Source organism: Saccopteryx bilineata, chromosome 5 (genome assembly GCF_036850765.1).
Source record: "Saccopteryx bilineata isolate mSacBil1 chromosome 5, mSacBil1_pri_phased_curated, whole genome shotgun sequence".
In the NCBI taxonomy this organism is placed as follows: Eukaryota; Metazoa; Chordata; class Mammalia; order Chiroptera; family Emballonuridae; genus Saccopteryx; species Saccopteryx bilineata.
The window spans coordinates 117,845,064-117,917,152 of record NC_089494.1 but is presented as its reverse complement, the minus strand read 5'-3'; the positions used below and the strand labels follow the sequence as shown (position 1 = coordinate 117,917,152).

The window sequence follows — 72,089 nt, the reverse complement described above, 5'->3', positions numbered from 1 at the left end:
CACTTGGAGACCTCAATACACCGCTGATGGCTCTAGATTGTTCATCCAAACAGAAAATCAATAAAGATATATTGGCCTTAAACAAAACACTAGAGCACCTGGATATGATAGACATCTACAGGACATTTCATCCCAAAGTGACAGAGTATACATTTTTCTCTAGTGTACATGGAATATACTCAAGAATTGACCACATGTTGGGCCACAAAAATAACATCAGCAAATTCAGAAAAATCAAAATTGTACGAAGCATATTCTCTGATCATAAAGCCTTGAAACTAGAATTCAACTGCAAAAAAGTGGGGGAAAAAACACAAAAATGTGGAACTAACAACATACTTTTAAAAAATGAATGGGTCAAAAAAGAAATAAGCACAGAGATCAAAAGATATATACAGACAAATGAAAATGACAAAACGACATAGCAGAATCTCTGGGATGCAGCAAAAGCAGTAATAAGAGGAAAGTTCATATCAATTCAGGCCTATATGAACAAACAAGAGAGAGCCCAAGTGAACCACTTAACTTCACACCTTAAGGAACTAGAAAAAGAAGAAAAAAGACAACCCCAAACCAGCCGAAGAAAGGAGATAATAAAAATCAGAGCAGAAATAAATGAAATAGAGAACAGAAAAACTGTAGAAAAATTAATAAAACAATGAGCTGGTTCTTTGAGAAGATCAACAAAATTGACAAACCCTTGGCAAGGAAAACCCACCAAGGAAAAAAGAGAAAGGACTCATATAAACAAAATCCAAAATGAAAGACTAGAAATCACCACAGATATCATACATATAGAAAAAATTATTGTAGAATACTACGAAAAACTATATGCCACTAAATTCAACAATCTGGAACAAATGGATAAATTTCTAGAACAATACAACCTTTTTAGACTGAGTCAAGAAGAAGCAGAAAGCCTAAACAGACCAATTAGCAGGAAAAAATAGACAAAACTATTAAAAACCTCCCCAAAAATAAAAGTCCAGGCGCATACAGTTATACTAGTGAATTTTATCAAACATTCAAAGAAGACTTGGTTCCTATTCTACTCAAAGTCTTCCAAAAAAATTGAAGAAGAAGCAATACTTCCAAACACATTTTATGAGGCCAACATAACCCTCATATCAAAACCTGGCAAGGACTGCACAAAAAAAAACTACAAACCAATATTTCTAATGAATATAGATGCTAAAATACTAAACAAAATACTAGCAATTCGAATACAACATATTAAAAAAATAATACATTATGATACAGAATCTCAAGGGTGGTTCAACATACGTAAAATAGTTAACGTAATACACCATATCTACAAAACAAAGAACAAAAACCACATGATCTTGTCAATAGATGCAGAAAAGGCATTCGATAAAATATTATATATACAATACAACTTTATGTTTAAGACACTCAACAAAATGGGTATAGAAGAAAAATATCTCAACATGATAATGGCCATATATGATAAACCATCAGTTAACATCATATTAAATGGCATAAAACTAAAGGCTTTCCTCCTTAAATCAGGAACAAGACAGGGTTGTCCACTCGTATTTATCATGGTTCTAGAGGTTCTAGTCAGAGCAATCTAGTCAGAGCAAAGAAGAAATAAAGGTATCACTTTTTGCAGATGATATGATCCTATACATTGAAAACCCAAAAGAATCCACAAAATGATTACTAGAAACAATAAGCCCATACAATAAGGTCACAGGATACAAAATTAATATACAAAAATTCATTGCCTTTCTATATGCCAACAAGGAAACATTAAAAAACAAACTCAAAAAAATAATCCCCTTCACGATTGCAACAAAAAAAATAAAATACTTAGGAATAAACATAACAAAGAATGTAAAGGACTTATATAACAAAAACGACAAAGCATTGTTAAGGGAAATCGAAAAAGATACAATAAGATGGAAAAATATTCCTTGTTCTTGGATAGGAAGAATAAATATAATCAAAATGGCCATATTACCCAAAGCAATATACAAATTTAATGCAATTCCCATCTAAATTCCAATGACATTTTTTAAAGAAATGGAACAAAAAATCATCAGATTTATATGTAACTATAAAAAACCCCAAATAGCCAAGGCAATCCTAAAGAAAAAGAATGAAGCTAGGGGCATTACAATACTTAACTTTAAACTATATTATAGAGCCACAACAATCAAAACAGCATGGTATTGGCAGAAAAATAGACACTCAGACCAAAGGAACAGAATAGAAAGTCCAGAAATAAAACCACATATATATAGTCAAATAATTTTTGATAAAGGGGCCAACAACACACAATGGAGAAAAGAAAGCCTCTTCAATAAATGGTGCTGGGAAAACTGGAAAGCCACATGCAAAAGAATGAAACTCGACTATAGTTTGTCCCCTTGTACTAAAATTAATTCAAAATGGATCAAAGACCTAAATATGAGACCTGAAACAATAAAGTACATAGAAGAAGACATAGCTGCTAAATTCATGGACCTTGGTTTTAATGAGCATTTTATGAATTTGACTCCAAAGGCAAGGGAAGTGAAGGCAAAAATAAATGAATGGGACTACATCAAACTAAGAAGTTTTTGCTCAGCAAGAGAAACTGACAACAAAATAAACAGACAGCCAACTAAACGGGAAATGACATTTTCAAGCAACAGCTCAGATAAGGGCCTAATATCCAAAATATACAAAGAACTCATAAAACTCAACAACAAACAAACAATCCAATAAAAAATGGGAAGAGGACACGAACAGACACTTCTCACAGGAAGAAATACAAATGGTCAACAGATATATGAAAAGATGCTTATCTTCATTAGTTATTAGAGAAATGCAAATCAAAACTGCAATGAGATACCACCTCACACCTGTTAGATTAGCTATTATCAACAAGATAGGTAATAGCAAATGTTGGAGAGGCTGTGGAGAAAAAGGAACTCTCATACACTGTTGGTGGGAATGTAAAGTAGTACAACCATTATGGAAGAAAGTATGGTGGTTCCTCAAAAAACTGAAAATAGAACTACCTTATGACCCAGCAATTCCTCTACTGGGTATATACCCCAAAAACTCAGAAACATTGGTACGTAAAGACACATGCAGCCCCATGTTCATTGCAACATTGTTCACAGTGGCCAAGACATGGAAACAACCAAAAAGCCCGTCAATAGATGACTGGATAAAGAAGATGTGGTACATATATACTATGGAATACTACTCAGCCATAAGAAATGATGACATCGAATCATTTACAACAAAATGGTTGGATCTTGATAACATTATAAGGAGTGAAATAAGTAAATCAGAAAAAACTAAGAACTGCATGATTCCATACACAGGTGGGACATAAAATGAGACTAAGAAACGTGGACAAGAGTGGTTATGGGGGTAGGAGGAGGGAGGAAGAGGTGAAGGGGCACAAAGAAAACTAGATAGAAGGTGACGGAGGACAATCTGACTTTGGGTGATGGGTATGCAACATAACTGAATGACAAGATAACCTGGACATGTTTTCTTTGAAAATATGTACCCTGATTTATTGATGTCACACCATTAAAATTAATAAAAATTTATATAAAAAAAAAAGAATACAGAATTGTGGAATTTATTTCCACCCTTCAAGCTGCACCAATGCAGAGAAAACTACAACTAAATTGGTACTGCTTTCAGTAGCTGCTTTTGTCCTTTCAAGGCAAAAAAGATCTTTTCTTTGTATTGTTTCATGTTTCTGAGAAAGCAAACAATAATGTAGTGAGGGTTGAATTGTTCACCATCATACTAAGTTTTATTTGAAAACAAAATCCATTTCAGGTTTGTTATTTTTTATCGTTGCTGGAATCAATGAAATCGCGATGTGTTTCAGACTGTCTTTGCCAGGAGCTCTCAATGCTGAATCAATGCTTCAAGATGGAGCAGAGAGTCTGGCGAGGCCCTCAGCAGTGTGACTTGGCAGAAGAAGCAGTGGCTCCAGGGTCTTGCCCTTCCCAGAGTGGAGGGCTGGGAGCCAAGGGCCAACCCAGACCACGCAAGCACATTCCGAGCCTCTGTTGAGATGAGGCGGAGGTCATGACCACTCACATTCCACTGTGAAAAAAGAGAAAGAAAAAAAAAAAACCATGATCAAGTCCAGCGACAGAGCTGAGGCCTGCACTGATCTCCTGCTGGCGAAGAGACAAAACAAATAAGCATTTACTGGATGATAATACAAGTTCATCCTCAGAAGTTAACCCCTCATGGGTAAAGATAATAAGAAAATGAGTCACCAGTTACTGAGGACCACCTATGTCCTAGAATCTTTATATATATACTTTTTAATCTTCACCACAAATCTGTAAGGTGAGAGTTGTTATGCCCACAATACATATGAGCAAGCAACAGATCAAAGAGTGAAAATATCACCAATGTCACCAAGTCCAAATCAAAGGTAGATGTCAAGCCAGTTCTTGCAACCCATTTAATTGCCCACAAGCACTTTTTAGTTTCTTAGGCTGCTCCACTTAGCTGGTGATCTTATTTATGATTTATGGTTTATTTATTTGTGCCCATTAAGAGCACAATAAAATACTCCTCACAACAAACATTAAGTGAACTTAAAAATACTTGAAAATACCAAGCGTTTGTAAGGTGTAGACTGAGTATCAAGAAGGTGGCAGTGGAAATCAGCACTTTGGAAAACAATTTGACATCAGTGCATGCTCTGTTATAACCAAGCCAGTCCATTCTTCCTGAGTGGGGTGTGTGATATACGAAGATGTTGATGTCGATGTAAACAGAGACATGCAAACAAGCAGAACTCTTCACTCAAGAGTCACAAAAAGTTACAGATTACAGAGAAGTCTGCTGGTAGGACTGTGAGTTCTGGAGCAGGAGCATCTATGGGAGGATTAGGAAAGTCAAGAGGAATGCACTCCCAATTAGGACTGAAGAGCTGGATGGGATGAAGACACTGAGAAGCTTGAACTCCGGGGTGGCAGGTGCAGATAACGTAATACACTACAGTATCATGCTGGACCGTACACTGAGTGGCTGCAGGGCGTCTTTTCTGCCATGAGCCTCAGCTGCCTGGAGGGGGCGCTCAAGGTCAGTCCTGAAGGCAGATGACGGACACTGAGACACCTCCCTTAAAACAAACCCCTTGGGCAGCGCTGAGGCTGGGAGGCCCAGCTCAGCTATGTCTCCCTGGTACTGTCCATGGGCATGTTTGGAACAGTCAGGGACTTAAATGAATTGCTGCTAAATTCCAATCTTCCTAAGTCAAGCCCATTTTCTCAAACAGCCGAGGTCTTCTTGATGTGTTAGTTTGTTTGACTTGCTAACGGGGTGTCCTGACGTCCCCTGCCAGTCACATTAACTTCATCTGATAAAGGCCTTGTCAGCAAAGCATCCAGTTAGCTCAGGCCAAAGAAGGCCCCAACACAAGACAGGCAGAGAAAGAAGTGGGTTAAGTGCTCCACAGCCCAAGCATCCTGCTGCCACCCTTCCTCTGGGTTCTACGGGTCACCTTCCTCCAAAGCAACAACTGTCAGGAGGCCCCAGCACTGGGGCCTGCCCAAGACCAGCCCTTGTAATGTGTTCCTCCCCTGCCCTTTGAAACCTGAGCTTGGTGCTCACCCCAGGGTGCCAGCCTGGCCCCTCAAACTCAATGTATGTCCATCGCTTTAGACTGTGTCATCATGGTCACTCAGAGTCCGGGCTAATTCACTTTCACAAGAAATGATAGAACATCAGCGTTTGGCACCCTCCACACCTCCTTCCCCCTCTTTCTACAAATGTCGGAGGGCTGCATATTACAGTTGGGTCTCTCTCAGTTGATTGTCTTTGCAATTCTTAGCAAGACATACAAGGCAGACAGCTTTGGTGCCTCTATCTCAGTGCCCTCTGTGTGCAGTAAGAATATCCTCCTTCTTCCCCTACCCTCCTCACTTCCCCTTCTCCCCTGCCCCCTCTGTCAGCCACGGACCTGGACTTGTAAAATGTCAATATCATCAACATCTACATCTGCTCAGTAATCCCAACTCTCATATGCTTGTTTTCTATAGGCTTATTCTGGTCCATGAATACCAGTTAGCTGTGGTTGTGTGTGGCTGCTACGGAACTATTGTCACTGCAAGCCCAGTGGTATGGGAGGTTTGTGTCTCCTGTTTTGGGGGTCTCAGTTTCCTAAAGGAAAATGCCCCCCCATTTGTAGTGAAATGGTCTTTTCTCATACTTCAGCAGCAGCCCAAACTCATGCTGTACCTGAGTTAGCTTCATATTCTGACGATGACTTACTGTGTAGTTTTTAGTTTGCTGTTCTGGGTCTTTAGTCAAGATTTCTTTTCCCTTGTGAGGTAACAGTGCATTCATTCTCACTACATTATCAGAGGTATGGAGTTGCTCGATTGTCTTGTCCTCTGCAGTGTATTATCCCTTCTGAAGTTCACCATCCACTAGAACTAATGGAAAGCCCAGCCCTTCGGGCACACCCACTGTCCCTGGATCCTGGGCTTCTCCTTTGTTCTGACAGATTGTATTCTCCAACAGTGTTCTTCTGCATAAGAAGTAAATATTTTGAGTCTTTACTTATCCAAAGACACCTTATGTTTTTTCACAGACAATTGATCTTTTAGCCAAGTGTAAGATTTAGGTCTTAAACTCATTTCTACTCCCTGGATTTAGAAAGCATCCCTGTTGTCTCAACATTCAACTAATAGAAGGCACCTCCCTACCCTCCCCCACCCATCAGGCTCTGACAGCTTTCTCAAATCTTCACTTCATCACTGCTGTACAGGAATTACATAATATATAAACATATTTTTAAAATCAGTCCTGAGTGACATCATAGAAATGGCACCGTGAGGACACAGACTGAAAAATCTCCCCAAAATTTCAACAAGTTCAACAACCAGAGACAGAAAAACCTATTCTTGGAGCATCCGAGAGTTTCACACCCTGAAGGCAAAGTGCTATCAACAAGACCACACTCAGATGCCATTAAGAAAAAGGAAATCAAATATCATGGATACAAAAGAAAGAGAAGTAACACAGATAGATGTGGAAAAATCTATGGAGAAAAAATTTAATATATTGGAAACCTTGGAGCTAAATGACAGAGTATTTAAAATAGAAATCCTAAAAATACTCAGAGATATACAAGAAAACACAGAAAGGCAATGTAGGGAGCTCAGAAAACAACCCAACAAACACAAAGAATATATTAGCAAGGAAATTGAAACTATAAAAACAAATCAAACAGAAATAAAAAACTCAATTCATGAACTGAAAAACGAGGTAACAAGCTTAGCTAATAGAACAGGCCAGATAGAAGATAGGATTAGTGACATAGAAGACAAGCAACTTGAGGCACAACAGAAGAAATAAAAGGCATCCATATCGGAAAAGAAGAAGTAAAGGTATCACTTTTTGCAGATGATATGATCCTATACATCGAAAACCCCAAAGAATCCACAAAAAGACTACTAGAAACAATACAGCCAATACAGTAAGGTCGCAGGATACAAAATTAACATACAGAAGTCAATAGCCTTTCTATATGCCAACAATGAAACAACTGAGAACGAACTCAAAAGAATAATCCCCTTCACAATTGCAACAAAAAAATTAAAATACTTAGGAATAAACATAACAAAGAATGTAAAGGACTTATATAATGAAAACTATAAACCATTGTTAAGAGAAATCAAAAAAGATATAATGAGATGGAAGAATATTCCTTGTTCTTGGATAGGAAGAATAAATATAATCAAGATGGCTATATTACCCAAAGCAATATACAAATTTAATGCAATTCCTATCTAAATTCCAATGACATTTTTTAAAGAAATAGAGCAAAAAATCATCAGATTTATATGGAACTATAAAAAACCCCGAATAGCCAAAGCAATCCTAAAGAAAAAGTATGAAGCTGGGGGCATAACAATACCTGACTTCAAACTATATTATAGGGTCACGACAATCAAAACAGCATGGTATTGCAGAAAGTAGACACTCAGACCAATGGAACAGAATAGAAAGTCCAGAAATAAAACCACATATATATAGTCAAATAATTTTTGATAAAGGGGCCAAGAAAACACAATGGAGAAAAGAAAGCCTCTTCAACAAATGGTGCTGGAAAAACTGGAAAGCCACATGCAAAAGAATGAAACTCGACTACAGTTTGTCCCCTTGTATGAAAATTAATTCAAAATGGATCAAAGACCTAAATATTGTATAAGACCTGAGACAATAAAGTACATAGAAGAAGACATAGGTACTATACTCTTGGACCTGGGTTTTAAAGAGCATTTTATGAATTTGACTCCAAAGGCAAGAGAAGTGAAGGCAAAGATAAATGAATGGGACTACCTCAGACTAAAGAGTTTTTGCTCAGCAAGAGAAACAGACAACAAAATAAACAGACAGCCAACTAAATGGGAAATGATATTTTCAAGCAACAGCTCAGATAAGGGCCTAATATCCAAAATTTACAAAGAACTTATAAAACTCAACAACAAACAAACAAACAATCCAATAAAAAATGGGAAGAGGACATGAACAGATACTTCTCCCAGGAGGAAATACAGATGGCCAACAGATATATGAAGAGATGCTCATCTTCATTAGTTATTAGAGAAATGCAAATCAAAACTACAATGCGATACCTCCTCACACCTGTTAGATTAGCTATTATCAACAAGACAGGTAATAGCAAATACTGGAGAGGCTGTGGAGAAAAAGGAACCCTCATTCACTGTTGGTGGGAATGTAAAGTAGTGCAACCATTACGGAATAAACTATGGTGGTTCCTCAAAAAACTGAAGGTAGAACTACCTTATGACCCAGCAATCCCTCTACTGGGTATATACCCCAAAAACTCAGAAACATTGATATGTAAAGACACATGTAGCCCCATGTTCATTGCAACATTGTTCACAGTGGCCAAGACATGGAAACAACCAAAAAGCCCTTCAATAGAAGACTGGATAAAGAAGATGTGGCACATATACACTATGGAATACTACTCAGCCATAAGAAATGATGACATCGGATCATTTACAGCAAAATGGTGGGATCTTGATAACATTATACAGAGTGAAATTAGTAAATCAGAAAAAAAGAAGAACTACATGATTCCATACATTGGTGGGACATAAAAACGAGACTAGGAGACATGGACAAGAGTGTGGTGGTTACGGGGGGAGGGAAGGAGGAGAGGGGGAGGGGGAGGGGCACAAAGAAAACTAGATAGAGGGTGACAGAGGACAATCTGACTTTGGGTGATGGGTATGCAACATAAGTGAATGACAAGATAATCTGGACATGTTTTCTTTGAATATATGTACCCTGATTTATTGATGTCACCCCATTAACATTAATAAAAATTTATAAAAATAAATAAATAAATAAATAAATAAAGTCCTTTTAGTCTGAAGATCTGAGTTCTTCTTTAGCTCTGAACTATTTCCTTCTTCTCATGGTTCTTTTTCTTCTTCATAAAATTTATTTCATTTTTCTCCCTTCCCTTTTCTTTTGTTCACTCTTTGAGAATTCATATGCGTTGGACCTCCTATATCATCCTCCATATTTTTCCTCCATTTGCCCTTGTTTTGCTCTCAGTCTAGGAGAATTTTTTTAGCTTTAACATTCAACTCTATAATTGAATTTTTATTTTAGTTGCTACTTGGCTTCAAAAATTCTTTATTATAAGTATTTGCTTTTGCTTTTTCATAGCACACTACTCTTATTTTATTATTTTAATATTTTCTCAAGTCTCTGAGCCTATTCAAGTTCTGCCTTTTTCCTTTGTTTTTGTTTTTTGTTTCTTTTTTTAAGTTCTCTTCTTAATTAGTTCTGTTCCTTCTACTGAGGTTAGTTTGTCCTTTTGTTCAACTTGACTCTTTGCTTCTGTTTTTCTGGTTCTTACATGTGACTTGGTTGTCATATAAATGTCTATCAACATTTGTTGAAAGGATTGTAGGGGGTTTTCTGTTGTGTTGTATGAATCCATTTGCTTTCTGATCAGCCTTTCACCGGAGGTGAGGGGGTGAACTCTGGCTGAGAGCCCTATTTTCTGCATGACATGGTCAGTGGTTTAGGGGGAGTGCAAAGGAAGCTTCCTGAGAGTGAAATCCTAGAAAGAGCAGGGCTTTCCTGACAGAGGCTTCTTCCAGCCCTAGTAGCCTTGTTTCTCTTACACAGTTTCTTAATTATCTTAGAGACATACACACATTCTTGTCCCTGGGAGAAACTTTTATGGCCAGCTGAAATTTTGTACCAAAAGAGATTTTTCCCCAAAATGGATCTTCAGCCAATCTCCTTATTTCCATCCCCACTTCCAACTGCCACCCTCCTACCTGCCATTTCTGAGCCCAGAACCCTGTGGGCTTAGCCTCTCTACCCTCCCTCCCTCCTCCACACCCACCTGCAGCCTCCCCTGGGCTTCCTCTAAGCTGAAGCCTCCATCTGCCTATTTCTTCCCTCACCATGCTCCGCACCCCATCCAGCTTCCAGAATTCTTGAAATATCACAATGTACTGAGCTTATTTCTTTTATTATCAACCCCTTTAATATAGTTGGAATGGGCTATCAAATGGCAAAAAGCACAAAATGCACTGTCTTCTGTCTTGCACCATGCATTTGAAGAAACTTACACATGAGAAAACTGAATAAACCACCCATACCTCTGCGGCCTTGGCAAGGCCGTTCCCATCTATAGGTGGACGTAGTTATATCTAGTTGTCATCATGGCGCATGCTGCCTGTGTATGTGTGTTTGTGTGTCTCTTTTTCTACAGAGCTATGAAGCTTTGTCTTTGTCACCTTAATAAACAAGTGAGTCCCCAATGGGAACCTGCACCAAGCCCTCTAGATCCATCCAATGTATATATCATTAACCCCATCTTGCACAGGCAAGCATTTGAAGGCAAAGTCACTCAGCACAGTGGCAAGGGGTGAGCAGGGAATGAGAAGTCACAGATGCCACATTCCAACTCCTGCTCTTTCCTTGCCTAGGACATTGTTCTGGGAACTAAATGACATAAACTGTGTGCAGCTCATAGCAAAAGTCTAGCAAATGTAATCACCATTCCAGTCTCCCCTTCTTGGTCACAGAGCTCCACACCCCAATTTCCTCCTCCTCTTGAAAAAAGGATAAAAGCCACAACAAAAATTCTAAGAAGGAAGCCGTCTTCCTCTCTTAAAAGTCTCAGTGCTGGGTTGGTAGCAGCTGGAAATGCACATTTAAGATCCATTTCAAACACACAACAGTATATCCAAAAGGAAAGGGTTGTGATCCAAACAAGGCTGGCTGGAAGTTAGTAATTCACTCTCTAACTAATGCAAGATTTCCATTTTTATATGTTCTCACAGGAACACTGGAACTCATTCAGCAACTCCCTGCCTCCTGTCCCTGAGACTCAGGCCCTCCAGCGTGAATGTCCTCATCAGGCTGAGCAATAACACCTGGGACTCAGAAGTCCACTGGAGCCACCAGGACGCACAGCAGGGATGCCAAGGGAGGGAACCTGTAGCACTTCCCCAGGCAGAGCTTTAGGCTTACACAAACCTGGTTCAGATTCTAGCTGTCAATGAGTAGCTGTGTTAGCGTGAACAGTTACTGTACTTTATCTCTCCAGTCCTCAGTTTTCTATTTTATAAAATGAAGAAGAGGGAAAAGGAAAAACCAACAAACAAAACAGAGCACCACCAACCTGTGATACAGTGCTGTGACATCAGCACTAACCGCACATGGGAGGGCCTAGCATAGCGCAGGCCTGGCGTAGTCTAGGTGCTCAGAACATTGTCACTCTACATAATCCAACACTCGCTGGGATGTTAGGAAGATTACACATTGCCTATGGTTTCAGAACCACTCAGGCTGACCAGTAGGTTGGGTCCTGTTCCCTTGTTGAAGCCTCTTTTCTGCCTGAGATTCAAGGCAGCCCTGACCCCGACATTTCTCTTTTCTTTCTTTCTTTCCTTCCTTTCTTTTTCTTTCTTTCTTTCTCTTTGTTTATTTTTTCTTTATCTTTCTTCCTTTTCTTTCTTCCTTTCCTCCTTTCCTTTCTTTTCTTTCTTTTCTTTTTTCTTCTTCCTTTTCTTCCAGTCAGAAACTTCCTCACTTTTTTTGTTTAGTCGAGTGGTTCTCAACCTTACTAATGCCGTGACCCCGCAATACAGTTCCTCATGTTGCGGTGACCCCAAACCAAAAAATAATTTTGGTAGCTACTTCATTGCTGTAGTTTTGCTACAGTTATGATTCGGAATGTAAATACCTGATATGCATTATGTATTTTCCGATGGCTTTAGGCGACCCCGCTGGGGTCACGACCCACAGGTTGAGAACCGCTAGTTTAGTCCATAACAAGTGGGCTTTTCGAGCTGGCAACGTGTGAAATTTTGCATGTGATCACTTCCTGCTCTCCCAGCCTCCTCCTTGGTGCTGCTTCTGGGTTTCCGTGCTGTTCTTCTTTCCTTAAGGATGCAGTGGTCAGTTAGGAAGCTTCCAGAGGTAGGTCATTCTAGGTGCTTTCAGATTTACCCTTGGATGAAGTGCCACTATAATTTAGGGGCCCCCTGCAGCTCTGGATCTCACAGCCTCATCCAGTTCAGGCCCTTCTCTGTGCTCTGCATGCTGAGGCCAGCCTTAGTGAGGTCTGGAGGGAAGAGGGTCTAGCAGTTTTGTCCTAGTGAGCAACATTAGGCCTGCTGCCTCTCAGCCTTGAACCCTCAATTACAGCTTCTCCTCAGAAAGGTCTGTGTGTTGCTGGGAAGGGCAGAGGCTCCTAGCCAAGGCTTTCCCTGCACTGCTCTGGACCCCACCCTCCTCACTCCCACCTCGCCCTCCTCACAGCCTGTGACAGCCTGTTGCTTCTCTCCACTTCTCTTAAATATGTATGGCCACAATTAGATTTTCTTAAAAGCTTCCAACTTGCCAATAAATTAGTCAAGCTCTGTTTCTGTACTAATGCACAAGAACAAGAAAAAGGACCCAAAGAGAATATGTTTGTAATGCAGATAAAAACATGGTGTTGTCTTTTGTGTATAAAGAGTTCAAAGACATCAATAAGAATAGTTTAACTAATCCTCTGAATGGGTAAACAACATGAACAAAATATTTGCCTAAAAGAACATGCAATTTATAAATAAGCATGTAACAGTATATTCAACTTACTAGTAATCAAGAACAAGCAAACTCAAATAATTTCAAATATTTGTCATCTAAATAATTATTATTGATTTAAAATCTAATGCTTAATTCTGGCAAAAGGCTCTGAGGTGAGCACTGGTCCATCTCGTCATTGATTACTGAGAATGTAAATCGCTGCAGCCACAGCCCATGAATGTACATCCACAAATTTGAAACACACTCCTAACCCTCGACCCAGTAATTCCATTGTTGGAACACAAGTGAAGAAAAAATATGAAATGCAGATGTGTATGTCATGTGGTTTATTAAAACACTATTTAACTAGCAAAAGAAAAGAAACAACTCAATAAATAAACAAATTAAAGAGCTTTTACATTTTCATATGGGAAAATGGTTGTTTGGTTAGCAAAACCTCAAGCACTCAAAATCACACATTCACTAAAATCTCAGTTGTCTAAAGCAAATGTCCAAAATGAACAAAACATCTTGAAATAAACATACTGTAACGTGCTAGAGATTATGAGCAGTTCTTGAGGGCTTTGCTTTTTCTTTTTCTTTTTTTATTTCTCTCCACTTAATTTGTTTACACAAAGAGCATCTATTGCTTGGACAAAGGACAAACAATTTAGAAAACCCAAGTAAAATGTGCTCATCTCAGCCTGAAAGAGCTCACAGCCAGGAGACAGAGCTCCTCCTAAGAAGGATACAGCACACCGAATGTGTTAGTTTGGGGGGGGGGGGCAGAGGCAGATTAAGGTCGGCTGAGGCCCCGGGCTCAGAAAAAAATATTGGACCCCTTAAAAAAGGGAGAGAGACAGGGGAATTAAAAATACATGCTAACCATATTTTTAAATAAATAAAAAATATTATGTACTATTAATGTTAAAATTGCACATATAAAACCAAACTTGGTGCCATCAGAAAAAAGTATAAGTTGGGGTTTTTCAGGGCCCTTCAGAGGTTGGGGCCTAGGGCCTGCGCCAGGTGCCACACTGTTAAATCTGCCTCTGGGGGTGGGGAGAAGGCAGGCTAGGGTGTCCTCCCCACGGCAGCTCCTGCCTCATAGTGCTCGGAAGATGCACTCTGATTCCATCACACCTCTTATGCATGCGTGCACCACAGAGCCTGCCAGAGCTGAGTTTTGAACTTAGCTGCACAACCTTGGACAAGTCCTTGTCACTGCTCCCAACCTCAGTTTCCTCACTTTTAAAAAATGGGCCTTGACATATCCTCTGTGAGGGTATTTATGGGAATTAAATGAGGTAAAAACTGTTTGATTATTACAAGATATATCTGAGTTCTTTCTAGTCCGTTAATAAATATCCAACACACAGACATACTAGTAATGCATTTCTTTGACATTTCAGAAAAGTATAATCTAATTTTTCTTTTATTTTTCTTTTTTCTTTTTTTGGGGGGGGGGATTTTTTTGAAGTGAGAGGCAGAGAGGCAGACTCTCGCATGTGCTCAACCAGGATCCACCCGGCATGCCCACCAGGGGGCGATGCTCTGCCCATCTGGGGCATTGCTCAATTATAACCAGAGCCATTCTAGTTCCTGAGGCAGAAGCCATGGTGCCATCCTCATTCCCCAGGCCAACTTTGTTCCAATGGAGCCTTGGCTACAGGAGAGGAAGAGAGAGACAGAGAGAAAGGAGAAGAAGAAGGGTGGAGTAGCAGATGGGTGCTTCTCCTTTGTGCCTTGACCAGGAATCAAACCCAGGACATCCACACGCCAGGCTGACACTCTACTACTGAGCCAACTAGCCAGGGCTTAATCTAATTTTTCATATAATTACCTTACATTGTAAAAATAGCTTTTGTTTCTGTACAATTAGACACTTCTGTGGCTAAATTTTTTAAAATGTATCAATTATTTCTCTGCCAACTAAACTACTACTTATTAAACATTATTTACCTTCTTTTCAGAGCGGCCTAAGGTCCTCCCTATAAACCAAGAGTGCCCCAAAGGAAGAAGAGGGCCGATATCATAACATCATTAACTCCGGTTGGCTGGGTGAGACACTATTATCCTATTAATTACCTGTTAACTATCTAAGGTATTACCACGACCTAAGTTTGCAGATTGCTCCAATTTCTAGATGAAAAACTTGAGACGCAGAGCAATTAAGTGAATTGCTGAAGGCTAGCTGGCTACAAGGCAGTGAAGATGCAAACCCAGACAGGGTCCCACAGCCTCGGCTATTTGTGCTGGAGCCCACGTGCTTTAGCTATATATATAGTAAATGCTACTTTCTCTTATATTTTATCTTTATAGTTTGTCAAGCTTTATACTTTGATTATTTAGTTAATTTGGTGTTTGGCTTCCTCTTTCTAAGGAATTCTTGTTATGTTTTGGTGCTTTTAACCTTTCCTAGCCTGGGAAATTAAATAAGTGAATGTCTTATGATCATGTCTAAAGGCCAAAGGGCTGTACTGTACTTGAGCCTTTGAGAAGTCCTCTCATAGTAAGCTGTGACAACCTGGGGACTTGCTTTTTGGTCACCAGGTGGGTGTGGGTCTTTGGCTTCCTTTCAGTTCTCCAGCTGTATTTCAGATAATTGAAGTTGTTTAATTCATAAACTGACACAGGAGATACTATTATCCAACATAGACCTATATGAATTACAAAACAAAATGTGAAACTTGTCCAGTAATCATGGCTAGTTTCTATTCAAAGGCTTTTCCACTCCGCTGTTCTTTTAGACATTGCCTCTCTAAAACTCTGTATTGTAAGAATTCCTGAACCATGTTATAGATGAGCAAATCAAGACTCCTCTATATACAAATCAAAACTGTCCATCCTGGCCAGAGGCATTCTGCAAATACATCACTTGAAATCAACATGTATATGGCCAGCATGGAAATTTCACTAAAAGATTTCTAAGCAATGTGAGGTTCTTCATTATAAAACTAAAGAGAATTAAGAACACTTTGCCACTGTATCAGACAGGCAGTCTTTTTTTTTTTTTTTTTTTTTTTTTTTTGTACTTTTCTGAAGTTGGAAACGGGAGGCAGTCAGACAGACTTCCACATGGGCCTGACGGGGATCCACCCGGCATGCCCACCAGGGGGCGATGCTCTGCCCATCTGGGGCATAGCTCTGCCACAATTAGAGCCATTCTAGCGCCTGAGGCAGAGGCCACAGAGCCATCCTCAGCGCCCGGGCAAACTTTGCTCCAATGGAGCCTTGGCTGCACGAGGGGAAGAGAGAGACAGAGAGGAAGGAGAGGGGGAGGGGTGGAGAAGCAGATGGGCGCTTCTCCTGTGTGCCCTGGCCAGGAATCGAACCGGGACTCCCGCACGCCAGGCCGATGCTCTACCACTGAGCTAACCCGCCAGGGCCCAGGCAGTCTTAATAATGCCAGGAGTTGGTCCAGCCCAGGAGGAGCTGAACATGCATCTGCACCACACACCTCCAGGGGGCAACCTCCTGCCGTGTTCAACATGGAAGGTACTCCCGTCGCACACACTTTGTGCCCCAGGATTGCAGAAGGGAAGTGGGGAGGGGTCCCAGCTGTGCACTGAGGACTGAAATGGAAGTCCCCACAGGGAGGTTCAGACATCAGAAGTGAGAAGTACAAGGTGTCCCCTGGGGTTGCGATTTAATAAAGGGTGACATGGTCTAAACCCTCTTCCTTTCTCTTGGGGGGAGGGAAGGAGAAAATACTTGACATGTAACATAACATTCTTTGTGGGGGCTATGGGTAAACTCCATTTAACCAGCCAGTGTGTCAAAATCCAAGTAGAGTGTAAAGTAAACTCTCCAAAAACTCCCACTCTGATTGGAAGGAAGCCTTGGACCAGAGTGATCCAAATAAAGCACATGGCCTTTGTCCAGAAATCCTTGTTTCTAAGAATCTTTCCCAAACATGAGACCGTGAATTGGGACAACGCCTCTAATTGGCCAGGAAGGCAGAAACTCTTCCTGGCCACAAATGCCCTGAGCAGTGAGAGGCCACACCACTTGAATGGCAGAGTAGCCAGTCAAAATTCAAATGCAGGTCTGCCCCTACTTGGTCACCGTCCTAGACACTGCCCTGGGAGAATGTCGCGCCACATATGGGAGTTTTCAGTCCCTACGTGAATTCTCAACCACAGCCTCTGTAACTGGTAACTGCAGATGGACACAGAAACCGTTAGGAAAATGTGACTCTTGTGCAGAAAAGTTGGAACACGGAAGAGTTCAGAAGTGGGCGGGTGTGTATTTTTAAAAGGGGGGGGGGGGTGGAAACCCCACCAGCCCAGTCTGCAGAAACAAATAAGTGAAGTCTGCCTATCTGGGACTGGAGCCCCTCCCCTCAGCCCGCGCGAAGGAGTGTGACCAAAGAACCGCTTCCTCCGGCTGCTGAGGGTCAGGAGCAGGCCCGTGCGACCCTCGCGCCGCGCCCCCGCCGCTCCTCGGCCCCTGCCCGGCGCTGCGCACCACAGAAGATGAGCGGCCACAACGCCACGGCGCCGAACCACCACCGTGAGTACTCGCCCTGGGGAGGGCTCTTCATTATAAAACTAAAGAGAATTAGGTTGGTCCAGGACCAACTCCAGGGAGGGCCGAACCCGGGCGCAGGGGCCGAGCCGCGGCCAAGGACACGGGACTCCGGCTGTGCCTGCCCCTGTGGGCGAGGTGCCCGCCGGGCTTCGGCCGGAGCACCAGCGCCATCCCAGGGCTCGCGGCGCCTGGGTGGCGCGGGGTCCTTGTCCAGCGCCCGGAGGAACCCCACACTGCCACCCTAACTCCGGGGCGGGGCTCTGCGTCCCGATCCTGGCGCGCGGGGTCCCCGCCTCGCGCCCACCCGCGCGCGGACAGTACGCCGCGGCTGGGGGGAGGCCTCCGCGTCCAGCCTATGCGGCCCCGCTCTGTTCTACCGCGTGCTGGTGGGGTAACCGTGTGGCGAGAACTTTCCCTAAAAGCATTAGTAAGGAGACGCAGAGCGTTAAGCAGTCCAGAAAGAGCGTCACAAACTGTTGCCAGGCCGCCCAGGCAGAGAATGTGGGGTCGTTTGGAGAAAACTCCGCTTCCATCCCTGTACTTGGTCTCCGGTACGGCCGTGTTAGGGAAGGGGCAGGGACGCCCGGATGGTGAAGGGCGCGCTCGCCTCCACCATGGACCAGCAGTACTCTGTAATTCCCCATGGACTGTTTCTTTTCGAAATCCGCACGTTTCGTTGCTGGCAGGAACTACACCCTGAGAGTTTTGGGGAGGTTCAGAAACATTGCTGGGCCCTTCCACGCCTCTTTTTGGGCTTGGCAATCAAAAACTAAAATTTTGTTTTAAAAGGGATGTATGTTTATCCTTCTTCCCCACCCTGGCTAAGTAATCATGTTAGGTCATTAATATGGTAATGATATGGGTATTGGTGATGCCCACTCGTTTTTTGTCTTTAAAACCCAGGTGGTTGTGAAGCCATAGAGGCAAACTCTGCTGGTCAGTGAGTGTTTCTTGGCCTCTGTGGTACATGTGGCTGGCTCAGCTGGGTCTGGGTGTGCACAGACGAGTCACAGAGTGGGGGCCTGGCTGCCTGTGTGCTACTTATTGGCCAAGGACTTACCCAAGGCAAGCCGCCTCCTTAACTATGGTTTTATCATCTGCTAAATGAGAATATAAAATATTCTTCATGGGGTTGTGAGAACTCAGTGTGTGCAAATGGCTCGGCACAGAAATAGGCACATGCCAAGTGCAGAATCAATGTCACACATCTTTGTTCATTTTATATGAGACTGTGGGTCTGTGAGCTCATGTGTGTGTGTTTATGTGTGTATCTGTGAATGTATATGAGCAGAGACACTATTGAGCTTATGAGAAGTGGAGGGGCTGGGTAGAGGGAGCAGAACCACCCTTATCATTGCAGTTCAGGGGCTGAACAATTGCAGGCCTGCCCACGTTCCCCTCTGGAGGGGCCAGGCCTGCCTGCCCCAGAGCCTTGCCTCTGCCCCCTCCCCCAGCAGTTCTCTGGAATTCAAATTTCAAACCCTGACCAATGACTGCACATACCGCCCTGCCCTTTGGGAACTGATCGGGATGCCGCCCATTTGCACATCATTTCAGATTACCCTTAGGACTTGATTTATGGCAGGATCTCTGCCGGGGAGTCACGGGACCCTATCTCTTATTGCTAATTCAGGTAAAATGTCACAGTTTACATCACTACTCCTCAGCACCAGAGGTTAGAGTGGTGAGGCCCCACTGCTCCCTGACCAGGTCAGGCCTGCCCTACCGGCTGGGCTGCCAGAAGCTCAAGGGCTACATTACTGCAAATGAGTCAAACAGAAATCCATTGCCTTGCCCTTGGAGGAAAGAGGTCAACGCTCAGTAGAGAAATGGCTGGGTTTGGCAGCCTTCCGTAGAATTTGCTGCCTCTACCGGAGCAGGATGGACTGTGTTAGTGCCAAATGGAATTCCATCTCAGCCATTGCACAACCCCTCCAGCTAGCAGTGGAGTACGGAGTCACATGGCATTGGCACCGTAAGCATCGCCTTTCCGAGGGTACCGTGTCTAGGCAGTTATTTCTGGGACTTGCAGCACACCCTGGGCAACAGATGTATGTGGGCTAAGAGGCATTCTGTGCTGGCAGTGGGGACATATCAGCCCATCTACAACGTGTAAGAGGAGGCCCACTCACCCGACAAGTGGAAGGAGGTTGGCAAGTTAAGTCTGTTTGCATCTTTGGGTGGCAGATGCCCTTCTGAGACCCCAACCAAAACACCTTCTAGAGATGAGCAAACAGAATGGATCCAACAAGCACAAACTGAAAACAAAAACAAATAAATTTGAACAATGAATGAAGAGTTAATAATGGAAAAGAGGCAGATACCTTCTGCCCACCTTCAGGGCAGTTAATTTATGGATTTATGAGAATCTTTCTAGAAGTAGTGTATGTATATACAATTTTATTTTACAAAATGAAACTTATTTTGTGTATTTTATTTCATCTTGCTCTTTTTTCTTTTTTTTATAGTCTGGCTATTTTCTTTTTTTTTTTTTTATTCCTTTTTTAGAGAAGAGAGAGAGAGAGAGAAGAGGGGAGGAGCAGGAAGCATCAACTCCCACATGTGCCTTGGCTGGGCAAGCCCAGGGCTTTGAACCAGCAACCTCAGTGTTCCAGGTCAACGCTTGATCCATTGCGCCACCACAGACCAGGCAATTGTGCCACCACAGGCAAGGCCATTGTGCCACCTCAGGCAAGGCGCTCTTTTTTCTTAAGAGCATATCTTAAAGATTATACCAATTCTGCCTGACCAGGTGGTGGCACAGTGGATACAGCATTGGACTGGGATGCACAGGACCCAGGTTCGAAACCCCAAGGTCACTGGCTTGAGCATGGGCTCACCAGCTTGAGTGTGGTCACTGGCTTGAGCTCAAAGGTCACTGGCTTGAAGCCCAGGGTCACTGGTTTGAGCCCAAGGTCGCTGATTTGAGCAAGGGGTCACTCACTCTGGTGTAGCCCCCCCCCAGACTACAGCACATATGAGAAAGCAATCGATGAACACCTAGGATTTTGCAGTGAAGAGTTGATGCTTCTCATCTCTCTTCCTTCCTGTCTGTCTGTCCCTATCTGTCCCTCTCTCTCTTCACACACACACACACACACAAAAATTATACCAGTTCCTCCTCAAATAGACATGTAGGTTGTATATCATCTTTATTTGATTTTTTTTTTAACCAGACACAGTACTGCCATGACAACCCTTGTAAGTAGAGGTTTATGTGCATGTGTTTGTATACTTTTAGGATAAATTCCCCCCAGAGTTTAATTCCTGGAGTAAAGAGTGTTACCTTTAAAATGTTAATAGGTGCTGAAAAACTGCCCGTCAAAAGTTGACATGATTACTACTACATGAGTAGCCATTTCCCCACATCCCCCCTCACAATGTGCAGTTTTTATCTTGGCCAATCTGATGAGTAAAACACATTGTCACTTTTGAATGTACCTCTGTAATTATGAGTGAGGCTGGACAGGTTTCCGTACCACTGAAAGTATGTTTCTCTTCTGGGAAAGTACCTCTTCATGGCCCTTGCCTATTTCTTGTCAGGCTCCTGCCCCCTATGAGGAAACACTCCCCAGAAGTTCATGGGTGTCCTCCCTCTCATGGCAAGCAAGAGGCAGAGCGGGGACCGGAGTCCTTTACACCCTAGGTTTGATCCCACCTCCCCCACTTACTGGCTTTGGGGAGGTACACAATACCTCAGAGCCTCAGTTTTTTCATCTGTGCATGGGAGTACTAACAGCTACTTCACAGGGATCACGTGGTGAACAGAGAATGAAGGTTTGGCACCATGCCCAGAAACAGTGGCGTCTGTGGCCATTGTAACTGATCCTGTCAGCTCATATCGAGCCTGCAGGTGCTGGTAATCATCTGGTTTGCAGACAGCTGCTGTTTTGTTCTTGACAATGTAACAACACCAGCAGCACCTATATCCAAGCCGGTTGGTGGGCCTTGCCTGGGTCACCCCCCGCAGCCTGGTCTCCTAGGCATTTTCTTACCTGTTTTGCTCACTCGAGGCTCAGGGGGAATGACCTGCCCCAGGGTTCCCCAGCACCAAGGCCTCAGCCAGGCTACGGATGCAGGCCTCAGACACCATAGCTACAGAGGCCAACCTGCAGGGCCACGAGAGTGCGTATGAGCCTGCTATCCCTGGGTACCAGTGGGGTGTCCCACTGTGGGCACTGGACCTGCGACATCCCTGCCGCAGCTTTGCCCCCAGAGGACTGCATGTGGCATAGATGCTCAGAACTTGCCTAACAACACATGGCTTTTCAATCAGTCCTACAGTCCAGCCTTGCTCCGCCACCACCCACCAACATTCCCTTTTCTGTGGCCAGGCCTGACCACGCTGGACCAGCAGTAGTCCGCGCCTGCACACACAGCTAGTGCGGGCTGCCCCTCGGGCCTCTCCTTTTGGTGCTCCTCATGTCTGGACTGCCCTGCCTCTCCGGCTTCACCTTCACAACCGCCTGCTTCAGGTCCCCAGCACCCAAGGCTCTCTGGGGACCTCCGCACCCCACCCCCACACACATGCACACCCTGGCTCATACCCGCTTGTCACTTGAGGCCTAGTTCATGCACTCCCACCTCCCTAGGCCCTCCAGACACTGGAGCACCACTCACCATGGCCCTGGGATCACGTCTCAGCCCACGCAGATTCCTGGATCTTGCCCCTCCTTTGGGTCGCCATGACCCACTCCCTGTCACAGATTGGTGCTCAGAGACTGACTTGGACGTGAACGGATCACCACAGAGATGACCTAAAGGCCAACACTCGAGGCCTATGTCCACTCCAAACGCCAAGCACCTTTGAAAAATCATATACTCGATAACTCCAAGTCCAGCACTTGGTATATTCGTGGAGGTCAGTAGATAATAGATTGAAATGCATACAAACAGATGTTAGGAACATGGCTGATGGGCCCCAGCAGTCACCATCTAGCTCCCCTTCCCTCGCAGCATGAAGTCCTGTTTCATATTGTCCCTCCTGCCCTTACTCTCCCCGCGGCCCTCACGACCCCCATCTTTGCCTAGGGTTTTATTCAGATCCTTACGTAATCCGAATTTCTGAGGGAAGGCTGGCTCCTACCCTTAGTTATTATAAATTTTCATTTTTGTACATTCTTCCAGAACAAATGTGAGTGTGCAAAGCCTTTGCCATGGCAGATGCTGACAAGAGCCAGTTTCCTCCTGTGACAGCAAGAGCAGGAGCCCAAACACTGGGTCTGTCACAGGTTGGGCAAGTTCAGCAGAGCCCCTACATGACTCGCCCTCCCCACCCACCCTGGCAGCCACAGAGAGCCCGTGGGGTTATCAGCACGCCACAGATGTGTCTGTGCAAACGTGTCTTCAGAGCCACCTTGGGGGCAGAGGTTCTGAAGCGCTGCTGTTCCTCTAGCCAGACATCGTCACAGCCTCTCATGAATGACTCCATGACCGACAAATTGCAGGAGGTTCAGTGTGGACCACTCTGAGCTTTAAAACTCCAAAGGGCCCAGTCATGGTAGGGGTGGCTCAACAATATTATGAGATTTGCCTCCTGGGTCTCCACCAGGTTCCCACAATAAATATCAGAGAAAACAAGCCCCCCAGGATCCCAGCTTGCAGCAGGAGGAGGGAAAAGAACTATTTGAAATTATGCCAGAACAGCTGTTCTCAGTAAGTCCTGTTCTCAGGGAAACTAGTTAATCAGAGGTTAAACTGCTGAGTATCAACAGAGCTGAAATGACCTGGGAGAAGAAGAACGGCCTAGCCCAGCCCCTGTAGCCATCTGTCCCGTGTGAAGGGAGGGACAGACCTGGAAGTACTGAGAAGCTCCCAGTGCAGAGCACAGCCTCACTCGGACAGAGGCCTGACCACAGGATGTGGCATGCATCCCTTCCTTCCACCCTTGGTCCTATACAGCAGCTCCTTTACCCAGTTCCTCATCTCTGGCTGTCAGAAAACTTTCAAGGCATACCGAGGCAAAATATACATACATATGTATATTATGTGAACACTCAGAGCATGCCTCAGAGCCAGACATGGTAGGGATGTTGGAATTATTAGACGGAATTTAAAACAGCTACGATGAATAACTTCATGACACTTTGTTATATTCTTTCTTACCTCTTCCTCTTGCAAGCTCCTTCGACACGTTCAAGCTACACCTCCTTTCTCTTATCACCAAAGCACTGTGATCCACAGACTAGATGAGGCTCAGTGGATACACCCCTGTTGCCTTCCAGGCCTCTGAGGAAGCTGGAATTACAAGGGCTCCTTTGATGGGCGAGACTTAGGCAAGGTTGCCCAGTTATCACACTGCACCTGTCACTCCCTGATGGAGGCATTTTAGCTCCACTTCAAACGCAGTCAGTTTCAGTACATCACTTTCAGAGAGCATAGCCAGAACCCTGTGCCCCTTCTACATGCAAAGGCACGTTGTTAGGAGGAGTTCCACTGTGCCGCTGCCCAGCACTGCCATTTTCCCCCTTGGACCCTGCAAAGGAAAATCTTCACATTGTATAGATAGCTGTGGGTACGTGCATTCTCAACAGAGGCTCAAAGGGGAGAAAATTATGGTTGCTAGATCAAACCAGATAAAGTATTTATGCCTGCTTTTCATTTGAGCCCCAGTCTGCATCTTTTCTGTTCTCCGGGGGGCCAAGTCCACCAGCTGGGAAACGGCACTTTCTCTTGAGCTGCTTGTCAGACACTCTAGAACCTTACCCACAGCCTTCAGCAAGTTGAGGCGTCAAGTTCAGGTTCCTCCTCTGTACTTGGTCCAGATGCATACTCTGCATCAATTGTTAGTGACAAAGAGGTTAGGACACCAGCTTCAGAGTTCCAGAATTTGGGTTTGAGTGTGGACGTACAGCAACCTAACGCTGTCCTTGAACACACTGCCTACCCTCTCTGCACCTCAGTTGATCATCCAGGACAGGGCTGGCTCCACGGGCCCATGACTTGTGAGGTCACAGAGGGCCCACACTTACTACATCTAATAGTATGCTGTTGCCACCTGAAATTCTTACATTTTGAACAAGGGTCCCACACTCTCATTTTGCCCCACAAACTCTATAGCTGGTCTTCACTGGGTAAGTGAGGATAATGATCATTCCCACGCCAGCTTTTGCTCTGAGAATGAAATGTGTCATCATAGATGAAGTTTCTACAGTGGTGCTTGCTACATATTCATCATGCAACTCACAGAGTGAGTGTGCCATGCAGGTGCTAGCTCCCTCCCACTGCCCAGCTTTCCCTGGTTCCCAGCTCTTACCTCTGTTGGCCCATTTGCCACTGAAAATATTATAGTACCTACGGACAGAATGGCACAGTCTGCTCAGGTCCCGACCCAGCAGGGGGGCCATTCTACAAAAGCTCCCAGAGCTGCCTGCAGCTCACCTGCCCCTTCATGTTTCTGTCACAGAATGGGCACAGTGTGTGCAGTGCATCCTGAGGAACACAGTGGTTCTAGAGCTCGTGTCCTTTATGTGATACCACGGCAGAGCCATCCATGCTCCCCTGGCCACACCTGAACACTAGCTCCTTAACCAAAGGGGTCTCTCTGTCTCCTTCTCCATGGGGAAGAGACGAGTCTTCAAAAACACTGGATGGATGGCCCTGGCCGGTTGGCTCAGCGGTAGAGCGTTGGCCTAGCGTGCGGAGGACCCGGGTTCGATTCCCGGCCAGGGCACATAGGAGAAGCGCCCATTTGCTTCTCCACCCCTCTGCCGCGCCTTCCTCTCTGTCTCTCTCTTCCCCTCCCGCAGCCAAGGCTCCATTGGAGCAAAAATGGCCCGGGCGCTGGGGTTGGCTCTGTGGCCTTGCCTCAGACGCTAGAGTGGCTCTGGTCGCAACATGGCGACGCCCAGGATGGGCAGAGCATCGCCCCCTGGTGGGCAGAGCGTCGCCCCCTGGTGGGCGTGCCGGGTGGATCCCGGTCGGGCGCATGCGGGAGTCTGTCTGACTGTCTCTCCCTGTTTCCAGCTTCAGAAAAATGCAAAAAAATAAAAATAAAAATAAAAAAAACACTGGATGGATGGATGGATGGATGGATGGATGGATGGATGGATGGATGAATATGGTGCTCCAGCCAGTGTAGACAAAGTCTGATCTGCACAGGGAGCACTGTGGGTCCTGGCACCTGACTCCCCTCCCAGTGCAGTGTAAGACGCTGCCACTCGGAGGCCTGCAGTGACCTCTGACTCCCCTAGGTCCAGACCACCGACCTCGCCTTGGACAGCGGTCCTCCTGTGCGCTATCTCATGCACATCGACCACTCCCTTCCCTTCCCACCGGCCGTCACGCACACTACCTTTCCATGTCTTCTCTCACTGTCGTGTTTTTCTTGTCCTTGGTGTTGCCCTTGACCAAGTTCACAGAGGGGACTCTCTCTGGGGCTCTATACAGCTGTGGCCCCTCTTCTGGGAGGGTTCCTTCTCCCCACCCCAGCCAGCACCCCGCTCCTGTGGGCAAAGGCCATGTGTTTCCTGTGACAGTGCCCTGGGACTGACTTATCATTTGAATTTCTAGCCTTAAGTTCTCATTTCAGTAACTTATGCCAGCTATGTCTGGAAACCTGGAGTAGTCCATTTTTATTTTTCTTTAATTTCACAATCTTTTTTTCCTTTTCTACAAATTCTGTAAATGTATCTGACCCATTCTTCTCTCATTACAGTGACTGTCCTGCTGACTCAAAGCTTCATTTCAAATGTTATCTCATTTCTCTGTGGGCAACCCTGCGGGAGGTATTTTTATCTCCATTTTGCATGCGATGATACTGAAACTCGATAGGGAATGTGACTTGTCTCACACTCACGTGCAGCAGGTCTTTCTAGCTCAGCTGGGCTCAACTTGTACATTAGGCACAGTGCTTGGGCCCACAATGCTTTTAGAGACACACAGAAATGTTTGTTTCTTTTAAATGCAAAAGAAAAAAAATGTACTTTTAAGAGTAAACATTATATTTGTCTTTATACCACTGCCACTATAAAAAACAATTTTTTAATTGTTTTGGGGGAAAAGGGAGCCATAAAGTCAAAGCACGTAGGCTGATGAAGGTCACGCAGTGGCCCTGTCTCCGTGCATTCAAGGCTAAGGAGCTGGCTGTCCGCTGCTCCCCACTCTGCCAGTTTCCCCCCTGACCCCGCCCCGCTCCCAGGTCTGGAGGCTCCTCTGCATGGCTGCCCTATCTCAAGTCCTCACACCCCTTCCCTGGCAGTCCAGCCCAGTTCCACAGGACCCCTGGGCTGGGCAGATGTGGAGGCTGCTCTTGTTCCTGCCTTCACCTCTGCCCTAGAAAGTTTCATAGAGTCAAAGTAAATGCTTAAGGATACCCAGGACTCACTCTGTCTACCTCTGCCTGTCTCTGTTTCTGCCTCTGCCTCTGTCTCATCTGTATCTGTATCTCTACCTCTGTCTCTATCTCTGACTCTGTCTTTGACTCTGTCTCTATCTCTCTTTCTCTATCTTTATCTTACTCTCTTGGCTTTTTAAGCTAGGAAGTTAGGCTACTCTTCACTTAAAAGTTTTAAAACAAGCTTTCTTTGCCCTGTTTCATTACTAAAGAAACAATTAATGTTTCTTGTAGAATTATGCATACAAGAACAAAAGGTAGAATGAAAAGATTGTTTCTAGTGCAGGGAGACTTTTAGATATGCAAGGGACCGCCAGGTGACAGCTGGAAGGCCATTCAGAGGGTGATCTAAGCAGAGAGAAAGATGGGGACCTCCGTGTAAAGCGGCCACTCGGGGAGCATCCAGAAGGAGAGGAGTGGTGAGAACCTGCGGGAGCTGCACTGGTCCCTGTGGTGGGAGTGCAGAGGCAGGATGTGGCCCACTCAGCACAGGTGCAGAGGGCAAGCGTGAACGGGCACACGGTGCACACCTGCTCTGCCACTCCCCACCCGCCAGGATAGACATCGAACTTGGATGGAATATTATTAATGCCAGTTAGAAGCTGGAAACTGAGGTTCAAAGAGGTTATTTCCCAGGGCCTCCTTGGAGGCAGGGGTGTCCCTCCACGTCCAAACACAGCAGCCACCATAATGGAAGAGGTTTACCATGACCCCTGTTCCTTCTGCCCAGCTCCATACAACCCTGAGGTCACTCTTCTTGACTCAGAAGAAAAAGTCTTTCTTTATCTGCCCCACCCCAGCCATTCGTGCTGGCCTTGCTCTCTTCCACCAGCCCCCCGCCTGTCAGCCGAGCAGCTGGTAATGAAATGCTCGTGGAGCACCCAGGGCCGGCTGTGACCATGTGTGTCCTGCCAGCTGAGGCCAGCCCACACACAGGTCGCACTCTCTGCTGGGTAAGCAGGGCAGCTGCCTCTCAGAGTCACCACAGGGACACCGAGAAAGAATAATGCCACTACCAGCTCTTGGAATGCTTCCACCATAGAGCCACCCCTGGGTTGGAAAATTTGTCTTTTGTTGAAATCTCTCAAGTCGTAGGCCATTACTGCAGTGTGTATTATATTTTGCTGGGCACTTCAGATCTGTTTCCTTTCTTCATCTGAGAGCTGTTGTCTCCCTCTTTGACCCGGAAGTAAAGTGAAACTCAGACTCATTATGTGACTTGTAAGAATTCACCAGCTGGATGTGGGAGTCAGGCAGGACAGGGATGCAGGTCTCTGGTAACTATTTGTGCCACAGGAACTCAGCTGTCAAGCTCCTAAGCAGCAGACAGGATGGGGGAGAGAGTGCTGAGACTGCATGTCACCAAAGGGAAGAGACTGTGACACTAACCCTGCATTACCCTGTACCTCACCCAGAACTCCCTGACCTACACACAGACACATACACACACATATGCACACAAGCATTCACATATAGACCCACATGCATGCATACCTGTGCACAGGCATTCACATATACACACACAGATGCATGCACACACACATATGAACGCACACATATGCTCCTTACCACTTCCTTGCATGTCTCAGTGACAGACTGGTGTCAGCCCCAGGTTCACAGTAGAGAGGAACTGTCTTAGGGATCTGGCTTGTCCTGGGCAGGGCAGGCAGGCCCATAGGTCTTATTGGCCTCCCAGAGATCACTGGAAACAATAGAGGAACTCCTGCCCACAGCATCATTGACCTTGGGCATGCTTGTAAAGCTTATTTCTGCACTATCATTATATGCTTGTACAGCTTGTTTTCAGGCACCATTCCCGTGGCCTCACCTCTGTCTAGAATGTCTGCCATGTACCTGGCTATGGGCACTGTGCTCTGCTTCTCCAAGCCCCTCTGTCTGAGGTCAGTGTGGTATTCAGATCTGACCCTTTTAACCCCGTATAGCAAACAGGTGCACACAGGTCTGGAGAATTCAACAAGGTATTTGGTTATTTTAGGGTTAGGTTCAGCATGGCCTCTCCCATGCTTCCCCTCCCGGAACCCACCCCAGATCTATTAATAAAGACAGCAATCTATTAATGAGTCTATGAATAACAGCAACCTGTCTTTTAGCAGCACAATCAAGTCTCAGTAGTTAAATTCTGGGCCACTTTCCATATTTGACCCTATACACACCCCTCTTTTCTCCAAGCCTTATTACATGATCTGGGGTCCTTTCATAGGTTCCAAGTTTTCAGGGACTCATTGGGTACCCGGTGACACAAGCCGGGAGTCTTCAGCTTTTTGTCCACTACCAGTGAATTCACTACCAGAGTGTCACCTTGGAATCGCTGCCACCAAGTCTGAAGCACTTTGATCCTGATCCAGTGAGCACCTCTTGTGTGTAAGGGCTGCTAGTGGACCCATGGGCATAGATCTTGTCTTCAGAGGGTCTCCAGCCTCATGGGAGTGGGAAACAAAAGCCAAGAACATTGGAGGCAAAAGTAGTCAAAACATCATTCAGAGTCATTTGGTCCACATGCCAGTGGCCACAGCTGGCTCAGATGCAAGTGATAGTGCTTGTCCCCTCTGGAGTGAAAGCCATATATTCCTGAACCTCCAAAAGTTGTCGTTTCTCACCTGAGATTCCACCTCAGGAACCACAAACACACACACACAAAATGGTGTCACAGCTACAAATTTCCACGACAGTTATCTTCATCTGAAATGACATTTCTACAAAATAAATTCTTAGATATAGTCTGAAAATATGAAAAAGAAAAGCCCATACAGTAGAGTTGTGCTGGAGACGAGAGGCCTAGTGACCTCCCTCCAAAGGCCCCTTTTGATGGTTCCCTCTAAAGTCATCTCTGGACGCTGAGGGCCTCACGGAACCAAATTTGCAACCTCCTGCCCGGCGCCTTCTGGAAACTTTGCAAACTGATGCTCAGTCGCTATTTGTTTTGTTGTCAGTGTTGACACTCTGGGCCTTAGATCTCAGAGGACCCTTCCATACTAAACGTTTCTATCATGTGGAGCCATCAAATACTCTCTCTGTGGTCAAATGGCAGCCTGTAGCCAGACTGAGGTGAACACTCAGCTGTCTGTCACGTTTCCAGTTAATTCCATGAGAAAAGATCCTTTCAAACTCTGGGAACCCTCAGACTCCTTGAAGAAGATCTGAAAAATTGGGAAGGAAACTGGGTGGGAAATTTCATTAGGAAACTGTTTATCCGCAAATGCTTCTATCCCCGGTTCATCAAAGAAACACGCGGTGTGAGTGAACCTCTGTCCTCTGGCCTGGGGATGGAGGAGGAGAGAAGCCAAGTGCCCAGCAGGATCCCTGCCCTCAGAGCACTGCTGGGCTCTCGGGGCAGCAAGACGGATACCATGACAGGAACAAGAAGCATGCAGTCCTCCTAGTGTCAGGTGATGTCAGGTTTCAGGTCAGAAGGCACGTGTCTTGTGATTTACTCAACTGAAATAGCTAAATAGATAAACTCATGTTGAAAGAATAACATCAGGGAATATGAAATGTAAAATGAAACCTAATCTTAGCTAATATTGATAGCTAAGATTAAATATGGTGAATTTCTCCTTGACTTGATATAGTTTTATCTTGTGTTAAAGAAGCAGTCAGTCATCAAGCTGTTATCCAGAGTGTCCTAATTCTGGGGGGTGACAGGTAGAGACAAGTGACGAGGAGGTAAAAATAGGAAAAACAGTGCACAGGTACGTGTACTCACTAGGACACGGATGGCCTGGCCTGTCACAGGTGCTGGAGACGTGTGTGCCAGGGCCACCACTCACTGTCAGCCATCCTCCTCCCTGCGAGGCAGATCTGCAGGCCACACCTCTGTATTCAGGACACAAGACCTGGCTGTGAATGGCAGGGCTGTGATTTGAGCCCAAGTGGTCCAACCCCTTGGCCATCTCTTAACCTCTGCCCACCCACCTTCCCTATGTGCAGGAGGCAGGGAGTTTCAAAGGAGAACAGAGTTCTCTTTTACAGAAGGAATGAAAGAAAATTGGTGCAGATGGGCTTTTTAACTACATTTCCTTATACCTGGCTTTGGTAATTACCCCTAGATCATGTCTCTTTAGGAGTCATGGAGCTTCTGAAAACACCTTCCGGAACATACTATTTTAAAACAACTAATTTCAGAGAAGTAATGTTTGTCACTCACTGAGAAAACAAACAATGCTGGGGAAAGTCAAAATAGATCTTGGAGGATGTTGCCGTCAAAGGCAGATGAAATCCATGGTTTTCCTTCCAACTTTAGACTCCCCATGATGCTGTGCTTCCCACTCAGGCACTTCTGGGCCATTTATTTCCTGGGCTTTGATCTTTGCCATCCAGCTCTTCACTGTCCATCTCCCCTCTGTTTCCAGGGTGGTGCTTCTGCTAAAAGCTGCCTCTGAGGGTGCACTTCCCTGAGACACAATTCTCGGAGTTCCTGGCCCTCCTGGCCTTCTTGCCTCCTGACTGTGGGAACAGAGGCTTACCGTCTGGGCAGATGAAAGACTAACCTCTCACTGCCCTGCCTCCTGCCTCTGAGTCCCCAAGGTCCTTCGAGCTCCCTCAGTGGGGCCCTCACCAAGGAGAAATGAGCAGAATGTGTCGGTCTCCTCAACCTCAGTGTTGTCTTTTCTGAGCAAACAACCTTTATTCAAAGCCCTTCATGTTACAGAACGCTGCCTAGATCTCTGCTAGCATCCCTGGACCAAACTTTAGTAGAGCCAGGCTGTGCCCACTTGGATAGGCATTTTGTCCTATTCTAGGACAGGAAGGCCTAGAGCTCAGGATTCCCTGGAGAATTGCTCTTTTACAAAGCCACACTTACCAGTGCAGTCTGCTGGAGAAGCCAAAGAGGCCGAGCCACAGCCCTCACCAGCAGAAATGGCCTCGACCCTACACAAGGTTTAAATCAGAGGTAGCATTCACCCAGGCCACCTCGCCAGCTGCTGTGTGGACTCCAGCACTAACCAACGAGGGTGACCTCAGGATTGAGACTCTGCCCACATTGGCCTCCACAGCCCTGGTGTTCTCACAACCTCGTGGAGGATTCAGGATGCAGTGAGCCCTGAGTGCAGCTAGACTGTGATCTATAGAAGGTGGGTACGGCCGTGGATAGTACACCTGTGTTCTAACGGCTGAGCATCGCATGAGTTGAAAGTATAGGCTTCGGGTATGATAGACCTATGTTCAAGGTGCACATAGCCACTCAGTGGCCCTGATTCATGGAACCTTAAATGAGAAGGTGTAGGTGAAGGCCCAGTCCCAGTGGGGCAAAGTCAGCACGTATGAGCCGAGAGGGAAGAGAGAGACTCAGTGACACAGAGACTTAAAGCAGGGCCCACAGGAAGAATTCAGCCTGAAACCTGCTTCTATAAATACGTTATTAGAACACAGCTGCACCCATTTGCTTATGTATCTATGGCTGCTCTCACATGACAAGGGCAGAGTCGTTGCAAAGAGCATATGGCCAACAATACCCAAACTATTTACTATGTGGCCCTTTATCAAAAAAGTTTGCCAAGCTCTGACTTAAACGAAAGGAGAAGCTATCCTGGCTCAACCTCTAGACCTCGAGCCCACCTGGTCTCATTACACTTCTCTCTGGGGACAGCTCAGCTTCACAGGTACACAAGAAGCCATGGAGAAGAGACCCACAGCTGGGGTCAGGGACCAGGCAGCAGCCAGTGGGACTCACTTGGGTCCTTCCTGTGATCTTCTCTTTCTGTGGCCCTCTCGTGAACCTATAAATACAGGCACTTGGGGCCTACATACAGATAGTCCTCCCCTCAGCCAGGCAGGTGTGGGGGGGAGGGCTGCACATCAGACAGATCTGCCCTGGCCCTGCAGCCAGGAGCCAGCCAGCTCAACCTTGCCTTCAAAGAACAGCACTTCTCCCCTGGGGCCCAAGCAAGGGGACATACTGCTCCACGTGGAGTCAGGCCAGGGGCAGCGCACCTGACCTATTGAGACCTCTCCCCTCTTCTCTGGTGTGGCGATGGAGACTTGGAGACTCAGCAGAAGAAGTCTGCGTTAGACCAGTTATAAAATGGTGGGTTTTGAGTTTGACCTGGGTGTCTCTTCATCTATCCCCTATCCTTCACCTCTACCACTGGCACCAGCAAGCTTGTGGCCCAAGAGTCACATTCCATGCACCTGTATTGAACACCAACTAGGTGTCAGGCCCTGGCCGAGTCCCTTGGGTAGTGACAGTTGACAAACCAGCAGCAGTCCCAAAGGGGAGCTTACATTCTAGTGGGGATGGACAGATGGACACAAGATATCGATATGTGGGCAGAATGCTCAGTTGTCAGATGGTGCTAGTCAAGCCAGGAAAGGAGATTGAGAAGCCTAAGGGATGATGGATTCCATTTAAAGAGCATAGCCAGAGAAGTCTCCACTGGGGGGGGGGGGGATGTATCAGAAAAACCTAAAGGAAGCCAGGGAGCCAAACACGGGGCTGTCTGAATGAAGACGTAGGCAGAGAGCACACTCACAGGCCTGGTCTCCCTTGGCCTTGTCTGGGCAATGGCAGCGGTGGAGAGGGCCTTAGATTCACTCGGCTCTCTCTGTGCCAGGGAGGCCGGTGGCTATCCTTGTGCCCACCCAAAGGAGCATACTATGTTACACTGCAGAGAAGAGGGTCTGGGCCCTCATACACCGAGATGGTCTGAGTGTTTCTGGGAAAAGGTGCAAGCAGATGTCTTCAGGCCACAAGGACAATACGTCACAGAAACAATGCCACGACTCGGTGCCATGCTATTCCACATTCTCCGCCCCAGCAGGCCACTGGGGTCTCCTCTCGGTGACGCCACCGGCTCTATGTGCTACAGCCTTACAGAGATCAAGGGCTTCCTGATTAAGCACTGCTTGCCCACTGTGCGCCACACGTGTGCATGTGCGCATACACACACCCTTGCCTCCAAGGTGCCCTGCATGCCAGTACCCTCGGAGAACCAGCCTCTGGTTTGCTGTCTCTGGGAACTTCAGACCCGTTGGCAAGTATCTGCACTTGCTCCTGCCTCCTGTCCCAGTGCAGGTCTTTGTCTCCCAGGCCTGCAGCCGGCTTGGCTATGTCTGAATGCAAGGGCACTATATGTCCTCCAGGGCCTTTCTTCCTCTCCTCCGCTCATGCTGATGAGAGGGCTCTCTCGCCCCAGCCTGCCTCTGATAAGCCTCCCAGCAGCAGAGAGAGCTGAGCTGAGCTTCTTATCGGGCAGCTGCAGGGAGACCTGGTGCCCGTGCTGGGCGGGCCTGGTGTTGATAGAGTGGTCCTGGGCCTGGCCACCCACCCGCTTCCTCAGACCCGTCCCTGGAGCCTAATAGGACCTGACTGGGAGCAACTGGGGACAAAGGTCTGGCAAAGAAGGTTGATGGAGAAGGTTGATGGAGTCTCTAGAGAGGCCTTAGGGCTGCAAACCTGGCAATGGCTGTACCTACCACCATGTATAGGACTGGGGGGGGGGGGTGTTGAGCCTACTCAGAGCTCCCTTTGGGGTGTGTACTACTGGTCCCGTTGTATGGGTAGGACACTGAGACAAGGACGTGGAAGATGTTGAGGTGTTTTATCTAATGTGTGATCAGGTTTGACACCAGGCTTGCTGGCCCCTCATCTGCCTCCCTCCCTCTGGGAAGCTCAGACTGGAAGGAGGGGCAAGAGCTCATCCCCCACTTGCCACCCCACACACACCCCACTTAAAGACAGAAATTCTGCCTTTATACCTGACCAGGTGGTGGAGCAGTGGGTACAGTATTGGCCTGGGACGCTAAGGACAGAGGCTCGAAACCCCAAGGTTGCGGCTTGAGCACAGGGTCGCCGGTTTGAGCGTGGGATCATAGACTTGAGTCCAAAGGTCGCTGGCTTGAAGCCCAAGGTTGCTGGCTGGAACCCAAGGTCACTGGCTTGAACAAGGGGTCATTGGCTCGGCTGGAGCCCCCAGTCAAGGCACTTATGAGAAGCAATCAATGAACGACTAAGGTCCCACAACTATGAGTTGATGCTTCTAATCTTTCTTCCTTTCTGTCTGTCTGTCTGTCTGTCTCTCTCTCTCTCTCTCTCTCCCTCTCTCTTTCTCCCTCTAAAAAAAAGGGAAAAAGTTAGCTCCTTTTCCTTTAGGCTTGGGTCACTGTTAAACTTCCTATCTTTAGGTAGTGCAGATTGGGTTAGCAGACTATTTTTGAGCAAGTGACTGCGCCTCTCTGACCTTAGTTGTCCAGTCTGTAAAATGGGCTAGTCATCACCACAGAGCTGCTAGGCCCAGTGCCCCCAGGATCCACAGGACTCCATCAGCAGCTCAGTCCCACCCAGGAGGCAGGACAGGGCCAGGGTCCCAGTGGGCAGCAGTGGCCCCTCGAGTGCAGGTCTGGGTTTGTATCCTGACCCGGAGCCTGAATCTCTTCTCATGTAAAGCAGAGATGGAACTACCTGCTGGCCAGGTTGCTCAGGGATCTCAGCTAATGAGCCACAGATTGCAGCTGTCCACGAGAATGGGCTTTACTGAGAAGCTGCACCAGTGTGGTGAGGTGCAGGGGAAGCCCCAGCACAGGGCAGACCTGTAAACGCAGCCCACACGAGCCCAGCAGCTTCCTGGCTGCCTCTGCCCAGGTACTTATGCACAGATGCATGCAGAGGCCAAGGGCATCCAGACAAGGCTGAGACAGCAACGTCCCACACAAGATGCATCAGCAGCGTGGCTGGGCACCCTGGCCCAGTGACTGGAGCCTTCCCTGGAAGGTGCTGCCACCCAGAGGTGACCCACAGGATGGGTGCAAGGGAGTAAGTCCTGCCTTCAGAGGACCTGCTAGAGGGCCACGGCAGCCCCTCAGAGCCGACCTGATGACAAAGGTTGGTGGCATGGCCAGGTATCAGCTCCTGACTGAGATACTCACTGAGATACTCACACAGCCCCGTGCACGTGATCTGCCCTGAGATGAAGACTGGTCTCCATTTCTGAGATTATAACTGAAATATGGAGAAATGAGTTTCCCAGACACCAAGGCTGGCAAATGCTGAAGTCAGAGAAAGCGCAGACTGAGAGGGTGGGCAGGAGGACTAGTCAGGTGGCTGCTCAGCTGAGCTGGTGTCTGGAGAAGGCATGCAGGGGTGCTTCTCAAACCCCTTCCCTGGAAGCAGTAAGAGCATCATTGATAATCATTAGAGTCACATGAGTAGTAGTGTATATAACAAATTCTCTGTAGTGTGGGGAAATATCACAGGAGGTCGTGTTTACCACCTGGCACCAGAGAGGCGCTCATGTCCACTGGTTTAGGAAGGACAGCAAGTGCCTGTTCTCAAAACCACTCACCTGGATGATTTTCTTCTGGTATCTTTCACTGGACTTCTGAGAGGAACTTCCACTTCGTAAACTTTGTTGACCAGCTACTATGTGCCAGCCACTTTGCAAATGCTGGGACACCCTGGGAGGAAGATGCTACCACTTTTTCTGCAATGACAAGAGTCATTCTGACCTGTTTGATGCGTCTGTCCTTAGTGACAGGCGGTCAGTCCTCCTGGAAGGTCAGAACAAACATTCCCCCATGGGTGGAGCTGGACCAGTTTGGACTGATGTGTGTGAGTTCACCAGACAGGCCAGCAGTGGGTATTTCAGTCACAGGGAACAGTGTGAGCCAGAACTGGGGAATGCAAAATAGAGTCAGAGTCCATGTGACCTCCACGGGATTCCTGGGGGGTAGGTGGGATGGAACTACGTGAGGTGATTACATGGGATCCAGACTGGCTGTGCCTGTGTCTTTGGCTTGGGACTGTCCAGAGCTGTCCTTTGGGTGTGCCCCTACCAGGAAACTCTCCGTCTCTATCTAGTAAACTGAGAAAAACTGAATTGTCTATGGAGTTAGCATGTAATTTTTAGGATACACTTATACTAAAAGAAGTTGTTGCTTATCTGAAATTCAGATATAACTGGTGTCCTACATTCTGTCTGGCAGCACTAGGAAGACAAGACCTGGGCACGGGTGTTTTTTAAAGGGTCGCTCATGTGATTCAAATGTGCAGCCAGGGCCAAGAACCATCACTAAGAGGCTCCTGCTCTGTGCTGTGAGCCAACCCACCTACCTGAGTGCAGGCTGGTCCCTAACTGCAAAGGCTTTTGCGTGGATGGAGCATCGTCAGTCTTAAAAAGCCTCCTGGGGAACCTTCCGAGACTCCCTTCTCACTCTCCTTTCCATCTGTCTTGCAATGCCTCCCGCAGTTGTTCAACACCTATTTCTATGTAAATTTAAACATCTAAAGCACATCTTAATTTTTAAACGATTTGAAAATTACTTTAAAGAATGTCATTGTGGAGGTGGTTTAATAATGGAATATATTTAAATAAAGAAGAATAAATCGTTATTCATAACCCTTCAACCACACTGATACCTCCTTCATCAGCTTGTAGTTACACTCTTGCCAGATCTCAAACTCTCTAACCCTCGAGACTCTCAGCCTTATCAGCTGTGCCCTCCTGGAGCCCCACCCCACACCAGGCTCCCTCTTCATGTTCTCTACTCTCGGTTCTGTTGGTCTCTCATTCTTGGTAACTCCCAAGTACTTTCTAAACTTGAAAGAGAGGAACCTTTTCTTCCTTTTGTCCCTGTATTACTTCAGAATTTCTAGACACTTTCTTTTTTTTTTTTTTTTTTTTGTAATCTCTCACCTGCTCAATGCCCTCAGATGACTCAGCTTCTCTATCCTGATCTTTAAGACTCTTCATTGCCCATTATTCATAAAGCTGATAAATATTAAAATGTATTAATGGTATTGGCTGTAGAAGTGATGGTGGAAGAAGTAATAGGACAAGGAAAAGGAAAAGGAAAAGAAGTGGAAAATAAATTCAAGATATTATGAGATTTAGTCATTCATTTATTTTCCTTCCTTCACCTAAAACCTTAGTTTATATTTTCCAAAACACAATTTAGAGTAGTTATTTGAAAGGTGTAAAATTCTTTAAAAACCTGGCGTTTTTTAATATAAAATCACTCATGCTGAAAAGAATAAGATTATTTGAAATCTGTTAGATGATCTGATTTATCTGGGAATCCTTAATCCTGATCACTCAAACAGATCCAACCCTATACCTGGCAAATATGTTTTTTAACTCAGTTTTCACTCTGTTGCTTTGATTGCTTAAGAAATTAGTACACCAGTCTTACAGAATAGAACATTGTGTTTGTACTTACCCTTCTCCCTCTCAGATTATGTTAGATTTCAGACCTGCTTTTGAAGTGCTAAGGTCACTGATGAGGCAGATAGACAAAGCATCTGCTTGTATTGACCACACTAAAGCAGCAAGAGGTTGCCAGCTCAGCATCCCTGTCAGTCATTAAACACTAGCCAGTTGTCCAAGTTTAACCATGCCACCTACAGAACCTTGAAATGAAACAAGTGTAAGTTTGTTGGCTTTCTTTGATTTGTCTCCAGAGTATTTATCACTTCCTATGAAAGAAATGTTTAATTTAGGTGACAGTTGGTTTACACCATGGGATTTCAACTGGCAGAAGGAAGAGTTATGTATGTGTTTATGACTCTTTTGCTTTTGAAATAGTAATGTGGGGGGAAGTATTTGTCACAAGACTTGTGGGGGAGGGGGCTGAAGAGATGGAGCAGCAGTGTGTTTGGGTGATGGATTGGGACAGGTTCTAGAGTATCTCCATTGGCCAGGAAAACGGAAGGATGGTGTAAAGAGGGGTGTGTGGGGGGCGGGGGGAACAGTTAGGAGAAATGGCTTTTCCTCTCCAAGCACAAAGATAGCACAGGGGCTTGAAACAGGAGCGGCAACTTCCTGGCTCTGTGGTCTGAGACAAAGTGAGGTGAATCAGTAATTTCCTGAAGCTCCTTCCTGGTCCTGATATCCAGAGAATAGAATAGGGCTAATACCACAGAGGGAAGCACTCAGGAAGCCAGCCCCACTGTTGCAAAAATAAACAAGTACTCCCTGCTCCCCAAGTCGCAAGAACTGGCCAATTGCACCTCCCCACCAGAGACTCAGAATCCAGAGATCAGGAGTGTGCGTGTGGCGGGGATGATAGTGGTGGTATTTAGTGTGTGTATGTGATGAGTCGTGTGTGTGTACCCTTAAATAACTAAGACTAATAGTTTTCATGTGTTGGCACTGCCCCCTGGGAGCTATACAGGTGCACCCTTCTCTACAAGTGAATGAGCTGAAAGTTAGCGAGTGCCACTGCCCGTGCTCCCCAGGTTGCACAGCAGGATGCCCCAGCAGCACTTTAAGATGATTTTTATACTGAGCAGTTTGTTGTGCAGCCACCCTTCTCATCACTAGGCCCCCTAAACAATACGCTCCCAATATCTAAATCAAAATGCCCCATCTCTGTCCTAGCACCCTTTCAAACATGACTCTGGCAGAAAAACCAGATCACAGAGGTATCCACACAACATCAGCCTGTAAACTCCAACCACCCTGTGTACATGTGTCATCTCACATCATCTCCACAGCACTCTGGGAGTGGATGTCCCCACGTCTCACTGCACAGGTGGGACTAGTGGGGCTCAGCACCCTCTGCCTGGGGGAGAGAGGGCGCCGTTCCTGTCATGGCCCCTCACTGGCTGCTGCTCCTGTGACCCTTCCTGCCAGGACCCCTCACTGCATCTTCACCTGTTAGGTCCTAACCTGGAGGCACTGCTATCTCTGGGTCACTCTGGCCACCCCTTAATGTGCTCCACAGACAAGTGCTACCGCCTGTCTTTAGAATGAGAATACTAAATGCCTTCATCTGACAGGCTCTCCCTGAGGCTTTGAAGTGGTATCTGAGGCAGCACAAGTCCCCTCCACCTCCTGCTGCCCTCACAGTCATGCTGGCTTTCCCAGCAGGGCATGGGGCTCTGCAGATCCTGCCCATCAAACTCAGGGAAGGAAGGAGAAAACATTTTCTGCCTCCTCTTTACCAACTGATGAGCCTTCTGGAAACCCAATAACAAAGCATGGCTAACTACATCATCATTATTTATACATGCAGCCTGATCAAGGACATTTAGTCATGTAATTAGGTACCTAATTATGCTGAAAATGCAATTATATGATTGTTTAAGTGAATTGAATCCTCTAGAGAAGCGGTAAGGATTAACCATGTGATCCAGCTGGATTACAGGGACCACAAAAGGCACGTCAGTGTGACCCTGGCTACACAGAGATAGAGTGTTGTGGACTGGAACCACCTGTGTGAGCACACACGCACATGCACACATGCATAGGCATATATGCATGCACACACATACCCACACACATGAACACACACACGTCAGCTTTACCTCTATGTCCTCAGGATTCTAAAAACACCTGCTGTGCCTGGCCGGATAGAGCATCATCCCAAAGTGTAGGCGTCGCCAGTTCAATTGCAGGTCAAGGCATATACAGGAACAGATCAACATTCATGTCTCTATCTCTCCTTCCCTTCCTCTCTCTTGCTAAAATTAATAAATAAAAACTAAAAAAAAAAGTAAACTGAAAAATATTTTTTTTACAAACAGAATTTGATAAATTGGAGCCATTAATAGCATTGGAAGCTCAGTGTATGTTTGTGCAATGGTTGTTAAATGGATGACTTAAAAAGTCTCAAGGAGGTTATTTATTTAACTTGTAAGATTCAGGTATCTAGGGGAAAAAATAATAAAAGAGTTAGTTAGGACAGGTCAGAGGATTTTTTATTCTATATCACTAATTCATTCACCTAGAGTTGTATCAGATGAGGAAATATAAAATTCAGTTCTTATCTAGCAGCTCAAAAATTAGTGTGCAAAGCTTTTTAATAATGATTTGAACAAGTTGTTCAGCAAACTGTAGCCTATAAAGTAAATCTAGTTTGCATACTCTTTTGGTACAGTCAACTAGCTAAAAATGGTTTTTACATTTTTTAAGTGTTGTAACAAACAAAGAAGAGTATGCAACAGAAATCATTTGTGGCCTCAAGAGCCTAAAATATTTGTGTAAAAGCTTGCTGCATCTGCAGGAATATCAGACGGAGCATGCAAGCTTTCTGTGCAAGTCAGGGAAGACTTCTTGGAGGAGGTGATGTGACCTGAACTTGATGGTTGATCAGGAGTTTGCAAAGGCCTAGAGGCTCTATGACAAGGTGAAGCACTGAAGCATGGCTACTTCCCAAAAGCTTCCTTGCAGGCACATGAGAAAAGGCAAATTTAGAGGGTGCCTGAAATAAGAGATATAAGAGCCCTGAGGTTCTAGAACTTGGACTAGATCTTTAGCAGAAGGACCAATAGCCCTACAGCCAGATGTGACTGGCCTGCCCCCAAACACTGAGGCAGCAGGAAGGGACAGACAACTCAGTGTCCAGGCCCCTTGTAGCCTTGATGCCAGCGACCTTAGCCCTGGAATTACCAGATGGTCCTGTATGCAACGAACAGTGTGGAGAGAAGAGCACACAGGCACCTCTGACACAGACTCATGGACACCTGGACGCCTAAGCATTCTAGGCACTCCCATCCCTAGACCTGGCCCAATGGCACAGCTCATCCCCAGAGGACCTGGTCTCTTGGCTAACTAAAAGTTCTGCCCATTGGGCCCACAGACCATGCCACCAAACCCCCTTACCTCAACCACTTTGAACACCTTTACCATCTGCTGGCAGTGAAAGCCTGGCTCCCTGAGGACATTGCTGACCCTTTAGGTGGTGGCTGCTCTTCTCCCACACTCTGGTACCACCGGGCATAGGATAGAGACAGTGGCCACTTTCCAAGACACTGTTATTCCTTCCTTCTCAAAGTGGCTTCCTTCCAGTAGCTCACACTGTGATCTCCTTCTTAAGCCCCACTTCTTAGGTGTCTCTCTCATACACCTCCATCACCACCCTGTGCTGTCAGCACACATGGGGCACGTGTCTCCGTGCCTCCGTTTACCGTCTCCACCAGCTCCTCTGTCACTCCAGAGCGTGGACGTTTCCTGTGACTTCCACAGCCTGGGGGCTCCATCAGCTGGCCCTTGTCTCTCACGTTTCTGAACACTGGGAAAGCCCGGATCAGAGCCCCGGGATCAGTGTCTGGTGAAGGGCCGTTTCCTGGCACAGAGAAGGCACCTTCTCACAGCATCGTCCTCATGTGCTGGAGGGGGTGACAGGTCCTCAGCAGTCTCTTTGAGAGGCCACAGTCTCATTCACACGGACCTCACTCTCATGGCCTAGTCACCTCCCAAGGGCCTCCTAACTTCATCACATGGGGGATTGGGTTTCAACACCTGGACTTTAAGAGGACACAAATATTCAATGTATAGAACAGTCCTAAAGGCATAGCCTCTGAAAGGTCCTTGGTCACCCTCTAAGGAAGCGAGCCCTCTCCTCCCTTCCCTTTTCGCGTGTCTTCACAGCACAGATCACCACTTGGCCTTACCACATGGGTCCACATTCTTAATCAGTCACTCACTCCCTCTAAAAATGGAAGCCCCTATGTAGTTATTACAATATTGTTGACTGTATCCCCTGTGTTGTACTTTACATCCTTGGTAACTGAGAAAATAATAAAATTAAAAACCGAAGCCATTGAGGACAGTGCTTTGCGCTTTCCACTGTTAGAGCTTCAAGCTCTAAATGGGAATACAATAGGACCCTGGTGAACTTTTTTGAATGGTTGATTCTAGAATGAGCTTTGGAATCAGACAACCTGATTCTAATCCCACCCCTAACCACTGTGTGACCTCTGTCAAGTTACCCAACCTATCTGGACCTCAGCTTCCACAATGGTAAGTAAAAGGCATTACAACATCCGCCTCAGTGATTCTTCTGAGAAGTTAGAACAATACAGTATAATTATAAAGTGAGCCCCCAAATGGTGGCAAGTACATCATTATCCACAGCAGGAAAGGGAGAGTTTAGTGGAAAGAGGGAGCCTTAGGCAATAGGAGTCATGGGGAAGTGGAGGCCAGGGAGCAGCCCAGCAGAGAGCAGCCAGGCCTCAGGGTATTATGACTAGGAGAGCAAGCAAAGGCCACACAGGCGCCCCAGGGGTGAGAGGTCCCGCTTTATGGCAGTCTGCAAGAGGTGACATTCTCTCCTGAAAAAGTTTCAGAGGCAGCCAGATGTCCAGGGTCACACCCCCCCCCCCAAAGAAGCATAGTAACACTGACTCCTGTTCTATCCTAGGCTAGAAAGATCAGCTGCTTTGTCCTCACACCCTTCCCCGCCCTGAACTCAGAACTGGGAGGGCACAGCTAACTCATCTCTGGGTCGAGCAGACTTTCTGAGCCTCCACATCTCACTAAGAGGCACAGCTTCTCCTTACAGAAGAATCTTCCCAGAATACCTGGATCTTGCCCACCAGACACGTGCTTGACCTGTGCTGGGACACAGTAGCCATGGACCTGAGAGGTTCACGGTCCTGCCAGGAGTGCCAGTGCTGTGTCTTAGAGAGTCACCTGCCTCAGCCCAGGGTAGTCATGGCTGAGGCTGCAGGAAAGGAAGGTCGTGTGTGTGTTCACAGATGTGTGAATGTGTGCACATGTGTGTGTGTGTGAACAAGATGGGGAATGAATGGGTCTCTTCAGCTGTAGCAAGTCAGTTAAAAACTCAGAGCTGAGGAAAATGAGCATAAGTACCGTCACATTCAAAATAGACACTAGACACATCCTAAGTGGAGTCCACACACATCCAGGTGTGGTCACCCACAAGCTGTCCTAGACAGCTGCCACACAGGGCATTCCTCAGAGCAACTGCAGGAGAAGACAATGCTGCATTGTTCCTGCCCAGCCCAGGTGCTCTAGGAGTCTCTCCACCTCAAACCAAGTGAGAAGGGCCCGAGAGAGCCCCCAGAGCCAGCAGGGCTGGCGCCTGGGGGAGCCTAATTCTCCAGGCACGGTGCCTGCTCGTTCCTGTCACAACAAGGAGAGCCACACTGCACGGGAAGTCCTAGCAGAAAGGTGCTACAGGTACACAGCACATGCCAAGAGACTGGGTCAGGGCCGCAGCCACTACCCTAAACCATCCCCATTGTTCAAGCCCAGGTCCAGAGGCACCAGGCAGGAACCATCCTCAAAGTAGGGCCCAGCGCAGGCTAAGCAGGAGGCCAATGAGGGGGTCAGGCAGCTCAGGGATCACCTGGGTCAGGAATGGTGCAGAGTAAGCCAGTTCTGAACACCACCCACACTCCTTGTTCTTAAAGTGGCACATATTTACTGTAGATGGTTTGGAAAGTATATAACTATACCTTAGAAAACAATACTACCATAACCCCCATCCACCATCCAAAAGCTCCCACCTCAATGTCTTAGTGTATTTCCCGTCATTCCTTTCCCTTAAGTTTTCTAAAATAATTAACATCATTTGTATTTACAGGGTCCTGTTCCTTTCCTTTAAACTATACTGCAAGCATTTGTTCCTGTCACTGAGACTTCCCATGCTTCTCTTCAATAACTACATAATATTCTATCATACAGGCATATCATAATTTGCATAACCCATTCCCTGACATGGAGCATTTAAATTCTTCTCGTCCTTTCCTACTTTAAACCATATTGCAACATACTTTCCTGAGCATGAATTTTTCTTTCCGTTTCATATTATTTCTCTAGGATCACTTACTAGAAATAGAGGTTTTGATTCTCAGGGTGACACATTTGCCAAATAGTGTACAGGAGCATTAAAGTCACCCACTGTTGAGAATCTTACTTTGATTGAGGCCATGTCAACACTGCCAACAACAATAATAAGTAACATTCAAATAGCTAGCCTACCTGGGCACTGCAATAGGCGCTCGCACAAGCTCACAAGGAACCTATACAGTGGTGATGCTACAAGGCTGAGGTCTCAGCGGTCACGATACTCCCCAGGGCAGTCCAGGGTGGTATGGAGCTCAGTTGCTCTGCCCCTCACTCCTTCTCTTATGCACTCCACACCTGGCCCACAACAATGTATATGTGTGCACAGGTGTGCAGGCAGACACCCAGCCCCGAGCCCGTCAGGTGGGGCTTCCTGTGTGTGTGCTCTCACTCGCCCCACATCTAGATGATGCTGAGGCTAGAAATAGGCATGTCCTGGGCCTTCTGTGCTCTGGCCACTTTGGGTGGAGCTGGGAGCAGGGAAGCCAAGCAAACACTGGTTGGGATGCACAGCCCCACTCTTGGGTCACAAAATATCTCCAAGCATCTATTTCCTTTGCAAAAGCACCTTTCTGCTGCACCACCAGAATGCAAGTACACTTAACTAATTCAGCAGTGGTTGTCCTTCCTTCCACAGTCTCATCGAAATCACTCAGCATACACGTGGTCACCCAGGAGCACCTCAGAACCCACTCAGAATCTCCAAAGAGCCAGGCTGAGGAGGCTGTGTTGGCAACCCCTCCCATTTAGGGACCCAAACCAATGTCCTCCTGCCCAGTGCCATTTGTGCCAACACAAGGAGACTGAGTTCAGTGAAGCAGAGCAGAAACTTTAGGGAATGGAGGAAGGGTGAGCTCATGCACTGGTGGCACCTTCTCCTCTACTGAGAGGATCCTTCCATATTTAAAGTCTGTTGTGCGGAGTGATTAGCTTTCTTTAGGCATGTTATTCATCTGGTACACTCAGCTCTTTTGCTCATGGTCCTTTTTGCACATGATGCTCCATTGCCATCTTGGTTTTTGCACTCAGCACCTTGGTCTTTGCACTCAGCACTTTGGGCTTTGAGGTGGGAAGTTCTTTTTAGTTCCTGTAAGCAAGTGTAGCTTGTGACATAGTTACATATTGGAAACATTAGGGTCCTTTAGACCAGCGGTTCTCAACCTGTGGATCGCGACCCCGGTGGGGGTCAAACGACCAAAACACAGGGGTCGCCTAAAGCCATCGGAAAATACATATTTCCGATGACTTTAGCCGCTGAGAAGCCGCACTACCATCTGCAGCAGCGCTATTCAGCTTGAATGCACGCCGTTATGGACGTGAGTTCCAAACTGAATGCCTGCGGTCATGCGCAGACGTGATTGCATCATCTGACCGGAGCTTAAGGGACGGGTGAAGGGGGGGGGACACGCTGCTTGTCCATAGCAGCGCATTACGTGTGTCCGGCGCTTGCTGACATCATCAGTGGGTGGGTGCAGCAAGCGCCGGAGGACAGAGCCTAGGAGGCGGGGAGGCAAGAGGCGGAGAGCCAAGAGAGCCTGCGAGACAGCCTTCTGGTGTAAAAAAGATTAATAATGTAAAAACAGTACACACACCATACACACAATACTGTGTAAGTGTAAGGTGCTTTGTGTGTAATCATTACACAGTACACAAAGCAGCTTACACTTACACAAAGCACCATACATTTACACAGTGTGAACTACATTGGTCTTACACTATCAGAGACCACTATAAGATGTAGTTCACACTGTTCCCCAATGTATAATTATCTCCCATATCTCCCACTATTTTCCCATATTCTGAATGAGGAAACTGTTTCCAGCATTGAATCCACCTCCTATTGATTTCATTGGGAGTGCGATGGATTTTGTGGAAGAGAGCTCCCGAGAATCTCGGGTTACCACACAATCCGCTGCAGCCTCCTTTTGATTTCAGTAAGAGGTGGAGAAATGACAGTTTCCAACACATTTCTTCCTCTCCTATAAAAGTCAATGGGAGGCCGCAGCAGATTCCGCTCAAATATATTCAATAGAGCATGTTGCTTAATTTTTTCCACGCTAGAACTTTTCCTAGAGCAGAAAAATTCCAAAGGTAGAATCCGCCACCCCCAATAGACTTCTATAGGAGGCAGATCTTTTACACTGCAGAATCTGCACAGCAGATTCCTCAGTGTGAGGCCTCTTTCAGTCTATTGGGGGTGGCGGGTTCCACCTTTGGAATTTTTCTGCTCTAGGAAAAGTTTTAGAGTGGAAAAAATTAAGCAACATGCTCTATATTTGAGCGGAATCTGCTGCGGCCTCCCATTGACTTGAATAGGAGAGGAAGAAATGTGTCGGAGGGTCGGTTCGGACCTGCCGACCACATCCTGGTGGTAGGCCGTGGTCAGTGAGCCTCGGGCGGTTCTGATGCACATTCAGGTTAGAGAGCAGCACCTTAGCCCTCAGCCCATAGGAGCCCCAGCGGTTCTGTCTCAATTATGCCTGGGAGGAAAAGGAGCCTTCAAGGTGGGGGTAACTTACCTGAGAAATTCCCCTGACACCTCAGGTTTAATCCACCTTGAGTTGGGGAAGGTGGAGCACAGTGCCACTTGGGGGACTAATCAGACTCCTTAGGTTATTTAATTCCTTTTTTTTTTAGGGCCTCAGGCGTCGTACTTGGTGATGGTGAACACGTTAATCTGTTTTGTCCTTATTGGTAATTCAGCACACTGCTACAGAAGCTGCCGAGTTCTCCTGTTTCTTCCTCTGACCCAGAGATAGAAACAGAGCACACTTTCCCTTTACTTAGACCAGACCCTTCTCACCCTCACAGCAGATGCCCAGACGTGAAACCCTCCTCAGCAGGGCCCCACGTGCACACATGTAAGACGTGCCCTCCCTGCCACGGCCGACAGTCTGCTTCTGACTGTTGAGTTTTGCTCTTCCCTGACTTACCGATGCCGGGGGTGCCCTCTTCCCCAGAGCAGAGCGGCCACCTCTCCCGGCCCCCCGGCCTCACAGCCCTCAGCGTTCAAGCACGTTGCAGCCCGCAAGGCTTCAGCACTTACCAGGAGTCCACCTGGTTTTCACACAGTCACTGCCGCCAGAATTGCCACGGGGAACACAGGAGCATGCTTAGAGGAGAGCAGAGTGGGTACGGGCATCATTTTACAGGATGTCAGAGCAGCGGTGGACCTGGGAATGGGGTGGGTGGCTATAAGGCGACGCACAGAGACAATAAGGGCAATCATTTTGACCTGAAGACTAACAGGGATATTCTGACCAAGTGGTCAAATGCACCTGACCCTATGAATTCAGTCAGCAGACCACGTTGGTGGACACACGCTTTTTGCACAGAGGGGAAGGTTGGCTGTGCTGGAGAGGATGTAGCTCCTCAGCACAGAGCCAGCTCCTGCCGGTAGCCCAGCCCCTGATGGAAGATGACCAGACATGATGGCAGTTAGGCCCAGAAGCCCTACTGACCAGTCCGCCATGGACTTTTCCTTCACACCCTTCTCTTAACACTGTACCCCTTTCTTCAATTGGCATTGCTGACCCAGCTCTCAGCAAGCCAGCCTGGGTCCTCCTCCTTCCCTGAGAACATTGCAGAACTGCCTTTTCTGAACTGACCACGGAGGTATTTGTCTCCTGTCTGCTGTGCAGGGAGCTCCCTGAAGGCAGGGCCCTTGCCTCACCTCGGGAGCCCCATGCTGGGACAGCGTGGGTGCTGGGGAGCTTGCTGAAGGATAGAAGGAGCAAACATAATGATGAGCTTCCTTGCTATGGCAGAACCTGGGCATCCCGGCTGAGTCCAATGGCTGAGTCCACCTGCAGAACCTCAGGTACATCTGTCTAGCTCGTCTTGATACAACCACACAGAGTGTTGGCCCTTTAACCTTTCACATAAATGTGTTGTGTCTCTTCAACCAAGTCAGAAGCTTCCTGAGGGCGAACCTCACTTTCTTGGTGTCCTGTAGAGCCTGGGGCTGGGCAAGTATTCCTTGTTTAGCCAGCATTGGGTGGTTTGCAGGAGGTGGATGGGTGGCCAATGGTTATTCATTTACTTCTTTGGAGTTTGTCCTGAGACAAACTCTTTCCCAGATGCAGCCTGAATGCTACATCTTCTCAGGGCATGGTAGTAATGAACCTGAAAGAAAAGGAAATGTACTTGACCTTTCTCCTACTAAAATAAAAGCCAGCTAATAAACTTCGAATGTCAAGCAATTCCTACTTCCCTTTCGTAAGAACTTGGAAGCCAGAATCTAGAGCAGGAAGGAGATACTCCAGTGAGAGCCAGGAGAACTTCCCATGTCCTCAAGTTTCCTGTTCCTCCTCCTGAACCCCAATCAGACCCACGCAAAGCCATTGCCACCTGAGAACGCTTGATAGAGTGACCTTTCTGACCAGATCTCTGGGTGACAGCTGTGGCCGCCACTCACAGTTGCCTCAGACACGGTGCCAAGGCAGGAAGCCCACCCCCGCAAGGACGCCGTGTCAGCCCTGTTTCTCTTTATGGCTTTAAGGCTGAAACAACCATCCTCCTCCTTCAGAATGTCTGAGGTCACCCTCACTCTGCACTCAAAGCAGCTCACCTCCCGAGTCCTCTTCTCCATGCTCAGGCCACCGGGGCAGGATGCGGGCATGTTCTCCCCAGGCCTAAGGCAGAAGGAAGAGCCATTAGAAGGGGGCGGGCGGTGTGAAGAGAAATAGGACTTTCTTGCACAGCTTCATTTGAAAACACAAGAGAAGGAAGTCAGCATCCCTGGGGCCTGGCCACTGCTGTCTGTCAGCATCAGAGAAACACTGCCCCCTGCTGCCACTGAAGTTCTGCACCCTGTCCACTGCTCCCAGGCTGCCGGCTGGAACAGAGGATGTCACCTGCGCAGAGCCAGTACCTGTGCTCCCTGCCCTGCCCTGCCACCTCCCAAGAACTGCTTGCCTTTGGCCAGAGGACAGGCAGCTGACTACACTGTGGACCAGGCGTGCCCACAGGGATGGAACTGCAGGAAAACTGCCGACTGCCCAGGTGCAAGGCCACCCCGGGCCACAGCAGGTGCTGTGGTGCTGGAGGGCCCCAGGCTGAAGCACAGGCTCTGCCTGCTTTTGGCTGCGACTCTTCAACAAGTTACTTGACCCCTTTGGGCACACATTTTGTTGTTCATAACTTAAAGAAAGGACGACCTTTCCCTTTTGCTGGCCTGCTGTGGAGTCAAATAAGGGAGCTTAAATGGCAACCTCGCCTAGGACCTGTGCCCAGTATACACACAGAGAACCAATGCCATGTCCTCTTCTCCTGCCACCTCCAAGACACATACCTAGAGTTTACGAACGTTCTTCCCACACCTGGAGTTTCCTGAGGCCTTCGTGATGGCACGGGCCTGTCTCCCCGCTTCCCCCTGTGCCCTATGGGAGGGGGTGGGTCTAGGAGCGGGACAGTCCTTCCCTTTCCTTTCCTGCTCCGCATCCACCAGCTCACATGGGGGTTCAGAAGCCCCAGGTTGTGACACAACTCAGCCTCTTTACTGCCACCACCCAGGTCAGATTTCTTCTGCTTTGTTCTTTCTCCGCCTGTTCATTGCTTAATCTCTTAGCTGGGCTTCCCTTGAACAAAACACTATAGGAACTAAGGGTTTGGTTTATTCTCTCTTATAGTGTTAATGTCTAAATCAGAGTCCCAAACACCGTGGTGAGTGTGACCCTGAGAAACACCCTTTACATTGTGACTCGGTCCCTAGGTTTGTGGTGTGTACAAGTAAAAGCAAAACTCTACCTACTAGTCTCCTGACTTCAGGGGGGAGTGCTGATGCTCCCTAAGCGATTTCCTCTGTCTCTGTGTGTCTCCTTCCCTATTCTTTGTTCCTCTCTCTCAATCCCTTTCTCTCTCTCTCTCTCTCCAATTATGACCCACCAAGTAGGTTGAGGTTTACTGTTTGACAAACACTGCTCTAAGTAAAACTCCTATGTCCTAGCTGCCCCTCCCAGGGAGATCATAAACCCTCAAAGTCAAAGGCTCACTGTCTGTTTCTTAAAACGCACCCTGGTCCCTGCAATAATATGGGGACACGGAGACACTAGACACCCAGGGGTTGTTTTACTGTGACCCAGGACGATATTGGAAATTGATGACCAGAGTCCATCCTCTGCATGGACTCACAGCATCTAACAACTGGTCACATAAGTGGCCAGATTGAAATTACATGCAAACAAGAGTATTCGTAAGACTCAGAATCAAAATTGCCCACATTATGTATAGAATACCACTATGTATCATTTGTTATCCTTCCCACAAGCTGGGTACCATTATCCTTGTTTTACATACACAGAAACTAAAGGCAATCAGTATTAAACATTTTGCCGAATGCACCACTGTTAAATTGGTTAAGCCAGGATTTGACTCAAAGCTTTTCCCACAGAGATGTGGAGAGTGCAGGGTGCAATTTGATTCTCAATTCTTCAGATGGGACTAGGCTTCCAGATAACACTCAGCAACTGTCATTCAGTGTCGGCGCACAGTGCAGGTCTGGGCGCAGAGCTGTGAGCATGCCTCGTGGTGCTGGAGCTGGGAGAGTGTCTGTGGTGGGGCGTTAGTCTTGAGGGGAGCAAGGACGGGGAAAGGCAGGGCACTCTGGGTCTCTACAAAAAGTGTTGAGGCCTCTTGTGCCTGTCCAAATGCAGGACTCAACTGCTGTCTGATTCTGATCTCAGACCTGAACTTGGCCAGAAATAACATCTTACTCCACCATAAATGCACCTCGTGAGGCTGCCCATTGCACCCCACATGAATTCCTGAGCTCAGTATCATTATAATCCCAGGCACATCCTTACCTTTCAACTCCTGCAGAGCTGGATTTTCATTCCAGGCTTATGGGAGGTATAGCCAATGAGGGTGCTCACTCCATCAACCCCAGAAGCGAGAGATCGAAATCCAGGCTTCTGGACCCTCAGTGTCACGGGTAGTGAGCAGACATCAGGGGAGACAGTGTCACAGGTGGTGAGCAGACATCAGGGGAGACAGTGTCACAGGTGGTGAGCAGACATCAGGGGAGACAGTGTCACAGATGGTGAGCAGACATCAGGGGAGACAGTGTCACAGATGGTGAGCAGACATCTGGGGAGACAGTGTCACGGGTGGTGAGCAGACATCTGGGGAGACAGTGTCACGGGTGGTGAGCAGACATCTGGGGAGACAGTGTCACGGGTGGTGAGCAGACATCTGGGGAGACAGTGTCACGGGTGGTGAGCAGACATCAGGGGAGACAGTGTCACGGGTGGTGAGCAGACATCTGGGGAGACAGTGTCACGGGTGGTGAGCAGACATCAGGGGAGACAGTGTCACGGGTGGTGAGCAGACATCTGGGGAGACAGTGTCACGGGTGGTGATCAGACATCAGGGGAGACAGTGTCACGGGTGGTGAGCAGACATCAGGGGAGACAGTGTCACGGGTGGTGAGCAGACATCTGGGGAGACAGTGTCACGGGTGGTGAGCAGACATCTGGGGAGACAGTGTCACGGGTGGTGAGCAGACATCAGGGGAGACAGTGTCACGGGTGGTGAGCAGACATCTGGGGAGACAGTGTCACGGGTGGTGAGCAGACATCAGGGGAGACAGTGTCACGGGTGGTGAGCAGACATCTGGGGAGACAGTGTCACGGGTGGTGATCAGACATCAGGGGAGACAGTGTCACGGGTGGTGAGCAGACATCAGGGGAGACAGTGTCACGGGTGGTGAGCAGACATCAGGAGAGACAGTGTCACAGGTGGTGAGCAGACATCAGGAGAGACAGTGTCACGGGTAGTGAGCAGACATCAGGAGAGACAGTGTCACGGGTGGTGAGCAGACATCAGGGGAGACAGTGTCACAGGTGGTGATCAGACATCTGGGGAGACAGTGTCATGGGTGGTGAGCAGACATCAGGGGAGACAGTGTCACAGGTGGTGAGCAGACATCAGGGGAGACAGTGTCACAGGTGGTGAGCAGACATCAGGGGAGACAGTGTCACAGGTGGTGAGCAGACATCAGGGGAGAGTGTCACGGGTGATGAGCAGACATCTGGGGAGACAGTGTCACGGGTGATGAGCAGACATCTGGGGAGTCAGGGGAGACAGTGTCACAGGTGGTGAGCAGACATCAGGGGAGAGTGTCACGGGTGATGAGCAGACATCTGGGGAGACAGTGTCACAGGTGTTGAGCAGACATCGGGGGAGACGGTGTCACGGGTGATGAGCAGACATCTGGGGAGACAGTGTCACGGGTGATGAGCAGACATCAGGAGAGACAGTGTCACAGGTGGTGAGCAGACATCAGGGGAGACAGTGTCACGGGTGATGAGCAGACATCTGGGGAGACAGTGTCACGGGTGATGAGCAGACATCTGGGGAGACAGTGTCACAGATGGTGAGCAGACATCAGGGGAGAAAGCTGAGAACAAGGTAAAGTGAGCACTGTTGTGGGTACGACCTGGAACATTTATACTCTTATCTGTGTGGCAACTCCTATTCATCCTGCAAGGACCAATCTCGATAATGCCCCTTTGGGAAGCCTTCTCTCACACCAGCACTTCTCACTCCCAAGCAGGCATCAGAACCACCTGAAGGCCTGTGGCCACAGACTGTTGAACTCATTCCTAGCATTTCTGATATAGTAGGTCTGGGGTGGAGCCTCCAAATTTTGCATTTCTAACAGGCTCCCAGGAAACGCTATTGTTCCAGGGACCACACTTAAAGAATTACTGTCTCATACTGTCCCCCCCCCCCTTCCCAGACAGCTCAGCTTCTTCTGTGCCAGATCTGGTCGGTGTGGCAGTTCTGGTCACGCTGGAGTATCACTGCCCTAGAGTCAGTAACATCATGCAACCGGAGCAAACTCAGCTCTGCACAGCTGCAGAGGGACGGGGCCTGGGGAGCGGCTCTCCTGCCTGTGCCCCGTGGTAGACATGACCTTGAAGAGCCTGTCAGCAGGCTCCCTTGATGACCTCAGGGTCCCAAGTCCCACCAGCCCCAAGCTTGGCTGGCCCACTGGAGTGCTTCCAGCATTCCAGTACATAGATTTGAGTAACCAGTCCCTAAACATAAGCCAAGAAATGCACCCCAAATAATTCAAGCCAGATGCCTCTGGTGCTTCCCAGGCTCCCCAGGCTCATAATGATAAACCTTCAGTAAAACTTGTTGAGGAAAAGAGAGAGAAGACCCAAGTAAAACAAAGAATGAGAGAGGAGACGTGAGCACTGGCACCACAGAAACACAGAGGGTTCTAAGAAAATACTAGGAAGGCCCTGGCCGGTTGGCTCAGCGGTAGAGCGTCAGCCTAGCGTGCGGAGGACCCGGGTTCGATTCCCGGCCAGGGCACACAGGAGAAGCGCCCATTTGCTTCTCCACCCCTCCGCCGCGCCTTCCTCTCTGTCTCTGTCTTCCCCTCCCGCAGCCAAGGCTCCATTGGAGCAAAGATGGCCGGGCGCTGGGGATGGCTCTGTGGCCTCTGCCTCAGGCGCTAGAGTGGCTCTGGTCGCAACATGGCGACACCCAGGATGGGCAGAGCATTGCCCCATGGTGGGCGTGCCAGGTGGATCCCGGTCGGGCGCATGCGGGAGTCTGTCTGACTGTCTCTCCCTGTTTCCAGCTTCAGAAAAATGCAAAAAAAAAAAAAAAAAAGTTATAAAAAAAAAAAGAAAAAAGAAAATACTAGGAACAATTACAGGCCAACCAATTGGACAACTTGAAAAAAAAATAGATAATTTCTAGAATATACAAGTTTCTAAGACTGAATCAGGAATAAAACAAAATCTGAACAGACACATAACACCTAATGAAATTGGCGTTAGTAATCAAATCAGTAATCAAAGAACCCCAACAAACAAATGACCTCACTGCACTATAATTAAAGTGATCATCTGAGCGGAGATGACTAGTATGTGGTAGCCTTCTGTTTTTAATTTCTTGTAATGGGATTTCCATGGTCTAATACATTCTCACTCTCACTCGTCTCCCGGAAGAGAGAAAGGCCCTGTGCAGCAGCTCGAGGTCACGCAATCCCCTGCTCCCTTGAGACCTGGCGCTCCGTCCTGACCACCGAGCCTCAGAGAAGGGCACTGAGTAACTTGGAGAGCACCGCTGAGTCCCTTCCCACTGGGGGTGGACGTCCAGAACTGTAGAACCGCTCAGGGAGCCGTCCCCTAGAGCTCCACGAGAAAGGAAGTGCACCCAGAGGGGAGGCCCCGTCCAGCTGCCACTGGACGGAAGTGATGGGTGCATCACTCTCTGAACCTCCGTGTCCACCTGTGAAATGGGCTAATAAAACCACGAGCGTTGTGGGATTGGTGTGAAGAACACATGACGGAAGAGTTGGAAGGCAATTAATATGGCACCTGGCATGGGTGGGACCGTCCACAGGTGCGGTTTGACCATTATCGAGAGACAAGCTGGAGGGGGGGGGGGTGTTAGCACTGAACGCAGCTTTGTATCCCTGCAAGTGTCTACTGAGCACCTGCTGGGTGCGGCATAACTCGTGGTCAGGGAAGCCACGGGGAGCCCAAACCCAGAGTTCTTACTACTGTGTCTGGCCCCACGGATGATTGCCACTGTGCTCTCCAGCCAACAGCAGCCAAGCAGAGCCCTGGCATGACTCTGTGTACCCTGGCACAGAGCATGTCTGCACAACATGCTGGTTCCCACTCACTCTGGGCCCGTTCACAGAGCAGCTAACGTGAGTGGAGCCTGTGGCTGGGCTGAGATGCGCTGCTGTGGGGGAGCTTCCTCTCAACTCAGGCTCCTCTGTTCTGTTTGTAGAGCCTGTCACCGAGATGGTCTGGACAACGATGCACATCGCCATCCTCACAGGTGAGCTGGCCCAGGCCCTTCGAGCAGCCAGGGGGTCAGAGGGAGTGCCCAGGGGAGAACCCTCCTGAGGACTCAAGGCCAGGAGTGGCCAGTGCTGCTCCTTTCTCCAAGGTGGTTTTGAATGTGAATGCCCTACACAGTGTCCCAGTGGGTGAGGGTGGACAAGAGCAGTGCCAATCATCCCGTGTCAGAGTCCTCATAGGGTTGTACATTCATAGGTACCAGGGCTAGAAAGAAAGCCCCCCTCTAGTGCATGTGTGGGGGCTGGGCTGCGGGACAGATCAGGGCTCCCTGGACCTTTCTCTGTATCCTCATCTGACCCCATTCCCTGTCGTGGGCCCACACCCTCATCCCTCTATCCTAAAGAAAAGAGACCTTGCTGTAGCCTTGCTTCGAACCCTGCCCTGGCCACACAGATTATGGGTGTGACCCCAAACTGTGCTCAGAGAGGACTCAGTTTGGGATATGTAACCTGTTGTTTCCTCCTGAGATTCACACACACACCCCCCAGCTCACTGACAGCTCAGGGACTTGGCAATTAGTGTCAACAAGGACAAGCAAGCCCTCGGACTCCTGCTCGGCCTGTGTAACCTGATGCTCCCCAGTGCGCTGGACCCCTGAACCTTCTTTTTCTTAAAGTGTTACTAACATCATGCAGACAGACGTGCCGTCCTGCAGGCAGCAGGGTGTTTAGAAAATTGTTCCCCAAAGGCGGGCTTGGGAACAGTTTTATCCCCCCCACCCTCTATTTTCTAACATCCCTCAACACCTACAAATAAACCTGTACTCCAAATCAAGGCAGAGGGCTTGCTCTGAGGCTTCAAGCAAATGCCTAAACTCACCACCCTCCTCCACTGAAAGCCACCCGCCCACCCATTAGCCTTGCCCAAACTCTCTAGTTTTCTGCCCCCTGACCCCAAATGAAGTAATAACTGCTCCCCAATGCGCCCCCACCCCATCCTTGACCACATCCTCCAGGAGTCCCTCCCTTTCCAGGCTTCTGGCCTTCACAGCCCACACTCCCAGGAGCTCCGGGGAGCTGGGGCAGGGCCCTGAGCAGCGGGCACACTTCCTCCAGCTGTCCCAGAGGGCAGACTTGGCACCGTCCCTCACCCTGGACTTTCCCACTGAAAATGCGTATCAGGCTGCCGACTCCACCCAATTTGCCAGCAGCTCCCTGGTTGTAGGACGCTAAGGCTCATGCCCCAGAAAACCCCTGGTTTTAAAACTGAAAGTTCTGAGGCCTCTGAACCCCTCAGTGTTAGGCAAACCCACAGAGCTGCATTATACAAATTAAAAATCATGCACATGGCTCTGTCTCAATGCTGTGAGTGCCTTCTTCCAAGCAGGGATCAAGTCCAGCTGTCTGCAGGAGGGAGGGGAGAGGAGGAAGAGAAGAGGGAGAAGGGGTCACTCAGCACGTGAGCACAAGTGCAATAGGGAAAGAGTGGCAGGAAGCAGCCAGCCCATCTGGGGTTGGTGTTCATTGTGGCAGCATGTCATCCTGCCACAACCCCTGTGTGTCCTGACCCCCTTCCCTGGTTCCCTCCCACCTGCAGGAGTGATCGCTGCTGTGGCCTTCTTCTTGGTCATCCTCCTCGTCCTCATTCTCCACTACATGTACCGGCACAAGGGCACTTACCGCACCAACGAGGACAAGGGCACAGAGTTTGCCGAGAGCGCAGACATGGCCCTGCAGGATGACCTGTCCCTCCAGGATGCTGGCGACAGCAGCAGGAAGGAGTACTTTATCTGAGGGGAAGCAGGCCTTACCTCCCCCAGTGCAGACTCCTGCTCCAGGACCACTCGGCCACCTGCACCACCAGGCAGACCGTGGGAGCACCCACCTGGCCTGAGAACACTGGGTGCAGGGCCAGGGAGCTGGGGGGACAGGAGGAGGAAGCCAGTCCAGAGAGGCCTCTCCCAGGGACACAGTGACCGCCCCAGAGACCAGCCTCTGCTCTGCCCAAGGGAAAAGTCTGGGTCTTTCTGGGCAGTGTGATCTATCATCAGTGTGGTGTGGGAGGCCTTGCCGGGTGCGAGGGGTGAAGGCCTGGGGGTTGGGCAAGCAAGGCAGTGCATCAGCACCTCACCAAATGTCAGTCCTTGATATTTGGGGAAACAGCAGCTGACAGACCTAAAGACATCTTTGTTCTTCATTGATCGGCTCTAAGGGATTGGAAATAAATATGAAACATAACCGAGCACTCAAACAGCATTACCGGGGAAGTAATTGTCCGGGGAAGAGTGAATGCTGCCCAGGGCTGGCGCTTCACCAGGGCGACTGAATCCGACGGTGTCTGCATGTGTGTGTGTGCATGGGGCTGGACCGCTCACATCTGGCTCCACTCCCAGCACAGACAGCACAGACAGGGCACCTAGGCCCACCGAGGCAAGGAGGGAACAGTGACCGGCGTTCCTTTTTCCCACACAGGCACCAGCTTCATGAAACTAATGTAAGGGTGGAATGTCCAGAGCTAGTCCCAACCACCAGAGCACTGGCTGAAGCATCAATTCTCTAATGCAGAGGTCCCCAAACTTTTTACACAGGGGACCAGTTCACTGTCCCTCAGACCGTTGGAGGGCCGGACTATAAAAAAAAAAAAAAAAAAAAAAAAAAAAAAACTATGAACAAATCCCTATGCACACTGCACATATTTTAAAGTAAAAAAACAAAACAGGAACAAATACAATATTTAAAATAAAGAACAAGTAAAGTTAAATCAACAAACTGACTAGTATTTCAATGGGAACTATGCTCCTCTCACTGACCATCAATGAGAGAGGTGCCCCTTCCAGAAGTGCAACGGGGGCGATAAATAGCCTCAGGGGGCCGTATGTGGCCCGTGGGCCGTAGTTTGGGGACCCCTGCTCTAATGTATGGTATTAGAAAAAATGGACCTGTTGAGCCCCCATTCTTCCCATAATAACAGTGGCTGGAGCACAAACACCCTGGGTTTGGGCCCTGGCTCCCCTTTCCTGGTCCTGGAACTAGATCAGCTTGCCAGGACCTAGGCTCTTGTGCCAACATCCCCATTCCCAACCAGAGCTGGACCAGAACAGAGGCAGCTCTGAGTACTGGGAGTTGGTGCCCAAGAAGTATCCTGGGCTCCTGGCCTTTACTGGGATGGTTAGCAGGGCAAAGTGTTTTCAGTCTGATCACAACTCATCCACGCCTCAAGCACCTGGGAAGCTGCCACCCAATCTAATCAAAGAGGAAAATGATTGGCTACATGACATACGGGCCCTTCTTGAATGATTTGTGCTTTTAAAAAGTGCTCAGTCTCCAAGTTTATTTTAATGATGAATTTTTCAGAGCCGAGACAAATGGGCCACATACCTGTGTGAGTGTGTGACTACACAGCTGCAGTGCACACACATGGATTAGGTGGTTGTCTAAGTGTGGGGATGGCCTCACTGAATAGAGCAGGCCCTGCCTGGTGGAGAAAGTAAACATGTCAAGTACATGGCCCTAAAGTGTTAGAGCTGCTTCGAGAGAAGTGGCACAGATGAGTGTGGAACACCAAGGAGCAGAGGCAGTTATACCTGGGAGGTGAGGGGACAGAGGGAAGACTTCAGAGAGGACGAGGGGCCTGAGTCATTGCACAGTCAACTAAAGCAGGACCAAGAAGGGTCTTGGGCCCCAGACTAAGAAATGGGACTTTGTCCTATGGGCTTTGGGAGCCACTGGAGGAATAGGTCAATCTCCATCATAAACATATACAGTGATCAAAAGTTAAACAAGACTCAAAACAGAAATGCCTGTGGAAATGTACAAGGGAGCTTCTAAAGGCTTGTCCTGAAGGGGCCCTGCCAAGGGGTGGTGGCATCCCTCATCCCGGACCTGCCTTTTACTTCAGCTTCCACATCCTTTACCCTGGGTTTCACATGACCCCGCCCATCCTGCTTGCTATGAAAGGTCTCATCCTGTCCAGAAGACGGCAGGCAGGAGGTCGGGCTTTGAGCAAACTGTCCTGTGAATATTAGAGAACTTTTTCTTCGTTGGAAGGAAGTACTGATGAGTGTGTCCTGTTTATGTTCCTTTAGAGAAGACACTGCTCAGTTGTTTCTTTTTTTTCAAACAAAATAGAAACAGACTCATAGATGCAGAGACCATACTGATGGTTGCCGGGTAGAAGAGGTCTTGAGGGTCTGGGTGGAAAAGTTGAAGGGATTAGGAAGTACAGATAGGTAGTACTTAACAAGATAGTCACAGGGATGTGAAGTACAGCATAGAGAATATAGTCAATAATATCATAATAACTATGCATGGTGTCAGCTGGGCATGGGAAATGTCAGGGCAAACATACTCTGAAGTATATGACTGCCTTAACTGTGCTGTACACCTGAAACTAATACAAAATAATATTGAATGTAAACTGTTATTGAAAAATAAAATTTAATAATAAAAAAAGAATCTGTCATGAGGATATTAACAACACTTGTGAAGCCCTGGTTTGTGGCCCAGACATTTCTGGCTGCATTTAGAAAGCCAATGGTGACAGCCGGCTTGATTGTTCTACCGTTAACAAATACATAAGCTCTAATGACCAAAATGTAGCTCTAAGGGACAATGGAGTCTTAACATAGACAATAATTCAAATAAGTACAAAATAAAAAGGACATAAAATAAAGTGTACCCTCTTAAAAAAAAATAGGCACTTTCATGTTTGCAACTTAACATGTCCACATGTTACGGAAAGAAAATGATTCTGGAATCAGACAGAGTTGAACAAATATCTCCTCTCTGACATTAACTAGTTCTGTGACCTAGGGAGAGTTACTTTAACTTCTCTGGTTCAGTTCTAATCAACAAAATGAAGATAAAAACATTTGAAGCGTAGGGTATTTTCAATATAAAATTTAAGATATAAGCTTGTCAGGAACTGTGAAGGCACTGAGATTTATTTTCTGCTTGGAGGGTAACACATCAGCCTGTAGCCCTTCTGTAGATGCTGACAGAGGACCTGGACTCTGTGCTTAAAGACAGGGGCTTTGTCACTCACAGCACAGCAAGAGTATAGACATCGGCATATGTGATCTATTCTCCTTGTCCTCAAGTCTCAGAGGGCAACATAGAAGGACCCAGGTTGTCCACATGGTGGGTCGGTTCCAGAAGAGGAATCCTGAGCTGAGAGAACCAGTCTCTTCTGACAGGCCTGCCCTCTCCTCTGGGGAACTGTCTGCATCTTCCAGGGCTCCTTGCTATACAGACATCCCAGAAAAGATTGTTTAAGACAAAGAGCAGCTCATGCCTCATTCACAAGATGTTAGAAATGTGAGAGACCGTGGAGAACTATCTCCCAGGAAGGAAGCACTGCCAGACAAAGACAGTGCCTGGTGGTGTGAGTGCTGAACAAGTGTGTATGTACCTGAAACCCTAGCTGGCCTTGTGCTGCACCCCTGGGAGCCCAGCCCTTTAAAGCATCCCCACTTCTCACCAGCAAATCAAAACACATCTGCTTCCTGAGGCATATGGGGGAGTTTAAAAGAGAAAATTTTCTAATCATTTTGCGAGTACATGAGGTTTGATTGTTTTCATTGGTCTGCGATCAAAGGAACAATAGAAGCACTCCCTGTGGAAAGTCTTAGTCCATGGGTGAGGTCATCAATTCAGAGTCCTGGCAGTGAGCTTGGACCCTACCTGCCAGCCTCTGTGTCTGAGGCCATTTTGTGATCAAGCGGTCTCTCCCAACATTACAGATCTCCAAAGATGCTTCAGCTAGGTACAGGCTTCCCAGACTTCAACACCAAACCAAACACTTTAGCCACTGTTTACTTTTCAAATAGTTGAAATCATTATTTTTTTTCTTCTCCAACTCAGATCATACCTTGGGATACCCTCCTTAGACACCCCAGAAAACCAGGGCTGACGCTTCACACCTAAAAGTCAAAGCCTGGCTCTCCTAATCTGTTGCTGGAGCAGAACTAGGCATTCCCCAGGCCTCCTCACATGGATCAAATCAGAATCCACTACCACCGTGCGTCCTAGGTGCCCATACAACTCAGACCCCAGAGGAGGATCCTTGGGCTGAGAGGGGTCATTCTTTCATTCAGGACATCACTTAGTCCTGATGTCCCATGTCCAAATGGGCCTGGGACTCCAATGTGACAGATTCAGGACTCACCATTAGTCCTTTCCAGGACATGTGCTTCCCTATGTTATGGCTGAGCTCTTTCCAAACCTGTGCCCTGGCTCTGATAATCAAAGTATGTTCCTTGGGGAGATAGCAGGCAGATAACCTGAAGAGAGGTGCTGCTACCTAGCTGATAATAAGCATGTTTGTTTTTCTAATTAGCTTGGAATCTTTGTAGACAGCTCCCTTAGCTGGAACCAGAAGAGTAAAGTGGAGAGAAACAGAACCACACCTACTTCCTCAATAGGGTCTTCTCTCTTTCTAGCAAAGAGAATCCCCATTTGAGTCAATTAGATGAGGATTTTTCTCACTCACACACACACACACATTCAACAAGGAGTTTACATAGTTTATAATCAGCCTCCAGTCCCCTTTCCCCAAAGACCTGACACTTAACAGAGGTTGTCAGAGAAAGAGTGCTGGTTTATAATAAAGACTGCTTTTCTTTTTTCCAGCATGCTCTAGGTGGTGACTTTTTGACCATATACTTCTTAATTTACTGTCCCCATCACAAATCAAAGAGCCTCCTATGCCCTGGCTCAAAATATAGCCCTAAGGGTCAGTCGATTTCTTCAAGGGCACTTCCCCAGCAGGCTTCGTGCTGTGCAGCCAGACGCTCTGCCTGTATGAGGATATGGTTCCTGAAGGTTTGGTCTCTCCAAACCAACGGCTCACTTTTCCACAGCGCACTGGCATCATCTGCTGTCTCTGTTTCTGTCAGTACAGGAAAAACATTTTCAATCCCAAATGGCACAAGTATCATTTCCTGGTTGTAATATGAAACATAAATCTCTTTGTGCTTCCTCTTTGATTACTAGTGGACATCTATCTCCAGGGCCCACTCACAGAAGGGAATTAATTATTCTTAAATTATTTCATGCCTAAAATACATCAACCTATGCTAGAATTTTCATAGCCGGTTGGAATGAAAACATATATACTGTTTTTTTTTTCTCCTTGGTGAAAAGACATAGAAGGTCATTCTCCTCTTACAATGCATCAGAAAGGTAAGGAATCAAAAACTTCAGCAGATTGCCCAACATCAGAGTCTCATTGTCTCCATCTTTAAAACAAGAATAATAGCACCAACCAGATGGGGTTCATCCTGTAGATTAGCCCACATCTTGTAGAGTGGCTACCACAGTGGCCAGCCGGTCCTGTGCGCTCTGAGTATTATCAGTGCCATGGCTGCATGGTTGTTCCTCAGCTGGTGGAGCAAAAACAGAGGCAGAGGCAGAAACCCTGACCTGGCATCTTTCCTCTGGGACACACTGACATCCACTCTTTCTGTCAGTGGTTCTAAACATAAGGGTGAATGCCGCCTAGAAGTGTTTTCAGAACATTGGACATACAGTACTTGGAATTATTCATAGAATGGGTGGCCCTTCTGCAGTACATAGACAGGTCACAACCCACTTTTGAACCTGCTACTGGACATTCGTATGAGTGATAGACATGTTTTTATTTGAACTTTACATCATTTTACATATGGGCACACAGTAAATGGACCCAGGTTTCATATACACTGAATATTCAAAAGAACAATCAAGTGAAAAAAGGAAAGAATTGCTCTTTTAGGAAAATCCTGTCACAACAGCAATAGACTTCAAGGTGTTGAGTCGTCTCCAGCACAAAGTATCTATACACATCTGTATTTCTGGCTATCACGGAAACCCCATGTGTGAATACATTCCATGTTTAAGTATGCTTCTATCACCTTTACTTCAAAATGTCAAACTTAAAGAAAAATCTTTGACACAATCATGGTGTCCTTTCTCTTCACCCACATTTATTTGTTTTAAGTAGGTACAAACGTTTAATAACTCCATTAACTTTTCTAATAGAGTCAGGACTGACATTTACACATTATAATATATAACATTTTATTATATACAACTCACAAAAATTAGGGGATCAGGGAATGTACAGATAGATACTCCAGTACTTTTAGACTTTTGTATAGTGCATTTCACCAATGAAATAAAAGATTTTTGCATCTCATTTGCATAATTGAATAACTTTCTTTGACTTGTCATTTGCTTTTCTAATGTTCTTTTTTTTTATAATTTTATTTTTTTAATGGGGCGACATCAATAAATCAGGATACATATATTCAAAGATCAGCAAGTCCAGGTTATCTTGTCTTTCAATTATGTTGCATACCCATCACCCAAAGTCAGATTGTCCTCTGTCATTTTCTATCTAGTTTTCTTTGTGCCCCTCCCCCTCCCTCTTTCCCTCTCCCTTTCCACCCTCCCCCCGTAACCACCACACTCTTATCAATGTCTCTTAGTTTTACTTTTATGTCCCACCTACGTATGGAATAATGCAGTTCCTGTTTTTTTCTGATTTACTTATTTCACTTCGTATAATGTTATCAAGATCCCACCATTTTGCTGTAAATGATCCGATGTCATCATTTCTTATGGTTGAGTAGTATTCCATAGTGTATATGTGCCACATCTTCTTTATCCAGTCATATATTGACGGGCTTTTTGGTTGTTTCCATGTCCTGGCCACTGTGAACAATGCTGCAATGAACATGGGGCTGCATGTGTTTTACGTATCAATGTTTCTGAGTTTTGGGGGTATATACCCAGTAGAGGGATTGCTGGGTCATAAGGTAGTTCTATTTTCAGTTTTTTGAGGAACCACCATACTTTCTTCCATAATGGTTGTACTATTTACATTCCCACCAACAGTGTATGAGGGTTCCTTTTTCGCCACAGCCTCTTCAACATTTGCTATTACCTGTCTTGTTAATAACAGCTAATCTAACAGGTGTGAGGTGGTATCTCATTGCAGTTTTGATTTCCATTTCTCTAATAACTAAAGAAGATGAGCATCTTTTCATATATCTGTTGGCCATTTGTATTTCCTCCTGGGAGAAGTGTCTGTTCATGTCCTCTTCCCATTTTTTTATTGGATTGTTTGTTTGTTTGTTGTTGAGTTTTATGAGTTCTTTGTATATTTTGGATATTAGGCCCTTATCTGAGCTGTTGTTTGAAAATATCATTTCCCATTTAGTTGGCTGGCTGTTTATTTTGTTATCAGTTTCTCTTGCTGAGCAAAAACTTCCTAGTCTGATGTAGTCCCATTCATTAATTTTTGCCTTCACTTCTCTTGCCATTGGAGTCAAATTCATAAAACGCTCTTTAAAACCCAGGTCCATGAGTTGAGTACCTATGTCTTCTTCTATGTACTTAATTGATTCAGGTCTTATGTTTAGATCTTTTATCCATTTTGAGTTAATTTTACTACAGGGGGACAAACTGTAGTCCAGTTTCATTCTTTTGCATGTGGCTTTCCAGTTTTCCCAGCATCATTTATTGAAGAGGCTTTCTTTTCTCCATTGTGTTTTCTTGGCCCCTTTATCAAAAATTATTTGACTATATATATGTGGTTTTATTTCTGGACTTTCTATTCTGTTCCATTGGTCTGAGTGTCTACTTTTCTGCCAATACCCTGCTGTTTTGATTGTCGTGGCCCTATAATATAGTTTGAACTCAGGTATTGTAATGCCCCCAGCTTCATTCATTTTCTTTAGGACTGCTTTGGCTATTCGGGGTTTTTTATATTTCCATATAAATCTGATGATTTTTTGCCCTATTTCTTTAAAAAATGTCATTGGAATTTTTTTTTTTTAATAAATTTTTATTAATGGTAATGGGATGACATTAATAAATCAGGGTACATATATTCAAAGAAAACATGTCTAGGTTATTTTGTCATCAAATTATGTTGCAAACCCCTCGCCCAAAGTCAGATTGTCCTCCGCCACCCTCTATCTAGTTCTGTGCCCCTCCCCCTCCCCCTAACTCTCTCCCTCCCTCCCTCCCATGTCCTCCCTCCCCCCCCACCCTTGGTAACCACCACACTCTTGTCCATGTCTCTTAGTCTCATTTTTATGTTCCACCAATGTATGGAATCATGTAGTTCTTGTTTTTTTCTGATTTGCTTATTTCACTCCTTATAATGTTATCAAGATCCCACCATTTTGCTGTAAATGATCTGATGTCATCATTTCTTATGGCTGAGTAGTATTCCATAGTGTATATGTGCCACATCTTCTTTATCCAGTCTTCTATTGAAGGGCTTTTTGGTTGTTTCCATGTCTTGGCCACTGTGAACAGTGCTGCAATGAACATGGGGCTACATGTGTCTTCACGTATCAATGTTTCTGAGGTTTTGGGGTATATACCCAGTAGAGGGATTGCTGGGTCATAAGGTAGTTCTATTTGCAGTTTTTTGAGGAACCACCATACTTTCCTCCATAATGGTTGTACTACTTTACAGTCCCACCAACAGTGAATGAGGGTTCCTTTTTCTCCACAGCCTCTCCAACATTTGCTATTACCCGTCTTGTTGATAATAGCTAATCTAACAGGAGTGAGGTGGTATCTCATTGTAGTTTTGATTTGCATTTCTCTAATAACTAATGAAGCTGAGCATCTTTTCATATATCTGTTGACCATTTGTATCTCTTCCTGGGAGAAGTGTCTGTTCATGTCCTCTTCCCATTTTTTTATTGGATTGTTTGTTTGTTTGTTGTTGAGTTTTATGAGTTCTTTGTAAATTTTGGATATTAGGCCCTTATCTGAGCTGTCGTTTGAAAATATCAGTTCCCATATAGTTGGCTGTCTGTTTATTTTGATATCAGTTTCTCTTGCTGAGCAAAAACTTTTAATTCTGATGTAGTCCCATTGATTTATCTTTGCCTTCACTTCTCTTGCCATTGGAGTCAAGTTCATAAAATGTTCTTTAAAACCCAGGTCCATGATTTTAGTACCTATGTCTTCTTCTATGTACTTTATTGTTTCAGGTCTTATATTTAGGTCTTTGATCCATTTTGAATTAATTTTAGTACACGGGGACAGGCTGTAGTCGAGTTTCATTCTTTTGCATGTGGCTTTCCAGTTTTCCCAACACCATTTGTTGAAGAGGCTTTCTTTTCTCCATTGTGTGTTGTTGGCCCCTTTATCAAAGATTATTTGACCATATATATGTGGTTTTATTTCTGGGCTTTCTATTCTGTTCCATTGGTCTGAGTGTCTATTTTTTTGCCAATACCATGCTGTTTTGATTATCGTGGCCCTATAATATAGTTTAAAGTCAGGTATTGTAATGCCCCCAGCTTCATTCTTTTTCCTTAGGATTGTTTTGGCTATTCGGGGTTTTTTATACTTCCATATAAATCTGATGATTTTTTGTTCCATTTCTTTAAAAAATCTCATAGGGATTTTGATGGGAATTGCATTAAATTTGTATATTGCTTTGGGTAATATGGCCATTTTGATTATATTTATTCTTCCTATCCAAGAACAAGGAATATTTTTCCATCTCATTGTATCTTTTTCGATTTCCCTTAACAATGCTTTCTAATTTTCATTATATAGGTCCTTTACGTTCTTTGTTATGTTTATTCCTAGGTATTTTATTTTTTTTTGTTGCAATCGTGAAGGGGATTATTTTTTTGAGTTCGTTTTCTAATATTTCATTGTTGGCATATAGAAAGGCTATGGACTTTTGTATGTTAATTTTGTATCCTGCGACCTTACTGTATTGGTTTATTGTTTCTAATAATCTTTTTGTGGAGTCCTTCGGGTTTTCGATGTATAGGATCATATCATCAGCAAAAAGTGATAGCTTTACTTCTTCTTTTCCGATATGGATGCCTTTTATTTCTTTGTCTTGTCTGATTGCTCTGGCCAGAACTTCTAGCACCACGTTGAATAAGAGTGGAGAGAGTGGACAACCCTGTCTTGTTCCTGATTTAAGGTAGAAAGTCCTCAGTTTTATGCCGTTTAATAGGATGTTGGCTGATGGTTTATCATATATGGCCTTTATTATGTTGAGATATTTTCCTTCTATACCCATTTTGTTGAGAGTCTTAAACATAAAATTGTGTTGTATTTTATCAAAAGCCTTTTCTGCATCTATTGATAAGATCATGTGGTTTTTGTTCTTTGTTTTGTTGATATGGTGTATTACATTAACTGTTTTGCGTATGTTGAACCATCCTTGAGATTCTGGGATGAATCCCACTTGATCATGATGTATTATTTTTTTAATATGTTGTTGTATTCGGTTTGCCAGTATTTTATTTAGTATTTTAGCATCTGTATTCATTAGAGATATTGGTCTGTAGTTTTCTTTCTTTGTGCCATCCTTGCCAGGTTTTGGTATGAGGGTTATGTTGGCCTCATAAAATGTGTTTGGAAGTATTGCTTCTTCTTCAATTTTTTGGAAGACTTTGAGTAGAATAGGAACCAAGTCTTCTTTGAATGTTTGATAGAATTCACTAGTATAACCATCTGGGCCTGGACTTTTATTTTTGGGGAGATTTTTAATAGTTTTTTCTATTTCCTCCCTGCTGATTGGTCTGTTTAGGCTTTCTGCTTCTTCATGACTCAGTCTAGGAAGGTTGTATTGTTGTAGGAATTTATCCATTTCTTCTAGATTGTTGTATTTGGTGGCATATAATTTTTCATAGTATTGTACAATAATTCTTTGTATTTCTATGATGTCTGTGGTGATCTCTCCTCTTTCATTTTGGATTTTATTTATTTGAGTCCTGTGTCTTTTTTCCTTGGTGAGTCTTGCCAAGGGTTTGTCAATTTTGTTGATCTTTTCAAAGAACCAGCTCCTTGTTTTATTGATTTTTTCTATAGTTTTTCTGTTCTCTATTTCATTTATTTCTGCTCTGATTTTTATTATCTCCTTTCTTCGGCTGGTTTTGGGTTGTCTTTGTTCTTCTTTTTCTAGTTCCTTAAGGTGTGAAGTTAAGTGGTTTACTTCGGCTCTCTCTTGTTTGTTCATATAGGCCTGAAGTGATATGAACTTTCCTCTTATTACTGCTTTTGCTGCATCCCAGAGATTCTGATATGTCGTATTTTCATTTTCATTTGTCTGTATATATCTTTTGATTTCTGCGCTTATTTCTTCTTTGACCCATTCACTTTTTAGAAGTATGTTGTTTAGTTTCCACATTTTTGTGGGTTTTTCCCCCTCTTTTTTGCAGTTGAATTCTAGTTTCAAGGCTTTATGATCAGAAAATATGCTTGGTACAATTTCAATTTTTCTAAATTTGCTGATATCGTCTTTGTGGCCCAACATATGGTCAATTCTTGAGAATGTTCCATGTACACTAGAGAAAAATGTATACTCTGTCGCTTTGGGATGAAGTGTCCTGTAGATGTCTATCATATCCAGGTGTTCTAGTATTTTGTTTAAGGCCACTATATCTTTATTGATTCTCTGTTTGGATGACCGATCTAGAGCCGTCAGCGGTGTATTGAGGTCTCCAAGTATGATTGTATTTTTGTTAGTTTTTGTTTTAAGGTCAATAAGTAGCTGTCTTATATATTTTGGTGCTCCTTGGTTTGGTGCATATATATTAAGGATTGTTATGTCTTCTTGATTCAACTTCCCCTTAATCATTATGAAATGACCATTTTTGTCTCTGAGTACTTTTTCTGTCTTGTAGTCAGCATTATTAGATATGAGTATTGCTACACCTGCTTTTTTTTGGGTGTTGTTTGCTTGGAGTATTGTTTTCCAGCCTTTCACTTTGAATTTGTTTTTATCCTTGTTGCTTAGATGTGTTTCTTGTAGGCAGCATATAGTTGGATTTTCTTTTTTAATCCATTCTGCTACTCTGTGTCTTTTTATTGGTAAGTTTAATCCATTTACATTTAGTGTAATTATTGACACTTGTGGGTTCCCTACTGCCATTTTATAAATTGCTTTCTGTTAGTTTTCTATCTAGTTTGATTCTTCTCTTTTGTTTTTCTATCATTTGTTTTTGTTTGTTTGTGTTCCATACTTCTTTCCTCTGTTGCTACCTTTTTTAAGTCAAGTGTTTTTGTGGTGGTTTTTTTAAGGGTGGTTACCATTAAGTAATGAAAAGGGTACCTACCATATTCATTGTAGTACCCTATCTTATAAGTATTTCTGCACTTCATCATCCTTTGCTACTGTTAATCTCCATCCTCTCCCCCCTTTTTTTCCTTTGTTGTCACAGTTTAAGTTTGGTTTTATTGTGTTCTTGGTGGAGCTGTTACTTGTGGTGTTGTTTTCTTTTGTTCTTTGAATCTGGTTGGAAAACCCCCCTTAGTATTTCCTGGAGTGGGGGCTTTCTGTTGATAAATTCTCTCATCTTTTCTGTATTTGTGAATGTTTTTATATCTCCTTCATACTTGAAAGATAGCTTTGATGGGTATAGTATTCTTGGCTGAAAGTTCCTCTCTTTCAGGCCTTTAAATATTGGGGTCCACTCTCTTCTAGCTTGTAGAGTTTCTGCTGAGAAATCTGATGATAATCTAATAGGCCTTCCTTTATATGTTGTACTCTTCTTTTCCCTGGCTGCCTTGAGAATTTTTTCTTTGTCATTGGTTTGTGTCATCTTTATTATGATGTGCCTTGGAGTGGGTTTGTTGGGGTTAAGAAAACTTGGTGTTCTGTTTGCTTCTTGAATTTGAGGCTTTAGTTCCTTCCACAGGCTTGGGAAGTTCTCGTCTATTATTTGTTTGAGTATATTCTCCATTCCATTTTCTTTCTCTTCTCCCTCTGATATACCTATTATTCTTATGTTATTCTTTCTGATGGAGTCAGACAATTCCTGTAGGGCTTTCTCGTTTTTTATTATTTTTGAGTCTCTTTCTTCTTCTCTCTGTTGTGCCTCAAGTTGTTTGTCTTCTATTTCACTAATCCTATCTTCAATTTGGGCTGTTCTGTTAGCTAAGCTTGTTACCTCGTTTTTCAGCTCGTGAATTGAGTTTTTCATTTCTGTTTGATTTGTTTTTATAGTTTCAATTTCCTTGGTAATATATTCTTTGTGTTCATTGAGTTGTTTTCTGATCTCCCTATATTGCCTTTCTGTGTTTTCTTGTATATCTCTGAGTATTTTTAAGATTTCTATTTTAAATTCTCTGTCATTTAGCTCCAAGGCTTCCAATATGTTAAGTCTTTTCTCCATAGATTTTTCCACATCTATTTGTGTTACCTCTCTTTCTTTTGTATCCATAATATTCGATTTCCTCTTTCTTATCGGCATCTGAGGGTGGTCTTATTGATAGCACGCAGGCGCACTCCCTGGCGGCTTGAATGAGCGTCGCTGCGGTAGCTTCCTCCACACCCTCGTCTCTCAGATTCAAGTGATAACAGTCCTTTTGCTTTCAGTTTGTGTGGAACTCCGGAATGCTCCAAGGATAAATTTTTCTGTTTCTAGTTGATAAATTTGTTGTGATTTAGGGGAGAGCTGTCGGACGCGCTTCTCACAGCGCCATTTCCGTGACGTCATCATTGGAATTTTGATGGGAATTGCATTAAATTTGTATATTGCTTTGGGTAATATAGCCATCTTGATTATATTTATTCTTCCTAACCAAGAACAAGGAATATTCTTCCATCTCATTATATATTTTTCGATTTCTCTTAACAATGGTTTATAGTTTTCATTATATAAGTCCTTTACATTCTTTGTTATGTTTATTCCTAAGTATTTTAATTTTTTGTTGCAATTGTGAAGGGGATTATTCTTTTGAGTTCATTCTCAGTGGTTTCATTGTTGGCATATAGAAAGGCTAGTGACTTCTGTATGTTAATTTTGTATCCTGCGACCTTACTGTATTGGCTTATTGTTTCTAGTAGTCTTTTTGTGGATTCTTTGGGGTTTTCAATGTATAGGATCATATCATCTGCAAAAAGTGATACCTTTACTTCTTCTTTTCCGATATGGATGCCTTTTATTTCTTGGTCTTGTCTGATTGCTCTGGCTAGAACCTCTAGTACCACATTAAATAAGAGTGGAGAGAGTGGACAACCCTGTCTTGTTCCTGATTTAATGGGGAAAGCCTTCAGTTTAGTGCCATTTAATATGATGTTAGCTGATGGTTTATCATATATGGCCTTTATCATGTTGAGATATTTTCCTCCTATACCCATTTTGTTGAGAGTCTTAAACATTAAATTGTGTTGTATTTTATCAAAAGCCTTTTCTGCATCTATTGATAAGATCATGTGGTTTTTGTTCTTTGTTTTGTTGATACGGTGTATTACGTTAACCGTTTTACGTATGTTGAACCATCCTTGAGATTCTGGGATGAATCCCACTTGATCATGATGTATTACTTTTTTAATATGTTGTTGTATTCGATTTGCTAGTATTTTGTTTAGTATTTTAGCATCTGTCTTCATTAGAGATATTGGTCTGTAGTTTTCTTTTTTTGTGCCATCCTTGCCTGGTTTTGGTATGAGGGTTATGTTGGCCCCATAAAATGTGTTTGGAAGTATTGCTTCTTCTTCAATTTTTTGGAAGACTTTGAGTAGAATAGGAACCAAGTCTTCTTTGAATATTTGATAAAATTCGCTGGTATAGCCGTCAGGGCCTGGACTTTTATTTTTGGGGAGGTTTTTAATACTTTTTTCTATTTCTTCTCTACTAATAGGTCTGTTTAGGCTTTCTGCTTCTTCTTGACTCAGTCTAGGAAGGTTGTATTGTTCTAGGAATTTATCCATTTCTTCTAGATTGTTGAATTTAGTGGCATAAAGTTTTTCATAGTATTCTACAATAATTCTTTGTATATCTACGATGTCCGTGGTGATTTCTCTTTCATTTTGGATTTTGTTTATATGAGT

The 72,089-nt window shown here is 45.9% G+C and overlaps 1 protein-coding gene across 1 annotated transcript; it reads left to right on the top strand.

Moving 5' to 3' along the window:
- The first annotated feature begins 17,102 nt into the window (after positions 1–17,102).
- On the top strand, positions 17,103–57,950 carry GYPC (glycophorin C (Gerbich blood group)). The gene is made up of 3 exons (XM_066280906.1): positions 17,103–17,601; positions 55,264–55,314; positions 56,874–57,950. The coding sequence occupies exons 1-3, from the start codon at positions 17,565–17,567 to the stop codon at positions 57,068–57,070; spliced, it is 285 nt and encodes a 94-aa protein (XP_066137003.1). The 5' UTR covers positions 17,103–17,564; the 3' UTR covers positions 57,071–57,950.
- The last annotated feature ends 14,139 nt before the right edge of the window (positions 57,951–72,089 follow it).

Bases quoted from the DNA above. Each gene is read 5' to 3' on its own strand.
- GYPC (XM_066280906.1), top strand. From the start codon at position 17,565: ATGAGCGGCCACAACGCCACGGCGCCGAACCACCACC. The intron at 17,602-55,263 runs GTGAGTACTCGC...TTCTGTTTGTAG, and splicing joins CACGGCGCCGAACCACCACC to AGCCTGTCACCGAGATGGTC. The intron at 55,315-56,873 runs GTGAGCTGGCCC...TCCCACCTGCAG, and splicing joins GCACATCGCCATCCTCACAG to GAGTGATCGCTGCTGTGGCC.